Source organism: Populus trichocarpa, chromosome 1 (assembly GCF_000002775.5).
Source record: "Populus trichocarpa isolate Nisqually-1 chromosome 1, P.trichocarpa_v4.1, whole genome shotgun sequence".
Classification (NCBI taxonomy): Eukaryota; Viridiplantae; Streptophyta; class Magnoliopsida; order Malpighiales; family Salicaceae; genus Populus; species Populus trichocarpa.
This window is the reverse complement of record NC_037285.2, coordinates 13,920,969-13,993,057: the sequence shown is the minus strand read 5'-3', so window position 1 is coordinate 13,993,057 and position 72,089 is coordinate 13,920,969. Positions and strand designations below refer to the sequence as shown.

At 32.4% G+C, this 72,089-nt stretch overlaps 4 protein-coding genes, 1 long non-coding RNA gene and 1 pseudogene across 10 annotated transcripts; 2 read left to right on the top strand and 4 right to left on the bottom strand.

Annotated features, from left to right (window-relative positions):
* Positions 1-15,745: 15,745 nt before the first annotated feature.
* Positions 15,746-17,926, bottom strand: LOC112326966 (uncharacterized). Its single transcript, XR_002980986.2, has 2 exons — positions 17,802-17,926; positions 15,746-15,976 (listed from the first exon to the last, which is right to left on the bottom strand). It is a non-coding gene; the product is annotated as an uncharacterized LOC112326966 (long non-coding RNA).
* A 25,895-nt stretch (positions 17,927-43,821) lies between these two features.
* On the bottom strand, positions 43,822-44,769 carry LOC18094688 (auxin-responsive protein SAUR78). Its single transcript, XM_006369037.3, has one exon. It carries the CDS (start codon positions 44,645-44,647, stop codon positions 44,240-44,242), a length of 408 nt encoding a protein of 135 aa, XP_006369099.1. The 5' UTR covers positions 44,648-44,769; the 3' UTR covers positions 43,822-44,239.
* Positions 44,770-49,482: 4,713 nt separating this feature from the next.
* Positions 49,483-50,566, top strand: LOC18094687 (17.4 kDa class III heat shock protein-like; annotated as a pseudogene).
* A 164-nt stretch (positions 50,567-50,730) lies between these two features.
* Positions 50,731-57,530, bottom strand: LOC18094686 (protein SLOW WALKER 2). Its single transcript, XM_052455688.1, has 16 exons — positions 56,734-57,530; positions 56,283-56,358; positions 55,799-55,918; positions 55,597-55,672; positions 55,312-55,380; positions 55,104-55,184; positions 54,939-55,010; positions 54,158-54,250; positions 53,922-54,074; positions 53,669-53,752; positions 53,385-53,532; positions 53,067-53,152; positions 52,609-52,691; positions 52,177-52,539; positions 51,772-51,994; positions 50,731-51,593 (listed from the first exon to the last, which is right to left on the bottom strand). The coding sequence occupies exons 1-16, from the start codon at positions 57,464-57,466 to the stop codon at positions 50,955-50,957; spliced, it is 3,099 nt and encodes a 1,032-aa protein (XP_052311648.1). The 5' UTR covers positions 57,467-57,530; the 3' UTR covers positions 50,731-50,954.
* Positions 57,531-58,673: 1,143 nt separating this feature from the next.
* Positions 58,674-61,106, top strand: LOC18094685 (40S ribosomal protein SA). Its single transcript, XM_006369034.3, has 5 exons — positions 58,674-58,951; positions 59,563-59,825; positions 59,934-60,131; positions 60,435-60,636; positions 60,734-61,106. The coding sequence occupies exons 1-5, from the start codon at positions 58,795-58,797 to the stop codon at positions 60,844-60,846; spliced, it is 933 nt and encodes a 310-aa protein (XP_006369096.2). The 5' UTR covers positions 58,674-58,794; the 3' UTR covers positions 60,847-61,106.
* Positions 61,107-61,287: 181 nt separating this feature from the next.
* Positions 61,288-70,952, bottom strand: LOC18094684 (phosphoinositide phosphatase SAC2). Of its 6 annotated transcripts, none has more exons than XM_006369033.3 (17): positions 70,803-70,952; positions 70,462-70,612; positions 68,592-68,796; positions 68,342-68,507; positions 67,392-67,614; positions 66,906-66,982; positions 66,469-66,656; positions 66,294-66,391; positions 65,927-66,060; positions 65,716-65,844; positions 64,906-65,263; positions 64,117-64,238; positions 63,851-63,961; positions 62,913-63,092; positions 62,305-62,475; positions 62,136-62,226; positions 61,288-61,734 (listed from the first exon to the last, which is right to left on the bottom strand). In XM_006369033.3, the coding sequence occupies exons 2-17, from the start codon at positions 70,549-70,551 to the stop codon at positions 61,630-61,632; spliced, it is 2,448 nt and encodes an 815-aa protein (XP_006369095.1). In that variant the 5' UTR covers positions 70,552-70,612; positions 70,803-70,952; the 3' UTR covers positions 61,288-61,629. The 6 variants fall into 6 exon arrangements, 5 of the variants coding, with proteins under 5 accessions (XP_006369095.1, XP_024451967.1, XP_024451974.1 ...); XM_024596199.2 differs by having other exon boundaries at positions 70,732-70,914; XM_024596206.2 differs by having other exon boundaries at positions 70,851-70,868.
* Positions 70,953-72,089: the final 1,137 nt, after the last annotated feature.

The following is a 72,089-nucleotide window of genomic DNA, read 5'->3' as shown; positions in this document are numbered from 1 at the left end:
GATCAATTTCTCATATACTTATAATTTGTTTAAATTTTGTTAATGTTCCATGTTAAATAATGTTTTGTTGGAGAAAAATTACCAACAAAGTTTTAACCCTAAAAGTGAGTTAATTTAGCCTAAAATATATCCATTAACTATATTTATACAAATTTTATAAAATAACATTTCTTATCTTCCATGTTTTAAACCTATATATACATATATTTGTCACAAGAGACATCGCAATGAGCTATAGGATTGATATGTGCAAACTAAGAAAAAGGACTTGCTGCCTAGTTTTATGATAGCTAAGACCCTAACTAGTCTTCCAAATGTTCTTGAGTTAAGGTTTGATTATGCTAAAGAAAATATAAAAATTATCCTAAAACATCTTACCTAAAATAAGCTGCTTCATATTTGTTTTTTTTTTAAGTACCTATAATGCTTCAGCTAAGAATTTTCCTAAACTAATATATATGCCCTTGCTATTAAAGGCAAAAGACTATTATGACCTAAGATAGGGTCTAATCCTCACTTTTAAGATGCAGGGGTTGAACCTGAGAGGATATTAAATTAGGCCTTGTCTTTTTTACTTCCATTATGTTCAACATAAGTCCGAAAGCCATCACTCATATTTGATGGGGCCTTGTTGGATTGCGTTGACCCAACCTAAATCTACTCTTAGTGATAGAGAGTATTGTGTACCAAATTCTAAAAAAATCATAAATAAATATTCTCCCATACAAAATTTTAAGTAATAATCAAATGATATTTATAGATGAAAATAAAAATAATACAATACAGTTTTTTAGATCAAATATTGTTAGCTCAAAGGTGACTTTGCTGGCAAGATAATAATTTTACTGTATTAATGGAGGAGTGAATTAACAAGGTATCACTAGATGCACTTTTCAACTCATATATAAATTCATACACAACACAGAAGTGTGAGTGTGTATGAAAAAAATGTGTCAATCATATTTAATACTTTTCAATTTTCAAGGAACATGACCAGTTTAAGAATCATGTTATTTTTTGGTTGATTCTTTGAGAAAAAAAAACATAATATGCATAAATCACATAAAACAAACTAAAAAACATTTTTTTTTATTATAATATGAAAATAACAAAGACTCGACATTTAACTGATATGACCAATTTAAGGATCATATTACCGGGGGCTAGTTCTTTGATAGAGAAAAAAAACTATCAATACAAACAATCACACAAAAGGAAATGATAAAAAAAACTTTTTACTTTTTTTTATAAGAAATACTCCTACATTTTTTTTTAAGAATATTCGCTGAAAATCATTATTTGAACATAATTTTTTTTTAACTAAAAATACACATGCACGTAAAAAATCAACGTATCCACACATAAAATCAACATAATTCGCATATAAAATCAGAACATCCGCACCTTTTATAACTTGTCTTCCCAACTTCATTGTGGGGGTATTGATTCCATTTTATTACTTCTCAGCATTGCATCCCCGACGACCTTGTATTCCCAGAACTGTCATGTACGATGTTGACCCCAATACTTTAAACATTCAAAATACACATAAAATAAATAATAACGTTGTGTGGTGTTTTTTTTTTTTAGTTTAACGTAGGTGTCTGGACCAGCTTGCGCGCACCTCGACTAATCCCACGGGCCCTGAAGTTAACGACCATGTAAGCCTCCAGTGGCCATCATATGAGTAACCATAAGGTTCGAACCTAAGACCACAGAGATAGCAAATCTCTTGACCCCAAACTCTTACCACTGGGCCACCACCTAGATAATTACGTTGTGTGGTGTTTAATTCAATGGGTAGTGGTTGTTGGGTTTTAGTTAAAAGAAAAAGGGATTGTCACTAGTCCCGTAGTCCGTGATAGTGGTGGGTTGTTTGGTGATGGTAGTCGACAAAAGAAGAGGGTAGTGGCCCAGTGGGGTTGATTCAGTGGTGCCATTAGAGAGGAGAGGAGGTTGCTTGGGCGTTTTATTTTTGGTGTGTTTGTCACTATGGAAAGAGAAGGCAATAGGGTTGATTTGGTGAATGGGTGTGCGAGGAAAGGGAAATTTGAGGGGACTGATTGGTGAATGGGAGAGGGACATGTGTCTTGCTAGATTTCAGCTAGGTAAAGGGGAAAATGGGGCGACACTAAGTTTTTTTCTTTTTTCTTTTTTTTTTTTTGTGATTTCTCTTGAGAATTTTTATGTGTTTTACATACATACATATATGTATGTATGTTAAAAAAAGGGGTTAAAAATGGGTCATTACACCATGAAAATAAAACTTAGCTGGCTGTTTAACATCCTAGATGACTTCCTCACTCAATTTGGCAAAATGGGTTGGAGCTGGGGATAACATGCCCCATTTTTTTTTCTTAACTTCAATTTTTTTTTTTAATGTTTTCATGTAGTTTTGACCCCTTTAAGTGCTGTTTAAAATTGTGTTCTAAGTAGTGTTTAATAAATTTTTTTTCAAAAAATATTTTAATATATAAATATAAATATAAATATAAATTTTAAAAAACAAATAATCTATTATTTGATCCTTGTCAGCATTTGCAGTCTGTGCCACATCATACTCCGAGAAAGAAACAGTAGAAGAGAAGATAGATAGATAGAGAATCAGAGATGGTTCCAAGGTCGTGCTTGGAAACTATTTGTCCACGTCAGCCGTCAGTTTCCCAAAAAAAAAAAATGCCGTGGGCCCATATTAAATTCTTTCTTTCGCGGCCCACATTCCGCAGCCGGTGAACAAGCATCAAAATCCAACGAATCACCGCCCAAGTAGCTGCTGCCTGCAAGCTAGGATTCAACAAACAACAAAAGCATTGTAACGTCACCAGACACCAGCACTTGCTGCGTTATTTTTTTTAGTTTAAAAAATATTTTTTATTTAAAAATATATTAAAACGATGTAAAGATAATTTTTTTTTCTCATTAATTTTTTTTTTTCACGTAGCACCTCTTCTTAATTAGTAAAGTATTATTTACTAATTAAAGAGATAAACAAGCCCACTTGCCTCCCCATGCTGGGGTGGTAAATTCATGGAACACGATTTTGCAACTTGCCACCAGAAGTTAAGTGCAAGAGGCAATTTGATGCTAGGTCATATTGTTTGTTATTCAAGGTTCATAGTCTTGCTTTAATAATTTTGGTTTTAATTTTTTTTTCTAGCCTCCATTGGTCAAAAGCACACATGTTGCAATGCATTTCCAATTAAATAAACAAAAATAAAATTTAAGAGACTGTTTAGGAATAGAGTAATATTTTAATGCTTTGAAAAGCTAAATAAAAAAACTAAAATTTGATGTCCAAATACAATATTTGTCCACAAAGAAAACTGAAAACTAGTTTTTTTTTTTAGATTGTACTAAGTTTGAATAACATATTTTAGAGATTCTTTATAATTTTTCCTTCTAGGTTTTTCATTATCTGCAAATGAAAAAAAAACATGAATAATAAAAAAAACTTACATGCAAGTATTTTTTTTAAATATGAAATATGATTTTTTTAATTTTACATTTTCTTGCTTAGTTAATGTAAAAATATAATTTTTATTATAAATATAATATAAAGATTTTCTTTTTAATTAATAATATGATTTTATGATGATTTGAATGAAATTTGGTAGGCTGATAGGTCTTCGAGTCAAGAATCCAACAAAATTGAGTTTGCATCAAATGAACTTCTGTAGCTCAAGATATTCAAGTCGGAATGACCGAATGTCAACATTGGCAGAATGCAGGATTTGACTTTGAAGGCTGCGATTTCCATGCTATTCTTTCCTTTTTTTTTTCTTGCCTTATATGTATAGAAAGGTATGGTTAGCTTTCTAATGCCACCGGAATCACTTTGTTTCGACCTCTAGAGCTCAAGTTCTGCACAAAACATCGACTGGAGGTCAAATCTCCCAATTATCTTCAATTTACTTCTTTTTGAATTTTTCATCCAAAAGTGCATTCAAAACATAAAACAAAGAATATCAAGACATTTTATGTATAAAACATTGGCAAAACACTAGGTAAATGTGGGTAAAACTATCAAATAATATGGTTGCATCATAACTCTCTCTCTCTCTCTCTCAACTGACATCCCCAACCATTCTCTCTAAAAAAAAAACAAAACTCTTGTATTTTTTCCATTTAAACACCAAAAAATCAAACTCATCTTAGTCTTCAAGCATTCTTGAATGTTTTTCTCTTCAAAATCCATTGTTTCCGTCACTGCTCCAGTGCATTTACTAGTCCTATAAGAAAAATAAACATACTACATTACTATGAATTTGTGTTTTTTTTTTTAAATAAAATAATTTTTTAGGTTGAATTTAAGGTTTAGGGTGAATTTGTAGTTATTAGGGATTATTTGATATAGTTAAACATGAAAATAAGTTCAATTAATTAGAAATTATTTATTTCAATTAATTATGTATTGCGTTTAATTTTGGATAAGTTGCTGAATGAGGGATTTTATGTGGATTGTTGGAATAATCTAATAATGTAATCAGCTATGCTTGATGATTTCATGCAATAGAGCATAAACGTGGTAGAATTATGATGAATTATACGTTGCATTGAATTGTTGATAAGTTGCTGAATTTGATATTTTCTCTTAATTATTTTAATTTGCTTAATTTGGGCTTGATTTAATGCAATTGAGCATAAAAATATCAATTAGGTTTGATATCATGAATTATGTTTAATTTTGAAAATTTAATTGAATTTGCTATAAATTTTGCCAATTAGGGTTGGGGTAATGCAGTTTAGTTAAAATTATGTCCAATTGATCCTAATCCATTTTTTTTTTTATAGAATGTCTTATAACATATTTATGTTATATCATTACGGTGACACTATTATTCCCGATGTGAACAACAACATCACGTACAATGGCAAGAACAATTTGTTAAATGCAGTTTAGTTAAAATTATATCCAATTGATCCTAATCCATTTTTTTTTTTACAGAATGTCTTATAACATATTTATGTTATATCATTACGGTGACACTATTATTCTCGATGTGAACAACAACATCACATACAATGGCAGGAACAATTTGTTAAATGATAATTTAGGCATGTCATATGTAGAAATAAAAGAAACTATATGTCATGGACTTGGGTGGAGTTATAATGATATTGATGTTGAAATAACTTGGAGGTGTCAAATTAGTGAACATCAATATTATCCTGTACTGATTGTTTGTGATTATAATTTTAAGACAATGATTGATTCTTCCATCCAAAGTGGATTAAACATGATGATATTGTATGTAAGTAGTCAACCAAAATATGTGTGTCCCAATTTCCACCAATCCTTCAAAGTCAGTTAGTAGAGGTAAAAACAATTTATTATCGGATGATTTACTACGAAGGACAAATGAAACTATGTTTGACAATTCATTTATTAATCAACATAGATTTGACTATTCTGAGTCTAGTGATAATGAAGATGATGAGACGTTAGACCTAAATATAATAATAAATATTGATGATGATGCTGGTGATAAAATAATACCACATGTTCATGAATTTGAAAATGCTTCTGGGTTTTGTTATACTAGTTCTCATAATTGAGCACTTAGTCATAGATGTATGCCTGAAGGGTTTGATTTGGAGATTAGACAAACATTCAATAGTAAAAATGAATTAGTTAATGCAGTTAAATGGTGATACATTGCACATTCGGTTGAATACCAAGTTCAATAAACGAACTCTATATTTGTTCAATTACAATGCATATAAGCATCTAAATGTAAGTGATATTTGTGTGCAGGATATCATAAAAGATCAAATTTATTTGAGATAACAAAGTTAAAAGAGCCACACACATATGTTTTAATCTTTATCTAAAAAACCACCATTAACTCGATGCAAATTTTATTGCTAATGTTATATCAACCCTTATGATGAATAATCTTTCAATAACAGCTACAAGCATACATGATGAAATAAAACTGCATTAAAAATACAAAATATCATATGAAAAAGCATGAGTTGCAAAATAGAAGGTGTCTGAGCATTTTTTTTTTTGTTCTCATAAGAAGTCTTTTGAAAAACTATCAAGGTTGTTGTTGAAAATAAAGAAATAAAATCCTAAAATAGTTGTTGATTAGATATACAAAGGAAATCTTGAAGATAGTACAATGGTTTTGAGGATATTTTTTTTTGTCATTTGGAGCTTGTATTAAAGTTTTCAAGTATAGTAGATCACTAATAAATGTTGATGACACATTTATATGAGAGATATAATGAGAAGTTATTGATCACTATTGCTTTTTATGCAGATAATAGGGTATTCTAGTTGTCTTTTGTAATTGTTGAAGAAAATAATTCTAAATAGAGATGGTTTTTGCTTTACTTACATAGATACATTACCTATGATAGAATATGTATATGTATAATATCAGATAGACATTCAGATATAAAGAATGAAGTAACGGAAATTTAGCGTAAACCAATAAGATACAATTGGTATTGTGCTTGATATTTTTTTCAAAAACTTCAATCATAAATTCAAAAACCCAATTATGAAAAAAGATTTGATAATGATGTGTTATGAACCTTTAAGGTGCAAATTTGATTTTGCGGTGTGAAAGAATGTGTAAGTTGAACCTATAATATCAAGAATGACTTGAACGAGAAAAAAAAATGGATATTATGTTATGATGATGGTCACTAGTATGATAATATGGCATCTAATCATTTATAATAATTTAATCATGTTATGAAAGGTTCTTGTTCAATGCTTGTGTTTAACTCTAGTGCAATTGACATTTTACATGTGTAATAGTTATAAGGCCAAACAGAGCTGTGAAACAAATGATTTTATTCAATGTGGAATAATTTGACACCATTAATTCAGGTTAAATTGACAATTAGCGGAGATAGATTAAGAGATCATACTACAATATTGTTTGACTTTGAGCAACAAGTGTTCCAGGTCAACACCCCTATTAAACCAGGTGTTAAAAAAAAAGTTAGATGGGCAGTCAGATTGAATGATTGAACATACATATATGTTAAATGGTAGACATTCCAATGTCCATGTTCACATGTTCTTGCATGTTATGCTGAGAATCACTTAAATTTTACACAGTTTGTTGATGATCATTACATGGTTCAAAGCTATAGATCAACATATGGCATGTCATTTCATCCATTACTAGACGAGTTAGAATAGAGTGATTACACTGAACCTCGAGTTGAAGTAAACTCATCTAGAAGGAAATTTAGGTGTGGTCAACGAATATATACTCGTTTGTTTAACGAGGTGAGTGCAAGATATGGTCATGTACATTATAGTTATGGCATATGCAATGAAACAAGTCATAATAGGGAAACATGTTCTAATCGACAATATATGTATGAAAAAACAAATATTTATTATGATATATCATGGTATTTTTATAAAGCATATTAAAATTATCTAATTTCACATCAAACACAAGTAATATTACATAGGATGTTGTGTATACGAGGTGTCAAATCTTTTACTCATGTTGAGCGGCCATATTATAACGATGACATTCCTAGAGAACATGATGATGACATCCTCGGATAGCATTACTATGATCATAAGGAGCATGAGCCATAACACATGCCTACCAGACCCACTAACATTTTTATCCTACGGTTGCAAGATAGACATTAATCGGAGGATGTTTTCACCGAGATTGTAAGAATATTTCATTTAAATATATTTTTAATTTACTTAACATTATAGGTATTATATGTTTATGTAATTATATTTTAAATTGTTATGTAGGATGAGACCACGATTTATTGTCGTACACATAGGCGAATGAAACTATATGAGCGGGTTCAACCATATATGTTTTAGGCTGTTTTTTTATACATCAGTTGTCTATATCATATCAAGCTTGACCACAGCTTGATCCATATACTGATTGAGTGATAAAGACATGAGACACACATATTTCATCTTAGGTATGAGGAGATGACACTGGCATTAAATGACGTGAAAATTTTACTTGGATTGCCTATTGATGGACATGCATTCACATCTACTGGTGTTTATAATCGGATTATGTTATACGAGCATGCATTTAGATTGGCACCCCTCTTTCTGAATTGAAAGGGGCAACATACATCTTAAAATGATTGAGGAGACATTTAACACACTACTATGTGATGCTAATGACGAGGTCTTATAGAGGTATCAATTAAATTATAATTTGAATGTGTTGATTGTTTATTAAGTTTGTGTGAATTAGTATGATAGTTTTAATGTGTTATATAGATATGCCAAAGCATATATGCTACATCTATTTGGTAGCATTATTCATAGACCTCACAGGGAGATATATGCTTTTAATTTATCTGATGTTACTGAATGATTTTTACGTCATTCCAACATATAGCTGAGGATCTGTTATCTTGGTATGCCTATACAAACATTTATGTCCTGCAAGCATGAAGGGGGTCAAATAGGTTAGGGGATGTTTGCTACTTCTACATGTATGAATCAAAGAATTTAAAATAGCATGAAATGAACAAGTATTTTTTATTATTATTTAATTACAATTATGGTATTGGGATCTTTATATGGGCCAACTCCAAATACCCAGATTGTCATATACGATTGTCTAGACTATAAGGGTTAAACTTCAGCTCCCATTATGATGCAAGTATTGCAATGTTATTTTACAATTATATGCATTTATATTGTCTAATTGTAACTTTAAAAAATACAATTAAATCAACATATTTGTAATGCTAGGTGGTGTGCTAGTAGAGTTTTTAATAATAATTCATCACATGTATTGTCATTTTATCGGAGGGAGTTAGATAGGTAGCATGTTATCCATGTAATTTTTGAACCATTTGTTAAATAAAAAACCTAAATTCATCCAATTATAAAAATATCATAAAGTAATCAAATATTTTTATAATTAATATATGTTAAAAGTTGGGTTTTATTTATTGATATTTTATTTTAACATTAATGTTTTATTAATAGTAGATTGACTTGTTGCTATGAGAGGGTCAAGAGGCCGCATCTATGCTTCATAATATTGATGAAAAAAACAAAGGATCACCTATATATCTTGGTGGTTCAATGTTTTCCACAATGGACTTGATACTTTTGGAGAGAGGTTAACTCTTGATAATGTTGTGGCAAAGGATGAGGGCACTCATCAAAGGCTGAGCTAAATCCAATCATACTATTGATGAGCCCATATCATCCAGTAGATGATGTAGATTAGATAGATAAATGGGTTGTGTTGACATATTTTAGGATTTCAATTACTAGAATGCTGTATTATTTAAATATTTAAGATTCATTTTGCATGTATGTATGTTTTTTTTTTATTTGGATTCCTGGGGCTACTTATGAATATGAAATGTGAGAAATTGTTAAGTTTGATTATTGTGGTTCTTTACAAGTCTTTTTAAGCGGGATAAAATTTTTGGTATAGTTCTATAGAGAAGAAACTCTGCCTAAATTTTGTTAAAATAAAAAAAATACTTTCTAAAATCATTAACTAAATTAAATGTTAGATTAACAAACTAAATAATAAATATCATAAGAACCATTTTTTGTTAGATTTATATGAAATGAAACTTGTTGCTAAAATTTTCATAGAATGACTAAGATCACTATTGGAATTTAATTGATATCACGGTTCAGAACATATTCGTAACATGCTCCACTGTCAACATGAAAATATGGCCATCACTCATTTAAATTCTTAGAGGGGGAGAATAGTTTGCACCTGAAATGATAAAACATTTGGACTTTCCACAGTACCACACCTCATACAAAATACGATTGTTTATAAAATAATACATTATCCCTGCTTTTTTGGCTAGTATCCTGGATATTTTATCAAGTAACTGATGGATGATCATTGAAACAAGATAACTGACGAGGCTGAATGCCATTGTCAATTTGACATGTATTAAATTAAAACATTAAATTAAATTAAAAGAGCTCATCAATCCTGACACACTTAATTGTAAATTGCAATAGTACTATATATATGTGTGTGTGTGTGTGTTTTGGTTTGTTTTGTTTTTTGGTCATCAATTATTTTTATAAAATTTAATCCTTTGTTATTGTGTTAATTGGAATTTTAATTTGACAATTAGTTTTTATTTGTTTTTTATATGGTTATGAAGGTCTCATAAAACAATCTGTCATTGGGTTGGTACTTGATTTTACCAAAAAGAAAAATAAAATTGATATGGTTGTTTCAAGGAATTAAAAGTGAGGGGACCAAAATCAAAGGAAAGAAAAAATATTATAAAAATAAAGTTTCAATTCTGGCCCAGGCCCTTACCCCCCACCCCACCCCCCCCATCATGTTTTTTTTTTCTCTTTTCAATTGGATCATTTATTGGTGTGTTGATTGGGATTTAAAGTTGATATTTTTTTGTAATGTATTTTTTATGGTTATCTCGATCACAAAAACCCATCTTGCTATTTATTTTGTGCTCAGTTTCACAAAAAATAATCCAATTTTATTGGATGACAAAGGTTGAAGATGAGAACACAAAATTATATTAGTTTAATATTTTAAGATCATTTAAAAAAACAAATTAATGTGTCAAAAATCATTTTTGGTCCTTTTAGTTTTGAAATTACATGGTTAGATCCAAAGCTTTATTTTTCTTTCATTTGAGTTCATGAGTTTGGGAGAGGAGAGAGAGAGAGTCACTAGATTATGGAAAAAAAAGAGAAAGTTCATAAACACCAACTTTTCAACGACGAAACTCGACGTTATTAGTGTTAATGCGTTCCATTTGCTTAAGGGAGTTCTATTTAGGTTTTTTTTTTTAATTTATCTTGTCTAAAAAAGTAGACCAGACTTTATTTTTCTTTTATCTGGGTTGATTTTTCATTTTTTAAAACTAATTTAATGGTGATTTGTTAACAAATATGTTTTTTTAGGTTTTGAGGGTGTTTTTTAGAAAAAAAATAGGCTAAAATGAGTTTTTAACCCCTAAAGGACGATTGCCTAACTTTTCAGCCACCTATAGTGGTTAAAATCTATGATAGCAGGTTACATGTCGGATATTAAATTTTTTTTAACAACATGTCATTTGTTACTAGAAAAATAGTGCAGCCCGAATTGCAGTATGTGATAGTTGTGTAGTGAAACTAAACAGGGCGAGACTTCATTCTCGGGGCATAAAAATGAGTGTTGCTATTTTTCCACCAAAACAAAACATATGCTTTGAAACAACAATTTCCAAAATTCTCAATAATTGTCAAGAACAAGTTAATATGGATATGTAGCCATGCATTTGCTGTAGACACTCAATAGAATAGCTAATATTGAATAATCTTATATGTTAGGTTTCATTAGTACAAGTACAATATGTCAACTTTATAATTTTCACGTACAATGTTCCAATGACAACAATGTTTTGCCCCAAACAATAATATCAAATGGTAATGAAGTGACCCTCGAATCTCACATTTTTCTTGGAAATAATTTTCCTATATCAGGGGTTTATGATTTTTTTTTTGAAAACTAACATAGTTTTAAAAAAGTTAAGAGTAAATGACACACTTTTGAAACGTTTTGGGGTACATAACCGTTATTCTAAATCACGGTTGTTAAAGAACTGTTATTTAGAATAATAGTTATTTAACAATTGCGATTCAGAATAGTGGTTTCATAACAAAACTGCGATTTTGAATCGTGGTTATGATGTCTATATAATCATAGCTCTTTTCCTCCATCGCCATAAAAACCCTAGAACCCGAGAAAACCAAAGAGAAAACAGCTACTAGATTCAACTTCCTCTTGTCACCACGAGTATTTCTACCATTTTTTTGTTGCAAACTGCCAACCAAGCTTGTGTATCTAGCCAAACCACCACCACCAACCATCTACACATCATAAAATCAAGGTAAACATTTATATTATTTGTTAGTTTGATGGGTTTAAGTATTGAATTAATAAATTTTGAATTTTTATTTAGTTTGGTATTTGTGTTGTGTTTGATAATTAGATTATTTTAGATTTTGAATGTTGCAATAATGTGTTGTTAATACAATTGATGCTATTTATAGAATCGATTAGACTTGAATTAGAGAAATTAGAGTTTAAATTGATTATTGGGTTAGTTGTTATATTTAATTATATTGTTGGAATTGATATAATTTTTTTTAATTGATGCAATTAGTTGTATAGTTTATTTTTTGATTGTAAAAATTGTTCAATTAAGAAGTTGTAAAAATATCGTAATTATGCAGTTGCATAACAAAAAAAAATTTTGAATACAGACAATGCATGTTATAAGTTAGAAAATTACATGTCCATGTGCATTTATTATTATTATTGTTATTAATTTAATTTTAATTGTTTATTTATAATATTTATTTTCTAATTTTGAATTATATTTTGTATTTTATAGGTACACTTGGTTAGGATGCATCGTAAGCGAGGTGCGTCCTCTTCATCTTCTTGTAGAGTTCCTCAGTACATGGATCTTGGACTGGTTGATCCATCTATTCTATGGTTATAGAAGTCACACAGATCACATGCCATATGGAATGTGAATGTGCGTTTGTTTTTTATTTGACAAAGATGATTAATTGTTGTGCTACTTACCCTATAATTCATGTTAATACATCAAACCTTTTCTTTTATATACAGGATTTAGATAAGATTTATTAAAGCTTTCATAAGTTGATGTCGCTTCCAGATCCGGTGATTCTATACATTATGCAAGTGAGTTTTTATTACATCACATGTCTGTAGCACATAAAGATGGATCACGACTTGCTCATGACGCTCATTGAGAGATGGAGACAGAAGACTCAAATATTCCATTTTCGTGTTGGGAAAATGACACCTACATTACATGACATTGTTGTTCTGCTTGGCTTGCCTATAGATGGGCAAGCATGTACTGCCGTGGGTATCCAGGATGCGATAACTTTATGCAAATATGCATTTGGACGAGTATCTCTTCCTGAAATGTTCAAGGGGAACACTTTATCCATGAGATGGCTTTGGAAAAACTTTTTCAAGTTTCAATGGTATGTTAATGCATACTAATAATTCAATTATCATATTCATTCTTACTATATTTTGATTTGAATTTGAAGTTCTATTGTACACATATGCTAGAGCGTATATACTTCACATGTTTGGCAATATACTTTTCACGGATCTTAGTGGGACGCATGTTTCCTTATTTTACCTACCACTGCTAGAGGATTTCCAGTCCATTCCACTTTATAGTAGGGATTCAGGCGTCTCTGCATGTTTGTATAGGCATTTATATAAAGTTAACTTGGAGAAATCAAAACAAGTTGGAGGATATTTATTGCTTTTACAAATAAAATAAATATAATAAGTTTGTTATTTTTGTATTATGTTATATATATATATATATATATATATATATATATATATATATATTTGATTTGGTTACTAATTATTTTATGATTTTTTGTACATAAAGTTATGGTCGTGAAAGTATTTACACTTGGGGCGGCCACGAATTGAGTTTACACTTGTTATGTCTATCCAGGTTTTGGAGGTTGATATACAACTTCCATTAGAATATAGGTAATATGTTATTGAACATATAAATTTTGTTGTTTAGATTAAGAATATTTTTCATGGAAATCTTAATTAATCAATCTCATTGCTTATTTATTAATAAATGGTGTGGGAGTAGATATTTTGAACATAATCTACCCACATTTTGAAATTTTATCGAAGCGAGTTAGATGGACAATAATCAAAACAGGTATATTGGTAAATTATGAGAGTGAAAAATTATGTGTGTTGATGTTGGTAAATGATGAGAGTTAATTACTTGCGTTGATGTTTGATTTTTTTTTTGATTAATATGAGTGTCCGGGCCAGCTTGCGCGCACCTCAACTAATCCCACGGGCCCTGAAGTTAACGACCATGTAAGCCTCCAGTGGCCATCATATTAGCAACCACATGGCTCGAACCTGAGACCACAAGGGGAGCAAACCCCTTGGTCCCAAACTCTTACCACTAGGCCACCTACTAGATGGTTACGTTGATGTTTGATTTTCATTGCATAGGTTGATGTTGAAATTTTTTACATTTATAAATGTTGGGAGATAATTTTTCCTGAGTTGATATTGGTAAATAATGAGAAATAATTGCATTGTTGATGTTTCAATAGGTCGTATAAAATCCTTATTTAGTAGATGATATGGCAGCTGCTCCTGTTATATGCATATCGGCCATGAATTTATGGAGATTAGTTGTCCCCCTTGTGTTGAGCTTGTTGAGTTGTATTGCTCAAACCGTGTGATGCGATAATTTGACCTTAAGTAACACATCTCGTATGACATAGATACAAGCAATTAGTTGCATTTTATTAGTCATTCAGGTAGTTGCATTCCATTGATCATTCGGGTAGGCATGCTAATTATAATTGAATGATTCACCGTCTCCAACATATATTGATATGGGATGCACAAATAAATTTCATTTTCAAAAAGGTGCATCATGTAATTTCTAAGAAGGAATACATGGGCTGATATCTAAGTATAACATGTTGAATCATTACACCTAACCCAGTGCAAATCCCTCCACGCGAGGAGATAGAGTATGAGCCACATGCATGACGAATTCTGAATTCTATAAGTATTTGTTACTTTTTTATAGGCTTTGACAAAATCTTTATATTTTATTTATGAATTGATAATTTCTATTTGCTTCATATTAGATTGAACAGTTGCTACATGATGGTCGACATGTTGCGATTGATCTTCGTGATCTTTATGATGATGATGGACTTACTTGTTATTATGTATCTTCCTAGCTTGAGACATATCGTACTACACTTGACCTGTTATGAGAGACATTGAGTATAAATGATGTTGTCTCGGAAGATGAGACCACACAGACAGGTGGAAGTCGTGTTATTGATGAAGCTAATCCATCCACCCGTCATCGCAAAAGACATAGATATGTTTAGATGTATTATTATGTTGTGTTATTTTTCTAGTTAAGAGTTATTTTTATTATTACTAGTTTTGTAATATTGTTTTTGCTAGTTGTCATGTTGATTTTAAATTTATCTTATATATTATGCATTTTCATACTTGGTTTATATAAGCATGATTTTATATCGTCAAAAAACAAATAAACATGTGAACATATTGTTTAAAATTCCAAATCATTCATTAACAACTTAAGAAATGCAAAAATAAAAACAATGTTTAAAAAACACACGTATTAATTTAGGATTATAATTAACAAATAAAAATGATGTTAAAATATCACACTTTGAATTTTGGATTTGAGGTTTGATAATTTATAAGTCTTGTTTGGCTTTTCATTGAAACTGGGTTTGGGGCACAACTACTATTCTCAGTAAGAATTGCTTAGCAGTTTTAAACAACCGCTAATGTTAATAGCAGTTGTTGAATAAAACACTAATAAAAATAGCGGTTATTTACAACTGTAAAGGTAAAACCATGTTTTTTAATAAGAATTAAGTCAAAATTATGCTATTTATCGAATACTTTTCTCTCATGTGATATTTTCCAAAATTTTTTATCAAAGTATGCTAGATCATAAAAATTCAAGTGGTTTTGGTGAGACACATGAAGAAAGGTCCCATGTGATAATTTCATTGTTTCTTGTGCATCTATAGACTGTAAGCAGAAATGTCATGTTAACTCATCATGGCCAGATTAATTTAGCACCTCATGTGTAAGCTATTAGCAACCGCAAATGACTGCTTTGGAATAAGACCCATCATAGTAAATGCCAAAATTTCTCAAAATGAAATTCAATTTATTATAGTGAATATGCACCATAAAGCCAATGTCATATTGCACGTAGAAAGCTACCTCCAACAGTCAACAGCCAATTTGATATCATGCCTTGGCAGATAAGCGAGAGGAGGGACGCACGTCTGCGATATACCAGTAGTCCCTTGGGTGTAAAAAACAAAGGCTTGCCAGGAATTATCTTCCATTTGTCCCGGTGAATTCACCTAATTCTCAGAATAAATCTGCATTGGAATCAAATAAAGAATTAGTATGAAACATGCAGTGACCATTATGCAGTTCATAAAAAAAGATACAGCGGTTTTCTTGCTCTATATCATTACGACAGCAAAGAAACAACAATCTTACAGTGGATATATAGCTTTGATACAGATCCATTTTTTGGTTTTATGTTTTCTAATGTAGCTTTGAGAGTGCCATGCATTCAACTTCTGAAGACCAATTATTTAATGTGAAAGAATGCACTATGCATTATGTATATATGCAGCACTTTAGGCGAAAACATGTGTGGAAATATTATTCAGTGTTCATCTTCTTGGGACGCATTCCACACAAACCACTCAGACTAATATTCCACTTTGAGCTCTTAGTTACATCCAATGACAGGTTACCAGAGAAAACTCCTACAAGAAAAATTTAATTTATCAGGAACTACAAGCAAAAGGCATGAAAACTGACAAGCAAAAAGTGAAGCTACAATGGAGGAGGTGAAGTTAAAACAACATCGGATTCACAAGTTCTATTTTGCGGGAGCTGACATGGGTAGGTGTGCAAAATTTTTCTAACAGCAAGCATCAACTTTCATCAAGTAGCAAGAGTTACACGATACATAGCCAAAAACAACAAAAAAATCAAATAACAAGAAGCTTCATGATCTAATATAATAACTCCAAACTGATCTGTTGTTCCAAGTCAAGTACTATGTGACGTGTTAGGCATTGAAATGATCGCAGACTGAAGAAATCTTAAAGCAGCAATTGCATTTGAAGGAATTCGAAGTAGCAAGGGATTTGAAATTTGTGCAGAGTGTGATCTTCCTCAAGTAAAGAGAAACAGCAAGAAACAACCTTCAGAACGCAGTGGAGGCAATCCCAAGTTGAAGAGCTTTAGTCTATTAGTGATTGTGAATTACACAGATAAAATCCTAATTAATTCTGCCCCTACAGTCAAACAATCAAAAGCTAACTTCCCACTTAATTGATTATCCTTAAAATTAAGAAAAAAAGAAAGAATAGTGGACCAAATCTGAACCACAAAAATGAATAGTTCAACAAAGAAACATAGATGGTTTGATTTATGACATCCTCGCAGGTCTCATCAAAATAAAAATTACACCAACAGTTGCCCAAAGAAATTTCCTACATTAACCAAGATACCAAAGCTAATTTGGAAGATGAAGCTGTCTGAATAAGAACCGTCACTAGACATAAAAATGAACAGAAATCCAATGTGAGTCTTGCGTAAATCAAGAATGAACACTATGAAAGGTTACACTCGTCAGGCTACACTTGACACATGAAGGACTTGAGATCCCAGTTGTGGAAGAGGATGAACCTTGTACGTGAAGTTGCCGAGGGTTGGGAATTCCAAATCTAAATTTCTTTGTTAGAATTGATTTTAAGCCTTTATCAGCGGGATCACACACCATTTTCACAATATTAAATGAATAATACTGAAGTTGAAATAACAAAGCAATGAACTGATGAGTTGGAGTTGGAGTTGGAGTTGGAGTTGGAGGGAGGGCCTTGGAATCCATCACTTGTGCGAAAATTGTAAATGTAATATGTGAAGCAGTAACAGGAATAGGCTGATAGTTTCTAGTCCATTTCCCTCCTCCGTCATCTCCAAATAAACAACTAAAACTTTGATCAGTAGAGCGCCCTTGACAGTATCAATTTGGGCATCATCAGTATATAGTAATTTACGATATATTTGATATCAATAAAGCTCATAGCTTTAACTTACAGCAATCATTTCATTTTTCTGAAGATTCAAGAAAAAGAACAAAGACAACAAGAGAACAGAGAGGGAGGGGAGGGGAGGGCTTACTTCACTGTCACATTCATCATTGTTGTACGTAGTTCAGGAGGAACAGTGGCAGTCACCGATTTACCATCACCGCAGCGAATTTGCGGGTTCACCAAAGAGCAAACATGATCTTTTTTTTTAAAAAAAAAAAACTAAAAGAGTCCAGCTTTTTTCTCAGCGTGGGAGGAGAATAATTGTGAATTTAAATAGTGTAATGTTTTTCTTTTCATTGCTCTTAACAATATTTATCTTGGTATCAAGGGTAAAATTATTTTTTCAAGGGGATTTAAATAAAAAAATAATTATTTTTATAAGTTGAGGTGCGAGGAATATTTAAAATTAATATATATGTGTTTGTTATATGATATATACACTGAACTGACTCACATGAAAATTTTAAATTGTTACAAGTATCAATTTATTAATTTATCTATAATGGATATTTGGAAATAATAAATAGGTGCATTTGATTTTCAAATATAGATAAATCAATTGTTGAATTGATAATAAATCAACTTATTTAATTTATTTAATCCTAACTTATTTAGAATTATAACTTATATTTGAGTCAACTTATTAGAAATCTAATAGGTCACACACATTAAGCACTATTGGTCATAAATTAAACTGAAATAATTAATCAAGTGTGATTTGATTGTAAATAAAATTTAGAAATTAATGACTAGATTGTGATTAATAGATGAGATTACAATTCTAGACATGTAAAAATCAAATAGAGACTTGATTGAATAAAATCCTAAAAACAATTATCTTGAGATAATATATGTGATATTATTCAGGGGACAAATTGATATTTAATCATTTATAAGGTTATTAGGTGTTGTTATAAATAGAATGTTATGTCTCATATTTTATATGTAAAGAAAAACTAAGTTACGATATGAAATGTATTGTACACATTTCAAACGTATATTTAAACATGGTATAAAAAATAAAGACCTAGGCACTTAAGGCAAAACGATCCCTCTTTTCTAAAAATATTTTAAGAGACTTCTCATTAGTTGTTCGTATGGATTATTGTTAAAAGTTGGATATTTAGATGACTTGTGGTTTGCGAAAGTTGATTAAACCTTAGAATAAAGATCTGATCTTCAGTTAATCTTCTTAACCCTAAATGATCATAGATTGTCGGATTCTTAGGACTTGAAAAAAACTTAAATTTATAGTTTTTGTTGTGTTTATGTGTTTCAAAAAACCCAACAGAAGCACCATGTCTCACCCTTATATTCATCAAACCATAAATGCTAGAATGGATAAGTTGTAATGAATTCTCAACTCTTGTTGCTATTTTAGATGGTTTCTTAATTGTTTGTCCAATTAAATAATATTCACATATAGGCAACTCAATTTTGGTAAGAGATACCAAAAAACATATTGAAGTCAAATGATTCATTTTATATTACCCAATGTGATATAGTCTAGTACATTAAACATTTATATTTTTACTAATTGAGCTAGTAAATGATGGGAAAACATAATTATTATAAGTCAAATCCAAATTTAAAACAATTAAACCATCATCCACAACCAAAATATACATTTCCTTCATATAATACAAAACTAGTGCTTAAGAAATGCATCTTATATTCTAAACACAAAAGGGATACAATAAAGACAAGATTACATCAAATATTTGGAACATACAAAACATCATACGAAAGTAGTATTTAGACACAATACAAAACTACTTTACACTTGCTAGTACCTTTTTACACTTGCTAGTACCTTTTCTTCCACTACACACACACACACACACACACATGTTACTCGAGTAGGAATTCGATGATACTCCACATATGCTTCTTAGTTTCCAACTATGTGTTTTATGGCTCCCAAATCTATAATCCATAAAAGACTAGTTTCAACCAACATCAAAATTCTAGAAACATATATAAAACTAAAAAAACTTGAGTTAATGTCACCTTAGAAGGCTCGGAACACTCATGAGATAATTGATTTCATTGGCCATGATTGTAACACTTCAACTTCAATTTGTCTTTTTTCTTTGCATTTTTTATGTTAGAATTCAACATTAGCTTGAACTTAGAATTTAGAGTTTATAAGAATTATAAGATTGTTAGAATTCTACAATACTAAATCATTATCTATTAGATTTTTATCATTATTAGGAGTTAGATAGTTGATTAGTTTTCATCTTAATTAGATAAGTATAAACCTTAGTTAGATAAGGTTAAAAGTCTTAGTCTAAATAGGACTTGTAAAGCTATATATAGTCACCTTAAACATTCAAAAATATATAAGAAAGCATAAGAAAATATAAAAAGAAAGTGCTAGATGTTGTGTTTTTATAAAAACCAACGTGAGTTTTGTTCAATAATTGGTATCAGAGCCTATAGGTTGAAAAGGAGGATCAATAGGATGGGAAGGAGGAAAGGCATAAACAAAGCAATATTGTCTTTGGCATATCTTTTAAAATGGTGATGGAAGCAAGATTTATTTTCTAGAAGCTTAGAGAACAAACCTAAGGCACCAATAACCTCTCATAGCAACAAAATAATCTAGTAGTGATCAAAAAAATTTCAGCAACAAAATAGTAGACTAGGTAGACATTCACGCCAACAACAATAGTCTTTGACCAAAAGATCACATTTTAGACAATAGAAAAGCAGTTTTAACAACCACATCTTTTTATTTTCAACAACAACATAGAAGACCAGCATTACATCAACTTGAAACGCCAACAATAGCAGAACAACTAGGAGCAGAAAGTAAATTAAAGCAACAATAAGTCTCCTATAATATGACAGTAGTAGTGTTGCAATAGTAGAAGATTACAACATGTAGAAATTTCACCAACAGTTGATTGCAGAAGCAACAAGTCATCAGCACACACCATCCAAAATAGCAGTAGCATAAATAGCAACAGACATAGGAGTTCTTTAAAATTCTGGAGGGATAAAAAAGCTTAACAATCAGAATTATAGCACATGGTCAACATGCATGATGTTTTACATACAAGGCCAAAATCTATGTGAAGTAGTCAACAATAGTAAAAACACACAAGCAGTCAAAGATACAAATAAAGGTTTATGCAAGTGGAAGATTAAAATAAGTTGAAATCAGCATGTTGTGGGATTTCCAAATTAGAACCTGAAGCAAACTATTGGTGAAATGAGGATAAAAAAAAATAATGTTCCATGGTTAAAAACCAGAGTATCGAAGTTTTGTTGTTGCAATAAAAGGATGGCCTACTCAACCATCATTATTTAAGTTCAAAAATTTACTTATAGGTCAAAAAAATATGGCTAAACAAATTGCAAGAGTCTACACCAACAATGAAAGAAGTAAACAATGACATACTTGTCATAACCTAATTTTTAAATAAATATTAAAAAAATGAATATAGTTGAGAATTGAGTTAAGACAACACAAATTCGAAGTTCAAGGTTGAAATTTTTAAAATTTGAGAGTCAATTGGTCAGAAATTGAAGAATTAATAAGTTTGAAAATTTAATTAAAATTTGGATTAGTTTAATTAATGAAATCATGAGCTTAATTGAAGAATTAATAAGTTTACGGGCTTAATTAAACTTTGATTTAATTAATTAAAGGAATCAGGGGTTTAATTGAAGAAATACCAAACTTTGGAGCTGATTTAAAGGAAAATTGCTAGAAAATTAAAGTCTAAGGACCAAATTGAATAGTCCAGAAACCCCAGGACTGTTGTGTAAATGGCGTTATAACTCAGGGATTCAATTGAATTTAATCCAAGGGCACAATTAGAAATTAATTATTACTGATTAAGATCCTAATTGTTTAGTTTAAAACGTTTAGGGACCAAAGTGAAAAATAGTCGTTCCCAAGGACATAAACGATGTCGTTTAGAAGCACTGTTCATCATCCCTTTTGTTTCGCACAGAGAAAGCCGAATCAACAGGAAACACTACCAACAGATCATGGACCACGATCCCTCACGGAACGTGCCTCATTTCTGGAGGCATGAAAACACGACCTTCTCTGGCTTTATAAAAGCCAGAGAAAGGCCTCACAGGAGGGGGAGGAGCAAAAGAGAACGGACGGAGAGAGATAGTGAGAGAGTCAAGAGAAAAGGAGACTAAAAAGCAAAAAATATACACAGAGAAAAAAAGGAGAGAAAAGCGAAGGAACAACACATACAGGAGAATCGGCTGCAGAAAAAGAACAACCCAGAAATTAGTCAAAATAAAGCCAGCATCTTCATCGTCTTCTTAATTCCTTCATCCCGAAAGCTACTGAGAAAACCAAAAAGAAAAAAAGCATACAAGTGGACACAGAAGGAAGACAAAGGGAAGCAATAGACGAGAGTCACCACCAGCGCTGCAACCATCTTCGTCGTCTCCAGAAGCAGGTACACCTTTCTCTTTTCAATCTCTGCATATTATGTAACATGAACATTGTGCGAAGGTATTTTAATTACCTTCGCACTGTTCAACACGTGTGAAGTTACTTCACGCATGTCTTCGACTTAGCCCAGCCGGGCACTGGCTTGGGTCAGTGACCGGGCCGGGCTGGCTGGGTCTAGCCCAGCCCATATGGGCTGAGCTGGGTCTAGCCCTAAAAAAATAAAATGTGTATGCATAAAAATAATTTTTTTTATTTACTGACGCTAGAGTCAGGAATAAAAATATGGATTTAAATTTATTTTGTTTCATAACTATATAATATTTACCAACGCCAGAGTTGCAAGTATCCGTAGTTGAATATTCACTAGTGCCAGAGTCAGGAATATTATAAGCAAATCATTAGCAAAAATTAATAAACATTTAGCAATTTAAGACAAAACCAGCAATGCAGCCTACCTCAGGCAGGACGCTTAAGGGGTGATAATATCTTCCCTTTTGCGTAACCAGTCTCGTACCATAGAATCTCAGTTGACCAGTTAGGATTCCTAGTAACCATAATACTAGGTGGCGACTTATTAAACAAGACCATTCCTCATCAAAGAATAGGATGCCACCAAAAATCCATTATGTTCAAAGATTTATTTTTAAAGCCGCCGCGATGTCGGGTACGACAATACTCACAATGATAGAAACCATAGTTGGCACTCTAATGATGAATCCAATAAGGATGATAATAAGGAGAAAAATTATCAAAGAAATGGAAGCTTTTATCAAGAGGGAGTTTCAAAAAATTATTGCAATTGTTGAAGATTTGAAGGCAAGTGTCATAATTATAGAAAAAAATGGTCACATAAAGAAAGATTGTTGGTTTAAAAAGCCAACATAAAATAATATTGCTATATCAAGTTTATAAAAACAAGTTAAAGATGAATAGGTTGTTAAGGCGTCATATTCCATAGAAAAGGAAGAATTAACATTGACAACTACATTCAAAGATCGAATTAATTATGGAAATGATTGGATCATTGATTATGGGTGTTCTAATCATATGATAGGTGTTAAGCAAAAGCTATAACATTTGATAAGAGTACAAAGGAAGTTGTGTGGTGGTAACAATTAACAGCTCAAGATTACAAATAAGCCATATTAGTGAAACAATAATTACACCTCACTATAAATCAAGTCAGGTACATCTTCAATATGTTTATCATGTCCTAGGTATAAAGAAAAAATTATTGTCTATAGCACAATTAACATCAATAGGCTATTATATCTTGTTTGGTCCAAGTGATGTTAAAGTGTACCGAAATCTTAAGATATTAGAAAGAACCAATTATAGAGGGACGATGTATGAAGTTTGTTTATATAATATAAGTAGAGACTGCATATGTCAATAAAACAAGAATGAGATTATAGATTTATGGCATATAAGACTAACCCATGTTAGTTATCCTGAGCTGAGTATAATGATAAAAGAATTATCACTCAAAGGGCTTCCTCAACCTGATGTAAAAACAGACATAATATATATAGGATGTCAGTATAGTAAGGCACATTAGCTACCATATGAAGAATCAAAGTTTAGAGCAATGAAACCATTAGAGTTAATACACTCTAATGTGTTTGGAATTATCAAATAATCATAAGGTAGAGAGGGATGCGATATATGATATATATATATATATATATATATATATATATATATATATATATATATATATATATATATATATATATCATCATCATATACGGCATCCCTATATTGATGATTTTGTAAGGTTTGTGTGGGTTTTATTTATGAAAGAAATATGCATTCATAAAGTTTAAAGAGTTCAAAAGTTAGTTGAAATGTATTGTACAATAAGGGAGAATATAGCTCAGATGACAATAAGGGAGAATATAAGGGAGAATATAGCTCAGATGAATTCTCTTAATACTTATAAGAATTTCATATACATCACCAATACACTTGTGCAAATACACAACAACAAAATGGAGTAGTTGTGAGGAAAAATCAACATCTTGTGAAAATATGTTGAAGCATGTTACATGAAGAGAATGTACTAGAAAGATTTTGGGCTAAAGTAATGAGGACTTCTACTTATATAATCAATAAACTCCCACAAAAGAGGTTAGAGTTTATATCACCTTATGAGAAACTATAGAATACAAAACCTACAGTTAGCTATTTTTAAGGTTATGTATTTATCATTAGTCATCTACGCAGCAAATTTTATAAGAAATATGCTAGATGTTATTTATAGGATATGATAGCTAAAAAAAAGGGTGAAAATGTTATGATCTTATGACAGGAAGGTGTTACACATCACGAGATATGGTGTTTGAAGAAGCATCATCTTGGTGGTCTTTAGATAAAAAGAATGATTTCATATTCCAAAGAGTTTGAAGACATTCTACAATAGTAAAATGATGAACAATCTATACAGGTTCAGTCAAGTTCAGAAAATCCTAAAAGAATACACGATGTTATTAAAAAGTAAGAAATTAATTAGAATCCTTGGCATACTGGTGTCTACCAACAACAAATAGATGGATGTAGTATAATAGAAGACTCATCTCCACAAACACATCTCAAAAGATCAACAAGAGTTTGTAAGTCAAACTCTAAGTATGCCAATACAAGCATAGTCAAAGAAGCAAGTGAAAGGTACCTAAAATTTTTGAAAAAACATTACATAGCTCTAAATGGATTAAAGCTATGGAAGAAGAGGTCAATGCGGCAGGACAAAATCAAACATAGGATATTGTACTTAAACTAGTTAAGTGAAACTTATATCTTGTAAATAGGTTTACAAGATTAAACGTTGAGCAGATGGATCGATTGAAAGGTATAAAGCTTGTTTGGTAGCTCACGGGTTTTCATAACAATTTGGTTTAAACTATGTTAAAACATATGGTCCTACAGAAAAACTCATAATTGTACGAGTTTTACTTATAGCAAACAAGAACTCAAGACTATGACAGATGGATGTAAAGAATGCATTTCTTCATTGAGAGTTGGATCGAGAAATTTATATGAATCAACAAGTGGATTTTTAGATTAAAGATCATCATGAGCATGTGTGTAAATTGAAAAAGACATTATACAGATTAAAACAAGCACTGAAGGCTTGGTATGGTAAGATTGTTGAATTCTTTATTCAATGAGGATATTCAGTAACACCTGTAGATTCCATCTTGTTTGTGAAAGTCAATGAAGAAAAGATAGCTATTGTACTATTTTATTTTATGTGGATGATTTAATCATAATCGGTGATGATGAGTTAAAAATTATCCAAACAAAGAAGAATTTGTCAATTCATTTTTAAATGAAAGAACTTGGAGAACTCAAGCATTTTTTTGGGTTAGAGTTTGATTGTAAATAAAAAGGAATATTTGTTTGCCAACAAAAATATTCAAGTTTGTTAGAAATGTTTGGAATGTTTGGTTGCAAGTTAGTTCTAACACCAATGTAACCAAGCATTGAGATAAATTCTCATGAAAGAAAAGACTTAACATATGAAATAATGTATTGGCAATTGGTAGGTAGTTTGATCTATTTAACCTTGATTAGACCGAATATTTTATATACAGTTGGTGTAATGAGTTGTTACATTCAAAATCCAAAGAAGTCTCATTTGGAAGCAATTCAAAAAATATTGAGATATGCGGAGAGTACAATTGGTTATGGCATTTCATACAAGGAAGGTACATATCACAAGTTAGTTGATTATTGTGATGTTGATTATACAAGAGAACATGACACCTAACGATCTATAAGTGGTTATGTGTTTAAGATTGAGCCATGAGCAATTTCTTGGTGTAGTAAGAGACAACCAATAATATCCTTATCAATAACAGAAGTAGATTATTGAGTAGCAACAATGGCAGCTCAAGAAAGTACATTATCAGTTGATGAATGATATGCGCCAACAAGTAGATTATGCAATAATGTTGTATTGTGATAATGAATCAACAATTTATTTGACAAAAAATCCAATGTTTCATTAAGGCCCTGTTTGTTTGCTGGAAAGTAGTTTCCTTTTGAAAAGTGAATTCCGAGAAAGTAAATTCTGGGAAAGTGAATTATTTTCCGATGTTTGGTAGTGTAATGGAAAATAAGTTAAAAAACACTTTCTAGTGTTTGGTTATGTCATGGAAAATGAGCTGGAAAATAACTTATTAATGTTTTATTTTTTTCAAGTTTATTAAAATATTGAGGAACAAATCTTAAAAATTAAAAAGTTGAATGGGAATGAAATTGAAAAAAAAATATAATTTCATAAATTATCTCAAATAAAATAAATAATAATCAAAATAATAGAGATCAAATCTAAAAAATAAAAAACTTGAAAGATGAAGAAATTAAAATAATAATAATTACCATTTCATAAATTATTTCAAATAAAATAAGTAACAATAAAAAGAATGAGGATCAAATTTGATAGATAAAAAATTTCAATTAAAAAATGATAAGGGAAAAGCAAATAACAATTATAAAAATGATGATCAAAGTTAATATAAAAATTAAATTCTAAGGGAAGAAATTGAAAAAAAAATATTCACAACAAAATATATATAGCAATCAAAAATTTGAGGACCAAATTTGATATAATCAGCAAAATAATATAACATTTTTAAATTTTTCACAACTTCCGGAAAGTGTTTTTCGCCCAAAATAAAAGGAAAATACTTTCCTGGAAATCAAACTAAATTTTCCTTTGACTGGAAAGTGTTTTCCGTTGACCGGAAAGTGTTTTATGTTGATCAATTTTTTTAATAGCAAACAAACACATGAAAGTGAGATAGGTTGACAAGACCAACTTTCCTGAAAATTATTTTTCGGGAAACAAACGCACCCAAGAAGAAGATATATGAAAGTACATTATCATTTCATTAGAGAAAAAGCATTGCAACAAGAAATTGAGATAGGTTGAAAAGACAGATGAGCAAGTTGCAGATTTGTTTACAAAAGGCTTGAGCACTAGAAAATTTGAATATTTTCAGCATCAGCTTAATGTAATAAAAGAGTGATAGCTGATATTGAGAGCGAGTGTTAGAATTCAACATCAGTTAGGACTTAAAATTTAGAGTGTGTAAGAATTATAAGATTGTTAGAATTGCGCAATACTAAATCATTATTTATTAGAGTTTTATCATTACCGGGAGTTAGTTAGGTAGATAAGAATAAACCTTAGTTAGATAAATAATAAAAGTCTTAGTCTAAATAAAACTCATAAGGCTATATATAGCCACCTTAAATATTCATAAATATACATAAGTAAATAATAAAGAGAAAATGTTAGCCGTGTGTTTTTATTAGAGCAAAACCAGAGTTTTGTTCATCTTGTTCCTATCAAAATTTGGTAACTTCTTCTTTGACTAAGGCTTTGTTTCCCTTCTTTCCCCTTATATTTGCAGAGCTGCTTTCGTTCGTGATAGAGCCAGCTATCCTTCAAGAGTCTAGCTCAGCCATATTCATCGTGCTTGGAAGTGTGATCATCACTGAACATTCTTTCTCCAGCACTTTAATGTGCCAACCAACATCATTAAAAGTTTTGATGTTGTCGTTATGAGCAGGTTAACTTTCATACGCTCCTAATTATCTAGTAGAGAATGAATAACAGCTTGCACTTGTTTCTCACCGATGAGACGATGACCAGCTAACTTAAGCTCTCCAATCATATTAGACATCTCAAAATTTAACACTAAGCAAAGAGTCGAAAGGTCATAGTGTTTCCAATTTACGCGCACACACACATCAAAGTATCATTTAACCTAAACACATAGACATAGTCATCAAGTCTACATTACAGTAGTAGAAATGGATCGTCATTAACGCTATACAACATTGAATTGCCATGCTAGGCTTGCTGCACCTGAGAACCTTGACCTTCCTAGCAGGAACAGTCCCCTTTACCCTTCAAAACGTTTATAATACTAATCTTTACAAGACTTTTTATTAATTAAGCCCTTTTGAAACCTTACATGCTTATAACTCATGGTAAAAAAAATTCAAATTGCATAGAAAGTTGCTGTTAATAATCATTCAAGAGTTCAAAGAACATTTTCATGGCAAAACTCAAATCAACATGAAAACATTCTTGGAGGCTCTGATGCTGATAAAGAAAAAGTTAAAAGAGTAAAGTGATGGATCTTTCTTGGATTCTGATTGGATTATTGAATAGCTAATTGATGCAAAACCACTCCATTCATTTTTTAATATAATTTGGAGGGTTGTTGGAACTGAACTCGATATTCTCTAGTTAATTGATGCCTCATGTCTATATCATGTGATTTTGACTCTTTCGTGCTCCATCTTTTTTATGTTTCAATGTGGTTGGAAAAATGATTTTTTTTCTGGTTAAGGAAGAAACAAAAGAAGATGAGACATCATAATCATAAACCATCCAAAGAAATTAAAATTTTCCATGGCCTTTCTTCCATTCTGCTGTACACAATGAGTACGTAACTTGTACCCGTAGGCCCTAGCTAGCTAGTATTGATTTGCTAACATATATATATTTTGAACCACGAAGAAGTGAGTACTCGACTCGATGTGAACAAGCAAAAACCAAACTATATCATTTTTTGTTTTTATCCATATGGGCTGATGGTTATTAGAAATGCTGAAATTATTTTGAAAATATTAGATTGGTGATAATTATCGGCAAATATTTAAACCCTTTTCAAGTTCTTACACCTAATTTCGGGCAAGATATATAAATGACAAACTAAATCTAGCTACAAGTTTCTAGCCTTGGAATCTCTTGTTCTCTCAACTTATATCAATCTTATTGGTTAAAAAATAATTAATTCATGTGTATAAATTAACTTTGTGCAGGGTCACGCCATGTACCTTTAATAAATGAATTATTAGTATATATTGCCTCTTTCACTTAGATGGCAAGAATATCAGTAATCAACATTTAGCAAGTGCACTTAACAGAAGAATGCATTTCTTTATATGGAGCTCGAGGTGTACGTGAAAGCTAGCTAGTTAAGCAAACTAATTGGAGCTCGAGCGGTGAAGGGACTTGGAGGTACGACTCCATTGCCGCCTAAAGGTTAAGTTCATGTTTGCGTAGGGTATAACAATGATGCGAGGCGATTCATTGTTCATACAAAACCACTTGGTGATGCAGGTTTTTTGGAGCTTCTCTATAAATCAGCTGAAGAATATGGTTTTGATAATGAAGGCATTCTGAGGATTGCATATGAAGCAAAGGATTTCGAGGAGCGGATGATGATTACTAGGGCTAAGGGAAAGGTTATTCGGTTTGAATCCGTCTAATCTCTAGATATATAGCAGCCGGTTTACTTTAATTTGTCCTCTGGGGTAAATGGAGGGCAGTTCTGGTTGATCTTGTGTACACAGATTCCTTTTGTGTTCATCATATGTACGGAGATTAATTTCCGAACATTTATGTTTTGTAGGATTTTTTGTCTTACTTTTATTGACTTTTGGTTAGATTGGTAAAAGTAACCTTCCCATGAGAACAATTTTGACCAAGGAGCCAGACAAGAATTGGTAATTACCTTAGCTTGGCTTAATCCTCTACTCTTTGGATTTTAGGTAATCTGAAGATTTGCCTAACTGAAAGTTGAAACAGCTCAGGTGATTTAGTGCTAATCACTACCCTGGTTTGTGGTTGTCTGAATGACTAGTTTTTTTTATTATTATTCAAAAAAACTCCATTTTCCGGAAAACGTATTTTGTGGGTTCACTATCCCAGGCTTTTTCAAGAGGTGCACTCCCTGACTCGAACTCGAGACCTGTTGTGTATATCTCAAGTCTTGTCATTAAGCTACGTCCCTTGAAGACTCTGTACGACTAGTTGCTAATCATCATAGAGCACAATTATGGTGCTAATGGAATTAGAGTAATTTGTGGATAATGGTGGATTTGTTCGTTTTTAATTACCATTGTTTTATGAATAGATTATTTTCTTCCAAAGCAAAGGGTCCTTAGGTGTTTATTAATACCAGTGTTTTCAAAATTTTGTTTAGGGTTAACTATACGTTGAAGTTAATTTGTAATGCAGGTGAAAAAAGTGTTAATAATATGAATGTGTTTTCTGTATAATGAAATGTGTTAATAATATATGTACTTAATATAATGAATTCAAAAATATATAACCTGAAAAAAAAAAAGTTGTGAACACCAATTAAATATTAAAACAAGTTAATTTTCATATTTAAAAAAACAAGAAATAGATATAAATACAAATATTGTATAAGTATAGGATAGAAAAAACTCTTGCTAGTTAATATTAATATATATAATAAATTGTGGAATCAAGGAAAAAGCAAAAACTCAAGAACTATTTTAAAAAGCAAACCTTGAGTTTGACATGGTTGTCAGACCCATGCTCCTTAAGTGTAGCATAGTATTCCAGACCCAAGTCGCTTGGATCCAAACCCACGCACCTAGGTCAAAAATTTTAAAATCATTTAATAGCATGATTGGACTGCAAAAACAAATATTACCTCATTCAAGCAGGATTTTTCATTCATATGTAGTAGAACTTAACTGTAAATTCTTTTTGTTTGCAAGTTATTTTATAAATTTATTATATTCAAAGAGGAAAGAATGAAAAAAATGTTGAGTTCTAAGTTATTTATTTCAAGTCTTCAAAAATAATTTTTTTTTGTAAGCAATGCGGATGAAAATATTAATTTTATGTTTCCATCCAAGTGTTAGACAGTTTTTTAAAGGATTCATGTTTTTTAAAATTTGAGATGTTGTTGAATGGTGTAATTGTCAAAATTTATTACAAGGAGAGTTTATTTTACATTATAACTATTAGTATATATGAAAATTTGAAATATATTATCATAAAAGAAAACTTTTGAACTTTTGAATTGATATATTATGTTGTAGGAAAATAAAATATTGTATATGTAAAAGATTGAAGGCTTAAGATGAGGCTAATGTTGTATTTTCACATAAAATTAAATTATTATTTTGCTCTTTGGTTGAAAAAATTGAAGCCCTAGTAGTGGGGGTATTTCAGTATTTTTTATAAACTCATTGGTTATTAAATGTTTCAGCAGGGGTATGGTAGTTTTTTCATGATTATTTGCATAATAAAAATATTATTCTACCCCCAAGATTAACAAAATTAAGACCTGTTTCCCAGGAGTTTTTTGACATTTCACAAACTGTTAAATAATTAAAATACATATTCAGCTTTGAAAAAAACAAAAAATAAGCTTTGTTTATGAAGTATTTTTGTTCTTTCATATTGTTTATGTGTAATTGTTTATAATTATGATGAACATTTTGATATTGTTTTATTATTTTTAAATTTAAAAAGTTGCGTTAAAGTCATGTTTATTTAGGTTTGACAAACAAACAAAACTCAAATTACTTAATTATCAGATTTAAAGTTTTTGAATTTGACATAATTATCAAATATTTTTTATATTTAAAAAATAATAATATTAATATGTTAAGAAGCGTGGGTCAATATCCTTAATACAGCTACGTATTTTCTCAATACAAACACTATCATAAATTTATATTCAAATAAATGGTTATCTTTTTCTATTTTTTTCAAGAACGGGACAAGCTAAAAAAAAATATCTAAGCAAAAGCTTAGACTCTGGACTCTGTCTTTTATTATATGTAAAGATAAGATAAGATGATCCATCAATCAATCTCTTAGCCAGAGAGGAAGTCATGAAGTCATATGATATGAAAATGAGATCCCATATCCTCCCAATCTGTGCCAGCCATGCAAGTAGCTAGCTACCCGCTTACCGCTTATTTCAAGCCTCGATTGCATAGTTTTGAAAACTGGTACAGTCCGGGGATCGATTCAGAATCCAGCCCACCCGAGGTTAAAATCAGATTGTGTTAAAAAAATAAAAAATAAAAACCTGGTTTGATCTGGCGATCCAGTCAAAAACCTGGTTACAACCCGTTAACTTTTATTTTTTTATTAAAACGATGTCGTTTTGATTAAAAAAAAATTAACCCTGTGACCCGATCAAAACCCAGAATCCAGGTGTAAAAACTATGCTCGATATTTTTTATTTAAAATTAATTTTTTTATTATTTTTAAATTGAATTGAATATTAAAAATAAATTTTAAAAAATAAAAATATTATTTTAATAAATTAAAAAAAAAAAAACATTTTAAAAATCAGCAATTTCAAGCAGCCCTAAGATTTCATGTTCAGGTGGCACTACCAGATAATATATCTTGTGACCAAAAGTCGTGGCTAAATGCAGTAGTGATTGATGCGAATTGACATGCCGACGGTGACTATAAGTGAATATGAACAAACATCAAATTGACAGCTTACCTAAGATTGCAGCTGGCAGACCAGTAGCTGTCATTCTGAAGAGCAACAGAGTTCATGAACACAAAATTACAACCCAGCAGGTTTGGCAAATTCTGCGTTTTCAAGACTTCGTCCTGAGTTCTGATGCCACCCAGGAGGCAAAAAGGCGAACCCTGTGGGCTAGGCCCGTGGTAAACATGCCGTTGAGCACACAGATTATAGACTGCCTCCTCCTGCTGCTTCGAGCCCCTCATGGCCCCCATGTCTCCTTAACAATTGATTGAGCTTTGTGTTTCTGCTTTCATGCATCATACAAGGGGTCATTTTCACCTTCCAATTAATATGACAACTTGGATCCGTCTGCTTCTCCTCCTATATTAGTGATATCAACGTTATCTAATGGAAAAGAAAAATGTGCTGAATCTTCAGTAGAGCGAGTGGTTGAGGGTTTTTTTTTTATTATGGTGATCTCAGCATTTACTAAATTTACATAGAATCTATGAAAATGAACAGCGAAGGTGAGTGGTGCTGGAGATTCCACGTATTCCTATCTCTCTACAAAATTTGTTCTAATCTTTTTTTCTTGAAGACCCCTTAATAAAATCATCTGAAAAATCTAATTGTTTTTTGTTTCACTAAAACAGATACATAGATCTATGGCGAGCTATTGATTATTTGCGCTATGTCGCGGGTCGATATATTATTTTTTCAACATAAAAAAAATATCAAGACGATATAAATATTTTCTTTTAAAAAAAATATAAGATTATGATCATTAACTCGAATGATTTTAATAAGCTTGATTGATTTAATAATATAATTAGAAAATAAGATAACAACAAAAAAAAAAATCAATAACAATTCGATGCAAGAGATGAATGCTTGTCAATATTATAAAAATATATCCTTATAATATTTCTAAAACATCTCAATGATCTTATTTGTTAACAAAGTGAAAATTAAATGAGAATAAGATAATTTCGTAGCAAGACAAATGCAGAAAAATATGAATTTCAATTCCCAACAAATAAAATAACGAATGACAAAGTTGAAAAGAAAGTAATTTTAATAAACAAAAAAAGAAATTAGTCTGAGTATATCCGAGCCAGCACATAGGTGAATTCTTAAAAATACATCCTCTAAAGAAATCGGAAATGATAATATTTTATCATTCGGCTTGAGCAAAAATCAAACCACATCTATAACCTAATCGTGGGACCGAAATAACCCTGTAAAAAAAACTATTATTAAATAGTAAATAAAGAACTATATTCGAATAAGAGAAGCAAGTGTGACCAAATAACAAAACTCATATTTACAAAAGAGGGAAATCTCTTCAACACAATCAATCTCTTACTAGGACATTCAAGAAAAGCACTAAATGATCTATTCATGCTCGTTCGATATTTCCTGAGCTTATGCCCACATCTTTGACCACCACACATGCTAAGGTGTTGGTTACCATCAAAGGAAAAGAATTCGAGCAATACTTACCTCCTATGAAAAGTGACATGAACACAAGGAGCCCTACCAAGCTTTGTCACTTTCACCACGATCATAGTTATGATACTGAGGAATGTCATGCCCTAGAAAAAAAAGATATAAAGATTGATCTTCAAGGGATTCATCCAATCATGTGTAAGGAAAGAAATGTAACCTGAAATAATATGGAAATATTCAATGATGCACAACCTAAGATCTGATAATTTTTAGAAATTGTATCTCTATTATCTTTTGAAGTTTTCAATAAAAAAAAAAGTAATACATCTTCATATCTCCAATGTCTCCAATGAAAATCTTCATAGTGAGATCTCTATATCTCTAGATTTGTCTCTAATTTCTCCAACAAAAATCTCTATGATGAGATCTCCATTGAAATCTTAATGTCTCGATACGTCATCTTCTTAAACAATGCTTACATATTGCTTTCATACAAAGTATTCTCTACTTTATAAATAATAAGTTTCTCAATTGTGAGAGGAATAAACAAACTAATCAAACTCATGTCTCTCTTATAAACAAACACCCAACTCTCTTTTAGGGACGTTAACAAATAAGTTTTTTTCCCTGCTTTTGATGTTTAAGTCTTTCAAACATGATTATTTAAAACATTTGGAAGTGTGAAAATAATGATGTATATATATATATATATATAAAAAAAAACAAATGGTCATTTGGACCAGCCTAAATAGGCATACATGCTAGTTGTTTGGCCTGATCCAAATGAATAGCCACCCTAACCTTTTAGGCCAAGAATAAAAGGTTATGCTTCACCTCCCCCCTTTGTCTCTCTCTCACACGCTTTCTTGTATACACATATATAATTTCTCTCTTACACATATTTTCTCTCACATACCTTTTTCTTCTTTGTACTTTTTCTCTCAAACACACCTTTCCCCTCTCATACACCTTATCTCTCCTTTTATTTTATTTTCTGCCTTTCTCGCTCTTTATCACCCTCACACAAGGCACACACCTCAATATATTTATTCTTAAGATGTTAGTGCTATGTTATTAGGTGCACAGAAAATTTTATATATAGAGCATGCACCATTTTTCTCACCCAATAGATATTTTTTGCTCTCATATAAAGCTATTAATCACTAGCTTCTTCACAAATAGCATAACAAGTGCCACAACCAATGCAAACACCAACCTCTTCACCAATAATATCACTCACTAGCTGGTAAATGTAACTCCACACACTATGTTATATATAACTACACCACCACTTTTTACGCTTAACGAGGTCAACTAACATGGCCAAGATCCATAAATGCCTTGATCACCAAGTAAATAACTCCAAAATAATTCAACTTGGGCCATTAGAAGTAGACTTAAAAACAATTCAACAAGTTTAATACAGAAACACCCATTATTCACATATATATTTTTCTACAACTTTAATTTATTTTCTCTTCTTGTATTTTATTTTTCCCTTTTATGTTTTACTAACTTAAGTAATGGATAGTTTATTTTTCCATGAGGAAATTTGTGTTGCAGGAAACATGAGCCTATAGAGAGAAGATGTAACAACCCTGATTTTTCTACATTTTTTTTTGCGATATATTGGAAATTTTCAGGCAATTTTTTTTTTTTGTGATAGACAGGTTCCACCAAAATTTCTACCAAAATTTCGGCAGAGTCTCCCCTATACTGGTAGGTCCCAGGTTATCAACATATACCATGTTTACACTTCTAATATCTCACATCTCATAACTCAAAATCACGACCCAATCATCCTGGGTCTTAACCCAACTCGTTATCATCAACACAACACATATTATTCAATAACATCATATAATATAGTTCAAATGAAAGATTCAATTTCAACTATAAATATGCATGGTCAAATAGGTACTAAGAGTTTAAACCATTAGAGTAAAGACATACATTCAAATTTACGGATTAATATTGCATCTCAAGTTTTAAGAGATAAGTCTTTTAATTTACAAATAATTTACATAGACAAAAGCAAAAGATATATAAACTAGCATTACCCTTGACGCAACCCTGATGGACCTGAAAATAGAAATTAACATGTACACATAAATATAAAAGATGGTAACAAGCAATAACAATGGCAGACAATAATCTCTACGGAATTTCTTTTTATATATAAAATTAGGCATAAACCTCTTTTACAACATATATTTTCCATCTATTACCAATATCCCATCTAATATCCTATCTCATTTGCCAAGAATAATTCTATCTTGGAAATCTCAACACAACTCAACGGTTTGCGAACACCATCTCACTTGATACCAAGATATTCCTCTCTTGGTATTATTAGCTTATCTCATTCTTTTGGAATAACTAATCAATATTTTTCCTTTTCTAAATCTGTTGCTAGAAGGTAATCGCTGAAACTAATAAATCTCATTAGTATCATTAGTCTTCTAATATTGGGCTAGACTAATCAATTTAAGAAATACTGGCACCGATGAAACTTCATCGATACCATTAGCAATCCAAACCTGGATGGCTAATCAATGCCATTTGATTCTTCCATTCGTACCGAATCCCTTTTATTTTTCTTATTAACATCATATGCATTATAACCACGGTTGCCAAATATCATTTGCACACAATCTTAATTATCGACACTACGGTCACTAAGCATCCTTCACATAACCTTGGTCACCCTCATCACAGTGCCAAGTATCAATTTATGCCCTTAGCCACCATCATTATGGTGTTAAGTATCATTGTAATGTATCCTTAGCCACCAACACTATGGTAACCAATTATCTATCAATTCCCCTCCAATCTCCAAGTTATTGTGTCTACCCAATAACCACATTAATTAATTTACTCAATATTTTAGTCATATATTAATTATTTTACTCATAACATTTAGAATTTACTATTTCTAACTTCAATCAATTAATTCACATAATCTTTTCAAAACTTAACTATCCGGCTAACTCATCTCGATTGCCAATAATTCTGGTAATTTCATATAATTACCCACACTTTTGGTTAACCTTCCTCGGTTACCAATACATTTGGTAATTCCATACGAATTACTTAGCCTCTAGCTAACTTCTTTTGTTAGTCAATCAATCCTGTAATTCCATACAAATTACCCCATATCCAGTTAACTTTCTTGTTAACCAATAAACCCGGTAATTCTCTTAATTGTCCAAGAAATCTGGCTAACCCATCGTGGTTGCTAAAGTCAATCTAGTAATTCCATACGTATTACCTAGCATCCGGCTAACCTCTTTTGTTAGCCAATTAATCTGGTAATTCCATACGAATTACCCAGCATCCAGCTAACCTCTTTTGTTAGCCAATTAATCCGGTAATTCCATACGAATTACCCATCATCCAGCTAACTTCTTTTGTTAGCCAATCAATCCGGTAATTCCATATGAATTACCCCATATCCAGTTAACTTCCTTGTTAACCAATAAACCCGGTAATTCTCTTAATTACCCAAGAAATCTGGCTAACCCATCTTGGTTGCCACAATCAATCCGGTAATTCCATACGAATTACCCAGCACCCGACTAACCTCTTTTGTTAGCCAAATAATTTCGGTAATTTCTCTTAAATTACCAATAATTCTCATTTGTAATAATCACTCAACTTATTCATTTGTTTCATTCTTTTAACATCAATTAAACACATAACACAAATATTTAAGAAAAACTGATAATTATAAAATAAGGTGATGAATCACCTACCTAGAATAGGTGCACGTGCTGCCACTCCATGCAATTGTCCAGTCCCCACAGCTTTCCCTGAAAATGGATGAGCTACTGTTCAACAAGCACGAAACCTTGCCGGAGAAATATTTTCCGATCCCCACCGTCCAGAATAAAGGTAACATCTAGGCGCACCACATATCCAAGAATGAGCATGATCCAACGGTGGAAGCGAGAGAAATTGGCCGGCGACCAAACTGCCCTGCAGGTGCATTTCCCTTTTGTTTTCCAGGAACTTTCCGATGATGATTTCTGTCAAACAGATTGTGTTCCGTCCAATCCCTCCGGTCAGTTAGTAGAGGAGTGTAATTAGAACAACATATCCAAAAATAAACATGATCCAACGGTGGATTCCAGAGATATAGCCACCGAAGCATTATTGGTTTTTTCCAAAATCTGCAGCTCTCTCCCTATCCGCTTTTCTCTATTCTTTTCTTTTCTTTTCTTTTCTTTTCTTTTTAACTGGTGGGATCTTTGCAGTTTTATAGGCACCTTTTTTTCATAATTACAATTTTGTCCCTCTTTCATGCTTTTACGTATTTTATTTTATTTTTCATGTAAACGATCTGGTTTATTTCTGTTTAAATCGCTAGTCTTTACCAAACTCCAATTGGGATGAGATATTTAACCAAGGTAGGAAAACATATTAATAGACTTCATACAAAATTTCATCCCGATCCGACGATTGGATTGAGAGCTCTGCTTCCTAATGTAAAATTAGTCAGTTTATAACTTTTCATAAACAATCTAGATTTTTCTTGTTCAATCTTCACAAAAAAAAAAATCATATCAATTATCATCCATCAAAACACGTTACCAGTTTCTATGTTCTTATGAATTCTAAATCAAAATTCATTTTATGAAGATCATCTCTTCCATTATATATCATTATTTATCTATTATTTCTAATCTTGGTTTCCATCACTCATTGAAATATTACCACTTTCAGTCTTACATTTACATGAGAGTTTACACATCTACATATTTAAATTATAAATTTTCAGGGTTATCACATAAAGCTGACATTTAAACTTCATCACCATAGCCTAAGATGCAACCCATGAAATAATTTCATTCTTGTTTAAAGTTTTCATGACTTCATCAGCTACCTTTTAAACTGGAGGGGAGCTTAATCCTTTAAAGACAGTAGAAAGCCACATCTACATGGTCCAAAAACCCAATGGTAAAATCTATTTTTTTTATTATTTATATATAAAAATTATAATTTTATAATGGAATCATTTGCATGTCCTTGTATATTAATGATACTATCTCATATATTTCTCAAGAAAAAAAATCAAATAATTAAATTTTTATTTATTTCACCAATAATTAAGTAGGTTCTTCGTCACATAATATTGTGATGAAATGCATCGAAGACACTGGAAAGAAAACTTATAAAAATGACAATGAATCAAAATATGTTTTCCATGTCGGTAGTATAAGTGTTGCAATGGTGCAGGTTTTGCAGGTTTTTCATTTATTTCTCGTGTATCAATTTTTTTTCTAGGATTTTTGTTTTTTTCTAGATTTTTAAAAATTACAATTTCTTCTGGTACGTGCTTTCACTTGTGAGGGACATCTCCAGCATAAAAAAAAAAGTACCAAAAGGGTGTACATGTTGTGATATTGGATAGCATTTGAATATATGATGACTCACTTGATTGTTTTTTTTTTTTAATATTAGGGGGAGAATTAACCTACAAGACCCCGTTTGTTTGCTGGAAATTAGTTTTATTTTGGAAAATGAATTCTGGAAAAGTGAATTCCAGGAAAATGAATTATTTTCTGATGTTTGGTAGTGTAATGGAAAATAAGTTGGAAAATATTTTCCAGTGTTTGATTATGTCATGGAAAATGAACTGGAAAATAACTTATTAATGTTTTATTTTTCTCAAGTTTATTAAAATAATGAGGAACAAATATTACAAATTAAAAAGTTGAATGAGAATGAAATTGAAAAAAAATATAATTTCATAAATTATCTCAAATAAAATAAATAATAATCAAAATAATAGAGATCAAATCTAAAAAAAAATGAAAGATGAAGAAATTAAAATAATAATAATTAACATTTCATAAATTATTTCAAATAAAATAAATAACAATCAAAAGAATGAGGACCAAATTTGATAGATAAAAAATTTCAATAAAAAATGATAAGAGAAAAGCAAATAACAATTATAAAAATGAGGACCAAAGTTGATATAAAAATTAAATTTTAAGAGATGAAATTGAAAAATAAATATTCAAAACAAAATATATATAGCAATCAAAAGTTTGAGGATCAAATTTGATATAATCAGCAAATAATATGACATTTCTAAATTTTTCACAACTTCCGGAAAGTGTTTTCTGCCCAAATTTTCCAGGAAAACACTTTCCTGGAAACCAAGCCAAATTTTTCATTGACCAACTTTTCTTATGGCAAACAAACACAGGAAAGTTTGGAAAGTGGTTTCCCGAAAAGTGAATTCCAGGAAACAAACATAGCCTAAAAGAAATATGATTTTTTATGATGTTTTATTGTTCATATAAAAGCACCTTAATATATATTTTTAATCATTTTAGAAAAAAATTCAAGTTTTAAACCAGTTCAAACAAGAGGTTGTACGTTCAAGAGTTTGTAGGGGTAACTAGTTTCTAGATTATAGCTAAGGGCTTGTTGTCTGTTAATTTTATTTTTCAAAAAAATAATGGTAGATAACTTATTATTCATCTTCTTTTATATATATATATAATAGGGCTAGGCGCGCAAACTTGTCTTTTGGTGACTTTATCTTTTTCTTTTTACTTTTTTTTTACACTCTAAAAAACATTTGTTAAATTCACTACTTTTTAGTTTTAATATGATTCTTAAATGCAATTATAAATTTTAATTTAATAGTTTTTTTTCAATTATTATGTATTTGACCTTAAATTAATAGTACTAATAATAGATTTTTTTATAAAATTTTATTGAAATAGGTTGTTTATTATTAGAATGTCTAAATACATTTAGAACATGATTTTATAACATTTATGGTTTCTTTTTAGCTTTCAATCACACAAATTATAAACATACTATTTTAATTATTATTTTTTTAACTTGCTTTAACAATCATAATTTTTTTAAAAAAATATAAATAATATTTTCAGATAAAAACATTATATTAGGTCATTGGCTAAGATAAACAAGATATATATGTTAATAGAAAATAAAAATCCAAAAGAAGTATGAAAAAATTAAACTGATCCCCGCAACATAGACGGATCGAGTATTAACGCTTGAGAACAGAAGGTTCGAGCACTGACAATATTCAGTGAGTCCTTGGTTAGTCCTTGTCAACAACGTAATTATTTTCCTTAAAAACATGACCAAACCACATATCATAGCATCATCAGGCATACAATAATCATTGTGGATGCTAAAAGAAGCATCTCTAACCACCCAATCATTTCCATTTATATTATTATATATTTTCCTAACTCTTTTTTCTGTAGCAGTTAAGTAGCCCTGCGTACACTCAACAAACTTATTCACATTTTTAGTGCCTTTGGTCCACATGTTTCATCTTCCCTTCCTTCCTAAGACTAATAATTAATTATAAATACTTGCTGTATTTTGGTGCTGAGCCAATTATTATAATGAGTATAATAATGAACAATTGTATATACTGAGAGCAAACCTAAATATACCACCTTTTTTAATCAGCATTTAACAAGGTAGTAATAGTTGTTTTTTAAAATGTTTTATATATATATATATATATATATATATATATGTTATTTTTATTATTTTTTAAAAATTATTTTTAATATCAGTGCATTAAAACGATCTAAAAACAATTAAAAAATTAATTTTAAATAAAAATAAATAATTAATTTTAAAAAAATAGAGGTCGAAATACAATTCCAAAAGGCCACACTTGTATAAAGAAATTTTAAAGGTATTGGGTTCAGGACGTATACTCCCTCTCTTAGTATTTTTAATTCAAATTTCGAGGTTAAAAAATTAAATTATTTAAATGTACAGGCCAATATAAAAAATATGCTTTTAAAATTATAAAAGAACTTAATCTCGTGTGAATTAATTTAAGAATACCCTTTGTTATTAAAACAATTCCAAGTACATAAAATAAAGTTATTACCCACCACACGTCCACACCCACTTCATGCTGAAGGAGTAGGTGAAAGGAAGTAAGCGCTTACAACACAAGTCTTATTGTATTAATTTTTTATAAAAACAATATTTATAATTTTATTAATAATAGTATATAGTTATTAGAATTTTGATAGGATTCAAAGAGAGACCATGAGATGACTATAGAAGGAACCATTGACTTTTATAAAATATATCAGTTAACCAACCCTCTAACTATTTTAGTGGCGTGGTTAATGTTATTTTTAAAAATATTTTTTGTTTAAAAATATATTAAATAATATATTTTTTTAATTATTAAAATTTAGTTTTTATATCAATACATCAAAACGATTTAAAAATATAAAAAAATTAATTAAAAATTAAAATTTGTTGAAACTTCGGCACAAACACAATTATACCGAACGGGTACATGTATTTAATATTATTTTTTCATCAATAATATCCCGTAAGGAAATTTTGATTGGGATTTTATATTGATATAGTTGCCATAGCAGCACTAATTAATGAACTGATCTCTAAGAAGCTAAATCAATAATAATAATAATAATAATAATAATAATATCAATGGTGTGGACGGAAGTCAATTTTCAACAATGAAAAAGATTCTAAAACACAATTCAAGATTCGTTTCCTGTAACAGGGCCAAAAACGAAGGGGGACCAATGAAGTGGCAAGATGCTACCTTAATGATATCACACCATAGATATTATTATTTATGTTTCTTTAAATGATATTTTTTTTCAAAGGTAAGTTATCTCATGTCTCGTTTTATATTAATTATTTTGTGAGTGTGATTGCTGTCCTAAAAATCTCTATCTGAATTACATTCAGATTGATAATATACAAGATTTTCTTATTTTTAATTTTGAAAAAAAAAATATTCAAGATCATAATTAAGTAAATTACCCTTACAATTAAAAAGTTCTTAAACTGGATTCAAGGGCATTTTTTAATTTTAAACTCATGTTTTTTTAATTTTATCATTCAATATTTATTTAATTAAAGATTAGTTTTCTTTTTTATTCACTTTCTATTGGATTTTTCACTGATTTTAAAAATTGCTCGGGTTATTTCACCCTTCAACATTAAGTTGTTAGATAATTAAGATTCATAGTTTTATTCAATTTGCTTTCGACATGGCTACCTGATATCATAATGAAGTCATAGATTTTGCATGTTGACCCGAATGGACTCGAGTCAGGTTTGTTTAACCTTTTTTCATATTATATTCTTTTCTTTAATTTCAACCTTCATTTTTTTATTGACTGGAAATTGAGCTTCAAATTTTTTTCATTTTATTTTCTATAGGGTTCTCGCATTCTCATTTAATGTTTTCTTCGTTATTTAAATATCCTTCAACATTTGATTTTTTTGTAAAATAATTTTTTATTTTAATTTTATCCTTCAACTTTTAATTAATTGGGAATTGGTCTTTATGTTTCTTTTTTTTTCTTTGGGACTATCTTAATCTTATGCTCATGATCATGAGGTTAACGGTTTAACCTTATTCGACTTAGTTTTTTTGTCACCTTTTGTTTTAAAAAATAAAATATAGTTTCACTTCTCGACATTAAATTGTTTAATAATTGAAATTCATAATTTTATTTAATTTTATTTTGATAGAATTACCCCAGCATCACAACCAAGCTACATATTTGACGTGTTAATCCAGATGAGTTCATGTCAAGGTATTTTTTTATCTTCTTTTGTTGTTAGTTTTTTTCTCTTTATTTATTGTCATCATATTTTTTTGTGTTATTAAATTAGTCAAATTTATTAAAATTAATTTACTCAATTATTCTAATCTCATTTTTTTTCTCTCTTTTAGAAATGTATACATTACCTTAGTATTTTCTTCTTTACTTGTTTGAAAAAAAATGGAATATAGGCGGGCCACCATGTATTAATTCTGGAGAAAGGGATAGTAAAAGTTGGCGTCACATCCAAGGGAGCAAATATGCCCCACCACCCTCGAACCGCCATGCTCATGGCTTCTAAAGATCTTGGAGAGAGTAATTTAACAGTTTCCAACAAAAAAATGTACATTAAAACATACTAACTACAAGAAGATCCTATTGATTTGATTGCCAACCTGAACCATACATATTGCCGTGGTCCTGTTGTGATTCATTTGATCTTACGCTGCCTTCAAGCATAAAGATAAACGTACAAGAGATAGGGAGTAGATTAATGGCTTCTCGAAGCATAAAGAGATAAAAACTTGATTTCATGACCTGTGACCTAATCTCTGTATACTTTTAAAAAATTGAGAAAAAAAAAACCCTAGCTAATTAATCACCTTCTTTAACAACACAATCCACCATTAAGCAAATGGGTTGTCCTCACAATCAAGCTCAATTAGTACAGTACTTGATTATTTTCCTTTGAATGCCTCTAATATTCTTTTACTACAGCAAACTTTTACCATCACCGTCGTCATCATCAGCAAGTGTAATAGAACTCAGCAAGCTCCTCCATGGACCCCAACTGAGAGCCACCACTCTCAAGCATCCACAACAAGTGCTCAAACAAAACAACCTCACAAGCAACAACAACTACTTGATTATCTTCTTCATCACCAGAACCAGCGCCTGACCTGTCCATTAAACCTTGGAAAAGAGGATGACAAATGACATCGGAACGTACAAGATACCTCCTCCTTGACTTTCCAACATAAACTGCATGAAGTCCATTTGAAATCTTGCCATCGACGTGATCATCAGACTGATCATACTGATCATGATCGTTGTTAAAAGCAGCAATGGAGCTATTTGTGCGGCCTATCTTGGTGAAAGATGGCAATCTCTTTATGGCGGACTTGAGCTTTGTTAACTTGGAAAACTTTTCCATTTATCTATCTCTGTGTCTTTGCTTTTCCTCGTATATCAAGAAATATTAGAAAGGCAGAGGATTTTGTGTAGGAAGAAAATCAAGGGTCTGTGAGAGGAATTGATGAGGAGAAAGAGAAGGGAAGGTTCCTATATAAAAGAAGGGGCTGGAGGAGAGAGAAGAGGAACAGTCAGGCATATACGTGCATGGCCCACTGTTTGACACATAACAGCTAAGAGATTGCTGCTTTGTTTTGGCCTTTGGTGGGTGCTTCTGGTCGAGAAATCTTTTTTTTTACCTTCCTTTTTTACCCGCAGACATATCTCCTTGTACTTGCATTTCATAATTATTTCAGAAAAATTATTTCAGATTATCTTATATTAAAAATAAATTTTTAAAATTATAAAATATTATTTTAATATATTTTAAAATAAAAAAATACTTTAAAAAACAACTCCTATAAAATACAATTGTCTATATCTGATTTCCAAATTAATACAGAGGGGGTCCTGGCAGTTGCAATCCCACGTGAATGAATCTTAACCTAGTGGTGCAAGATCATATAATTGCCCTTTTCTCGTAATGTTTGATGCTACCCCTTAATTATGTGTCTCCGCACAATTAAAAGAAAACAAAAAAGATTTGAAAGTGTAATTAAATTGATAATTGAGATCAGAAGCAAACTAGCCCTGTTGGTTCTCTGTTTTAATTCGTCAAATATATATCATTCGAAGCTGTTTGTTGGTAAGAAGCCAATGGTTCCCATCTGTAACACCAACTGGTTCTGTTCTTAACACCAACTGGTTCCCATCAGAACAGGATTTAAAATGAAATTTATGCCTAATTAATTGTTTGGCACTTGATAATCTCAACTGATTAATGAAGTTCTTGTCTCAATCTTTGTCTTAGTTATATATTTTGATTGCCGACTTCTGATTTTGTGATAGTAATATTTATATTGGGAATTATAATAGTAAAATGATTATTTTTCTCTATTTCTCACCATAACAATACCATTTATCTTGACTGTTGGGATAGATGAATCTTTTCAAAAATTCTTGCAAAAGTAAATTATAAACTTAACATTGAAAGCCAAAAAAAAAAATTGTTATTATTGAATTGAATGATATTTTTATAATTGAACAAATATAAATATTATTAAAAAAAATAAATGAAGCTTGCATTGCAAGTGTAACATGTCGATTTAAGCCTCTCCATTCAAGCAATGCATACACGGTGGTGCAGTGGTCAAATGGTAATTTTTAGGGTGGTGATTGAAACATCTCAGCAATCCCTTCATTTATGGGTGGCGCTTGTGGCATACAGACCTTCAGCTTGGTGTTAGCAACCTTTTCATCTTTTCTTTTTCTTCTTGATTTTTCACGTCTGAACCTCCACATTTTGAAAGTAGCCTTTCAATTTATATTTTCTTTCAGATTTACTTCATGTTTTCTTATTACTATTTGTTCTCTTTGAAATGATTTTTTTTTAATTTCATCCCCCTTCAATTTTTTTCATCTATCAAATTTGGTCTTTATTTTTTTTATTGTTATTTGTTTTCTTTTGAATCATTTTCTTAATTGAATTTATTTTTCAATTTCACCCTTCAATATTTTTTTTATTTTATTTTTATGTCAAATTTGATCCTTATTTTTTTATTGTTATTTATATTACTTTGGCAATTTTTTTAGATTTAAATATTTTATTTTATTCTTCAACATTAAATTTATTAGAAAATAAGCTTTTTGGTTGAACTCAGGTATAGAATTTCACGGATTATGAGTTGGGATATTAACCCAGGTTTAAGAGATTCATTCAGGGTTGATTGGTTCTTTTTTCTTTTTTTAAACTCATATTTTTTTTAGTTTCATCTTTCAACATTTTTCTATAGGATTTTTCTCTAATTTTGAAAATAACTCGGGTTATCTTGAATCTTTTTATTTTTCTTATTTTTCACTTTATGAAATTTTGCATTATTTATTTTTCGGGTCATTGCTCTAATTGTATATACAACTTCTTTTGGTGTCGTCATGCAATCTTTCATTGTAGTGTTAGAACTGTCATGGTGGCCTTTTTATGGTTGGGGTAGTGTCCGCAGTAGAGCGGTAATGAACCTCTAACGAGCTTTTCTTCCTTCTCCTTCCTAGTATAATATTGTCAATTTATTTTTTATAGTTAATTATTGCCTTTTTTTGTTTTGTTTATTGTCAATGCTTTTTTTAATCATGTTATTAAATTAACCGACCTTATTAAACTGAGTTAAGTGAATGACATGTTTTTTATATCTTTTTTACTTCTTTAAAAATATTGATATTGTCTTAATAACTTTTTTTCATATTAAAAAAAATAACTCGGCCTATAGGATAATGTGGGCATCGAACCAGTGAATGGTTAAGAGCTCATTTGGTATTGTGATAGTGATTGTTTTTTACTTGGAAATACATTGAAATAATTTTTTTTAATCTATTTTTTACCTGAACACATCAAATCGATCTGAAAATACAAAAAATAATAATTTAAAACAAAAAAAACTTAATTTTTTAAAAAATATTAAAAAAAAAATAAACATACTTTCAAACTGTAGCGTCGATGAATTTATCAGTAAATTATGAGTAAATACTACGTACTATTGAATGATGAGTAAAAAGAATTTAATGAAAACAGAAATGAAGCTTCGATTTCTGATGATCCAAGGGACCTCAGGGATTAACCATGTCTAGGTTCATGATTACTGCAGAGGTGCAGTCGTTACGACTGGTGGCCCAATCAATGGTACGTCAACTTGTGTCTGTACCAGTTTACTATGCTTCTGAACACCTAGACAGCTCTCAAGCATGGGGTGTTTGGTATTATAGTTTAATATGATTTTTTAAAAATTTATTTTTTTAATTTTAAATTAATTTTTCTATTTTTTTATATACTGATATTAAAAATAAATTTTAAACTATAAAAAAAAATATTATTTTAATATATTTCTAAACAAAATAACCCCTCTAATTTTAGATTTCTATTTCTATAGCCAATTGGTTTTTTTGTTGGATTTATTGTGATAATTAAATGGGACCTGTGTACTAGTACACTGAGGAGCTAATGCCCCCACAAATATATATAATTCTTACCACAAAATTCATTTTTTTTTCTATTTTTTTTTGTTACAGATTTTTTTTTTCTATTTGAAAACAAAAGGTAGAATTTAACTAGTTTAATCCATCATGTTAGGATCCCTAACGTGAAGAATTTCATCTATATAACCATCTAGGTGGTGGTCCAGTGGTAAAAACTTGGGATCAAGAGGTTTGCTTCTTCTGTGGTCTCAGGTTCGAGCCCTGTGGTTGCTCATATGATGGCCACTGGAGGCTTACATGGTCATTAACTTTAGGACCCATGAAATTAGTCGAGGTATGCGCAAGCTGACCCGGACACCCACGTTAAACTAAAAAAAAAGAGTTCATCTATATGTTATCACTAATTAACTAAAGCATCCTCAACTCGTTTAATTTCTAATAATTAGCACAAGTGATTAGGACTTGCCGTAAGATATGATTAAGGAGGTCCCACGATCAATTTTTAACTTTGAGATTTTACAATTTTTGTGGGGTAATTATTATTTTTCGATATATAAAATAGAAAAATTATTTTATTATGATAATTAAAAAAAAGATTAATGTAGATATCGGGGGTTATACCATGTGCAATGCAAGATATCATGAGCTCCTAATCATTGTCAGATCATGCTTAACAAGATCATTAATTAGGAGCACATTCATAAGAAAGAAGAAGGGAGAAAGAAGAGCATATGATATATGCTGTCTGAGAGCTTTAAAGCAGACATGAGATCAAACACACAGCTGCATGTCGACGATTCCAATGTTGCATATACTGAGGAACACAGATACTGTGCTGTGGGGAACCACGAGATCGAATCTGGTCCAGGTTGTGGTTTCCATGTGATCTGCCGTTAATATTCTGAAAATAGCCGGAGATAAAATTCGGAAGAAAAAGGAAAAGAAAAAATGTATAACAAGCCAAACCCAAGACGCCATGCCCAGACAGGACTATGCAAGAATCAAGACTGGATAATTACAATACATGGAATCACATTTCAATTACAATTACTTTCACAGGAATGGTGGAACCACTATATGCAAGGTTTTGCGTGCCATACTTATAATTGAACTTTTTGTTTTTATATCGTATTAATTGAGAATTAAACTTGATGAATTATTTTGATTTATTTGTTATGGAGTTCTGGAGATGTCAAAACAATGTTTCTGTGTTGGATTAATTTTATATCATATTGTTAGAACATTGTTTATTTTTACGTTTCAAAAGTGTTTTTGAAAAAATTTGAAAATTTTTAATTTTTTTCTTTGCTTTAAATTAATATTTTTTGATGTTTTCAGATTTTTTTATGTGTTGATGTCAAAAATAATTTTTAAAAAATAAAAAAAACTTTATTTTAATGCATTTTTTAGTGAAAAGACTGCTACCACACTCTCAAACGCCTCTAATTGACCGCAGTTGCAGAAGGAAAAAAATCAAAATTAAATAAGTTTTTCCAACAAAGATTAATCTATTGTAATGTAAGGAGAAAAAAAATATATATATATATATTAATTTTAAAATTTAAGGTTGGTAATTATGAAAATTCAATAACGTAAAAAGTAAAAACTGTAAAGTTTTGTGGGACATCGTACAAATTAAGGAAGGGATTTTGAGAAATGATTTGTAAGAACATTGAGATAATAAATTTAGCCATCACAGCCAGAAGATGCGCAAATTAAACATTACGTTCCTCACAAAGCAGGTCAGGTCACAAATATTACCGATAGACAATTAACACTCGTATCGCATGGACGCGAAGACACTTTCGAAACTACCACGGATTTTTCCATGCTCGTCGCTCTACAACTTTCCTCTCTGCTTTTATGTGTGTTCATATGTATGTTTATTCCACTATTTTCTTAGGAACCAAACAGTTTAAGTCAGCCTGCTGCCAGTAAACTTTCGTCTTTCTCTCATTTTGTCTCGTCCAACTTTCACAAGAAACAAGCACCCTTTATTTACTTACTACTAGAAGAATTTGTTGAGAAGATGAGCAAGAGCAATAATATTCCTGTCGACATTTTGGATACTCCCAAAGAGTACATTTCTACATGGATGAACCTGGATTGTCCAAGTCTGATATCCTGGTACGTATAGCCAATGTTCCGTTTTGTGCTCTAGTTTTTTAAATAAAAACTTCTTTGTTGCTGAACCAATTTTATTGACTACAGATGACTGTTGAAGATGAGAATACTCTGGTGATTAAAAGTGCAGGAAAGAGGAAACGCGAAGATGATGATGAGGAAGGCTGCAAGTACATCAGGCTTGAAAGGAAGGCACCCCAGAAGCTGCTGAGGAAGTTCCGGTTGCCCGAGAATGCCATTGTGTCTTCTGCCATTACTGCTAAATGTGAGATTGGGGTTTTGCCTGTGGTTGTTGAGAAGCATCCTCCACCACCCAAGACAGACAGTTGATATTACTATCTCTTGAAATTAAGGAGACTGAACAGTGAAGAGAAAATTTGTGGAAGATAATGAGTTAGGTTAACGAGCTCTTAATTAGGGTTTTGTTCAGTTTGTCTTCTTGATGTATATGATTTTGCAAGCATCTTAGGCTAAAGTTATGGTAAATGTGGATGATGATGGTGCAACGAACCCGTGCTGTGTCAAGATTTGAAACCAATTTATATAATCGTAGTTGAAACGCGCTCAGCTTTGTTTGCAATGCTATATGGTTTATAAACGTGTTGAGTTCGGCAAGTTTAAGGTTGAGCCGTCACCAAATTTTGATGCTCTGCTGTTTGATCGGCCTTGGCAGAGCAGAAGAGCAGGATATGGAATCAAATGCAATATAAATACAAAAATCACCATATTTGCTAGATGGAGAAGAGGCAAAGCAATGCATCCCTCCATCAAAGCATTCGAGTCATATTCAAGGGTAACGGCGAAGGCCTAAATTCCCAGGGTACAGAGCAGGAGAGTTTGACATCTTTTAGAAAGCTTGTAAGAGCAACGATTTCAGTATCAGGTAATCAATTTGCAAATTTAAAAGAGCAGAACTCGCACAAAAAAGCTTAAAATTAAATACATTTTAAATCAACAATCCTGTTGTGACCAGTTTGGCCATGCTGCTTGATCTACCAAAATTGCCTGGTTAATAACTTGGCGAAAAGTTTTGAAGCGAACGAGGAAAATGCACCAACAATACACACCAAACTCTTATGTCGTTTCTTGGGAATTTGAAGGCACATGACAGACAGAAAAACCAACAACGTAAATTAGGACTATTTAGATGATTTTCTCTTCTTCAGTGATTTAGACTTTTTCTTTCTTTCTGACTTCTTTTTTGTTGCATTATCTTCGTTTAATACATGCTCGTATTCCTCAAGACTTGCAAATGGGGACGCACCTGCCTTCCCTCTAGACTTCCGCTTTCTTTTCCGTTGGTCAAGCCCATCCTCATCAGTACCATCATCTGCATCCCCGACATCAACAGCATCATTGTCACTGTCAACAATGGTGTCAAAATCTTCTCCCTCAGTATCTGTTAGGGCATCCACCTCTGCATCATCGACTAAGTCGTCGTCATCTTCGTTAACAACTTGGTCCAAGTCATCGTAGTCATATTCATTTTCCGCTCCGTGACTAAGATTGGTAGAGTCTAATAGATCATCGATCTCTTCATTGTCACTCTCATCATCACCAACCACATCGTCATCGCCGTCATCATCATCACCATCACCCACATCAAACAAGTCTTCAGCAGCTTCCTCTTCAGCTGCCTTCTTCTTTTTCTTTTTCTTTGGTTTTGAGGTATTCATTTTATTCACATAAAACTTGTGAAAGACAAGATCTTCTGGAGGTACATCTACTTCAGCCAATGAAAGAATTTCAGGCCCGATCAAATGCATGTTCATGTCAAGCTGAAAAAATGAAAAAGTCAGCGATGATACAAAGGAACTGATGCTTTTGTTGCTGCTGACAAAAAAACAAAGCTTCAAACCCTAAATGACAGGGAAATCTGAAATTCATTATATATATAAAAAAATCACTGCAAACACAAAAGAGCAACAAAAGTAAGTGCCAGTTATGATGGCTAACCTTCTTGGCTGGTTCAATTTGGGAGCCACCATGCCATGCAGTCTGCTTGGGTTTCTTCTCCATAAACTTGTCTAGGAAAGCAGTAAGTGATAGATCATTCAGTGGATTTCCATTGTAAACAATATTAGCACCAGATAGAAGTGTCCCAGCCATGGTAGCAACAGATGGATGCGCATGTGAAGCAAGTACCATCAGCTCCCACCAGCTAGCACGATCTGCATTGCTGTTGATAAATAGGAAAATAAAGTCAGAAAAAACCATCAACACCTTGAAGTGATGGTAAAGAGGCCCATAATTCCTTTTTGTTCTTTTTTATCCAAAGAAATGAAAAGCATATATACCACATACACATTATATGATGCAAAACCCAAATGCACCCATTTAATTGTAGAAAAGACAACATACCAGTAACAAGGTTCCCTGTGACGTGGATCATATCCTGCAGGCAGGGAAGACCCTGAAGAATTTATTTGTGGCTGGTTACCATTATGATCAGATTGTGGTTGTGATTCTTGAAGTTCTTTTGAACTGTCTTCCATTAGCAACTCCTCTTCATCTGAAACATCATCCTCGGAGCTAGTAGCGGGAGAATCATCTTCATCTTCTGCAGAATCACTTTCAGAGTCGATCTTATCACCATTTTCAACTAAATCAACTTCGATCTCTTCTTTTTTGGGTGTTGTGGAAGGTTCATTATCAGTTTCTTCCATTATGTCTTCAAAATGTTCAAGATCTTCATCAACTGACTCACTTTGGAGCACCATGTTCCTGCAGGATAGAACAAGTTAGCAAAACACGGAAAAAAAACTAGTAACAAAAAATAAAAATCAATATTACCATAAAGGTGGCCGTGCTTTGAGAACTTCCGAGAGGAGAAAAAGGCATCCACAGGAATACTGAGGTGGCTGCTGAAGGGCAACCTGTCCAAGTATCTAAGGTCAATCTTCGTTTCAAATGCATAAGAAAGGTACTAGACTTCCAGAAGATAAGGAGAAAAGAAACCTACCGGTCCCCATAAACTTTTTTCTATAAAAAATCAGACTGAAAAATTCAAAATATAGTGTGCCCTTTTGAATGCTCAAATGACCATGTGATTGAAATAAATCCTCAAAGACATACATAAGAAACACTAATGCCTTGCTCTGTCATTCTACTAGAAAGAATAGAGATATATGTGAAGCAATAATGCCGAATCTTACACAATAAGCTATTATGGTGAAACAGGAATAGGAAATCAGAAAAAAGAGTTGATCAGCATTTATAGATAGGTCCAACTAGAATGATAGATTATTAACCTGCAATAGTCGCTTTGAAAAGGCAGCAACCCGCTTCAGATTTATATCACTTTTCATGGCTCTCAGAAGGAGTCCAATAAACATTTCTGCCTGAGGTGCAAACCATACAAAAGGGAAATACAATAAAACGAGAGATACAGGGTCAATTTAAATCATAGACAGGAATTGGAAAAACAAAACCCAGCCTGCTTAAACACCACGAGCTGTTTTGAATGGTTAAATGATATAAAAGCAATAAAGGGTACCAACTCAAAGAATTGAAGCCGTATATATATTGAGAAAATAAACATCATCTCCTAGCAAAGAAACACTGAATACTTGCCTTGGATGAATTCATGACAGCTGGAAGTAAGAGTTTGGAGTACAAAGAACGGTAAAACCGGTCACTGACAATCTGATTCTTCAATGAGATTTTATCAAGAAGCATCAGTGCCTGAATCCCCACATTGAAATTCTTGGAGTGAACCTGCACGATCAAATATATATATATTGCTATTAAAGCACAGCATAATACCGAAATTGCCATTTACCAATCATTAAGTAGCCACGTTACATCACTAAATGGAGTTCTCTTGGAATTGAATGGCAGACCAGGAGATTACCAGTTGGAAGAGCGTTGGTGTTTGGACCTCAATAATGTCATCCGCCTCAGCACTTGAAACATAAGGAAATGCTCTATTAACACCCTGACAAGATGGCAACACAAAGGAAGCATAAATTCTGAAGCTGCTGCCCTAACAGAACAAAATCTTTGCAAAACTAAAATGTTGGAGAGCTCTAAAGAAATTCCTGCATTCATTTGACTTCTCCTATATCAAAAACTTTCCTCTAAACATAAAAATTGTTAATACTGACTGTTAAAAGAGCTGATAGAAGTCGTGAATCCAATTCAATGTGGGATTCTGGTGAACTTTTTATCTCGTTCTCTTTAGAAGAACCAGAAGTATTTCTCTCTGCCTTGCTGCTTTTATCCATCTTTTTGCTGCTGCCTGCCTCAGTTATCAACACCTGTGATTGTGGTTTGTCGACATTATTCACAAAGGAGAGGTCAAATGGGAAACGAACACATCAGATAAGAAAGTCATTAATACCTTGAACAGTGCAAAGTATACATCTATCAGATGTTTTGCCACTTTTGGTCCATCGCCTCTATGACCAAGACGAATTTGACTCAGAAAATTAACCTGCATATGTATAAGAGCTGAAAATTAAACCAGATCAACTGAGCTGCACAGTTTTGCTTAAGTTTTGAGTTCAAAACACATCTCTTCCAGAACTAAAACAGAAAGCAGATTCTTGAAAAGAGTGTAATTCAGTAACAATTTAGTTAAGCATCAGGGTCAGGAAATAGAGAAAAATAACTACCCAATTAGTTTGGAAAACTTCAAACAATATCAATTACATGCAAGAACGATGCAAATAAATCATTTGCCAAGACAACTGAAGCATATTTATAAATGCAAAAGTAATAGAATATGACTTCTCTTCTAAGTTTAACCCTAGTAAACATGGGTTTCACAGTTCACAGATGCAGCAGAAGAATGAGTTGCTGTTCAAAACTACATCTACTGCCTTAATTCCTTCTTCTTTCTTCCATGGGTATTATTAGGAAGAACAAGAACGAATATCACAGAACAGGATGACTAGAGCACAAATGTATCAAACGCATATAAATGTGATAACTATGGCCTCGGATGGCAATGGCAAGCTTTAAGGATCTACCATGAAATATATCACAACATACAATAGCAAGGGTAATTGGAGTTGAATGAACATTTTCAAAATCAAATAAAAATTAAGAGTGAGAAGGGTTCCATGAGCATAATCCAGATCATTAGCTAGCAATTAAGGAGTGTGTTTGATTAGACATACAGCATGGTACTTTGATCGTAATCCCAAATGAGGTCGAAAAAGAAAAGAGTCCACTTCATCAATCACCACAGCCTGTAAAATAAAATGGCCTAAAGAAGTCAACTAAATAAATTCTTAAGCCAAACAACATATAGGAATAAAAGTAGCTATATTTAAAAGTTGTACCTTCATGTTTGGGTGGTCAGACAAAAGGTTGGATAAGTGAAAGTCAGCATTGGATGCACTTTTATTTTGGGGATCACCTAGCTGTAATATATAATCTAGGCGTAAGATACATACACTGGCTTCATGAAACTGTATCGCATTCAAATAAAGAGCTTCCAAAGACAATACGTTTAATTCTCTAGACAGGTAGAATCAAATGCTAACTTACTTTGTTAACTAATGCAGAAAGCAATCTGCGCTCCTGCTCTGATTTGCTCTTCAACAATGCATACATTATCTGTAAGAAAATCACAAAGTGTTAATCATGTTCACATACCCTAAGATGTAACCTATAACATCAGAGAGAAGTAAAACCAAAGGAAATGGTGATTACTTTTCCTTGTAAAAAAAAATCAATTACATCAATTGTTCAAATTGCATGCTGTATCATGTTATACTCTTCAAAATCTATGCAAGAACACAAATCGTTTGAGGACTCAATGAGAAGGCCAACCTTCAATGCCTTGTCTTTTAGTGCAGGTAGCATATCTCTTGATGCTTCCTCAAGTGCAAAAACAAAACGTTCGTACCTGAGATATTAATGCATGTCTAATTAGGATTGAATTAAGGCATGCAATGCATTGTCAATGCAAGGAATGAAAAGTTGAAGACATGCTGTTTCCACATGATTGATAGGAGCAAGATAGAGGGCCTACCTCTGCTTTAAACAGTCCTCCCAATACCATAAAAGAAGAAGAGAATAACCATCTTTTGTCTCAGGAACATTATTTAGAGGCCTCTGTAAAAGGGTCTTCAGCTTACGATCAGGTAGCAAACTGGTTAAAAGGATATGAAAGGCAGATTAGTACACACCAATGAGTGAACACAACATAGGGAAACCATTGATAGCAAGCTATGACAAGGAACACCTCTCTGATCATGTGATATCATCCATCAGGATAATACCAAACTAAGAGGAAAAAACATCTCATCCTCACAGATTCACCATTAAATCACAATGAACAAACTGCCAACAGTGTGAAATTCATAATTTTCCAAATACAACCTATATCAGGCACCAACACAGAGAGGCAAGTGGCCAGAAGCAGACCACATACAACTTCCTAAACTAATATAGAAAATGAAAAGGATATAAAGCGAGTAAAAGAAAAGGGATAGAGTAGTAGGAAAAATGACAACGTTGAAATAAAAAGCTCTTTCAATGCTTCAAATCCTGTTAGAGCATGCCGCTTCCCCACTTTGGATGTTACCATTCCTGTAATCAGTATTACATCCAATCAGGACATGGAACTAAATCATATTCAACAAAGAAGAAGTACTTAGCATTTAATTACACTATAATCTTCACATGCTAATCCACTAAAATCCATACAATAGTTCTTCCACATAAGCTAAACCTAAAGTGAAATGCAATGATATGGCTACAATACAAGCAATGATTCAAATGTTTCATATCCCTATAATAAGAGGTCAGACCCAAATACCATCACATCGTTGATCAAGGAGAGAAACTTTTGTGATCGTAGTTCATTGAAAGCCAATTACAAAGGCCAACAAGAAACAGGAAAGAAACACATTAAAAAAAATAGAAAAAGAAACATAAAAACAGCATTAAAATCCAACAGAATACCTAAAAGTGCATCAAGTGACCTCAAATTTCCAACAGGATTGTCACCAATAAGCACAGAAAAGGCAGACACTTTATCAGCATTAGTCCCAGACCTCTGTGTAGCTAGCAACATCTTAATATCCCCCTTTTGACCTCTACCCTGTTCATAATCCTTTCCATACTGCCACATCAATCTCTCCCCTAACTCTCTCTTCTTCTCCACAAAGCTTTTCCATTCCCCAACACCCATTTTAACTTCCAACTTTCCTTTGCTTTCTTCACCCAAAACTTTGTTCTCCAATTCCATTAAGTCCACATGCCACACACCCACTGCACCTGCCTTCACTAAAGGCAACTTAGGGAGGTTCTTGTACTTGTCAAATTTTCTTGTAATATTACTGTTCTTGTCATCATCACCGGCATCAAGCGACAAAATTGGAGGCTTTGGTGTTGGTTTTGAAATGGGTTTTTGTGATTTGTCATTTTTGTTTCTAAAAGTTGGAGGCTTATTTGAGGTTTTTTTATCAAGATGGGGTTTTTGAGAAGGAGGAGGTGGTTTGTCTTCGTTTTGATTTTGTTTTGGTTTTGGTTTAGGTTTTGGTTTTGGTTTAGGGTTTCGAAAATCTGTATCGTTGAAACCAGTGTAGGAGGAAGTGGAAGAGGCGAGGCCTAAAGAGGAAGCAAAAGAGGCTACCTCTGATTTCAACGCCTCTATGTTGTCCTTTGAGGGCTTCGTGCTTTTTTCTGTCACCATTGCTTCACTGCCTCTGCCTCTGCCTCTGCCTCTGCATCTGTCTGCTCGTAGAGAGGGTTTTAACTCTGGAGTAAGTAGTAGGGTTTTAGCTTAGGTGGGCGACATGTCGCTTCTTTGTTTTCTCGCGCTCCTTTGTACCTGATGTCGCTTCTTACGATAATTAAAAGTTTTTCTATCATTGTTCTAGTCAATTTTGGGAAGAAAAAAAAACACTAAACATATAAAAATCGATTTTATGTAATTTTGTTAAATATATAAATAATAATATTTTTGTTAAAAAAAATTGAATCCTTTAATTTTTGTACTTTATCAGCTATGATGGTTAAAACAAAAGAATTCGTAAGCCATTTGTTGCTTTTTTTAACAAATCCAACTTTAAAAAAAATTGATAAAGAATATTTTTGCTTTTAATTAATGTGAGGGTGCATGAAGACCTTTAGTGATTATTGTATTTGTGAGATTTTATATGTGAATTTTTCATCTTTTACCTTTAAAGATGAATATTGAAAAAATAATTAATTTAATGTTTTTAATTTAAAACATTCTAGTATAGTTCATTGTAATGCTTTAAGAATCAAAAAGCTAATTCAAACATATTTTACTAAATTCTATGTAAACCTATACTAAGGTTAATAAACAAGGTTATAATTAAAAAGTATATAATATTTTGAGGATATTAATTTTTTTATTAAATATATTATTTTTAAAAAAATGCATGATCAAAAATCATGAATGGACTTCAACTTGGTACCATATCATAGTTTTAAAACTTGATCCATCCCGATGGGTTAACCCGGAACCCCACCGATTCGGGGCTGGAATTGGGTCAAGTTGAAGAAAAAACAGGGGAAAGAAAAACTCGGTGGACCCGGAGACCCGATTGACACGGCAAGATACATTCAAAAACCTGATTGCAACCTGTTGATTTTTGTTTTTTTTTTTTTACTAAAACAACATCGTTTTGATTTTTTTTAAGAATTGACCCGGACGACCCGGTAACCCGGTCAAAACCTGAAACCTGGATCTTGGACTGGCCGATCATCAGGCGGGGTCTAAAACTATGCTTGAGATGATTAAACGAATTAATTAAATTTTTTATAAAAAAAAAAAACACATAATATATTTTATCCATTAACCTTAGACATATCGAACGTAGACAAGTCGTTCGAGTAGATATGGACCCAAAATATATTTGTTTGGGCCCTAAAAAAACCGTAGTGGTGGTAGCAGAAGCTTTCTATCACTCCTATACTCTCTTAAAATAAAAAAACCCTAGCCCTCATCTCTCTCTCTCTCTGACAGGCTGACACAATCTCAAGCAGTAAACCATGGCGACAGCAACAGGAGCAGCTGCTGCGGCAACAGCAAAGACACTTTCGCAGAAAGAGCTAGACATTCAGATGATGTTGGCTGCTGAGGTTCATCTTGGCACCAAAAACTGTGACTTCCAAATGGAACGTTACGTTTTCAAGCGTCGCAATGATGGTACCCAGCACACTCTCTTTTTATATACATATCTGTTTTGGATGCGTAGATCTTATATCTTGAGGAAATAGTTCGTTTTTTATGGTCTATTGTGGATGTTGATCTATTGAAGGTTGAGTCTTTTTGTTTGTTCTTTTTTTTATGGATGTTGGATTAGAGTTGGTTTGTGTTTTTGGATATCGAGTAGTTGCAGATACTTGCTTGTTTGGTAGTTTTGGTGCTGGAGTAATGAACTTGAAATGGTTTGGAGATGTTTGTTTTGGAAGATTTGCTTATGTTGAGATCATTGGTGGGAGAAAACCTGTGGAATGAAAGTTAGTGGCTCTGTTTTTTTTGTCATTTGTTCTTAAGGCTTCAATTTGGCATCTGCTAACTGTATTAGATGCAAGGGTGTTATAATTTTAAACTTGTTTGTTTTAATGGTCAATTGTGCTTAATGTTTGTTGAATGTAGTTTTTTATTTGTCCTTTTTTTCGAATATATGTACAGTGTGCTTATTATGGCTACTCATCCTTGTGATGCATCTGACTGGAAAAGAGTATTTAGTTTTATCTTGGTCATCTTTAGTTCATGATTGTTTCTTGTTACATTTTTTGGTGTTTATTGCACAGGAATTTATATCATCAATCTTGGGAAGACATGGGAAAAGCTTCTGCTGGCTGCTAGAGTTATTGTTGCAATTGAGAACCCCCAAGATATTATTGTTCAATCTGCAAGGCCCTATGGTCAAAGAGCTGTCCTCAAATTTGCCCAATACACTGGTGCTCATGCAATTGCTGGAAGACACACTCCTGGTACCTTCACTAACCAGATGCAGACTTCATTCAGTGAACCTCGTCTTTTGATCCTCACTGATCCGAGGACTGATCACCAGGTGAACCGAAATTCATCAATATCACTGAGCTTATTATGCCTATTGGTCTTTTTGAACATTGTTGTTTTTTGTCTTCGAATTTTAATCTTTATCATTCATGCCATGCAGCCTATCATGGAAGCAGCTCTTGGAAACATTCCTACCATTGCTTTCTGTGACACTGACTCTCCGATGCGGTTTGTGGATATTGGCATTCCTGCTAATAACAAAGGCAAGCACAGCATCGGATGCCTGTTTTGGCTGTTGGCAAGAATGGTTCTACAGATGCGTGGAACTATTCCTCAAGGGCACAAGTGGGATGTTATGGTAAGATATTTGTTTGAAAGCTGTTTCACATTCTATCCCTCAAGCCCTCTTCTCTTCACTTTCCATGTTTTCTCTCTCTTTAAATTGCAAGTAGGATGACTGCATGCTGTGGACACCAAACTTTCCATAGCAAAATTTCTGTTATGCAGGCATTCATAATGCTGTATTGTTTAGTATTTTAATGCAACATTCTACTGCTTGGGATTGCCTTTATGTATTATTCTTGGTAAGTTTTACAGTTTCACATTAGCTATTTATTGTTTAGGAAGCATGAACTGCTTTGTTTGTCATTTCTTTGGACAGGTGGACTTGTTCTTTTATAGGGAACCTGAAGAAGCAAAGCAACAGGAAGAGGAGGAAACAGTTCCAGCTGCTGATTATGCACTCCCTCCCGCTGACTACGGGATTTCTGCTGGGGAATGGAGTAGCACTATAGCCGATAGCCAATGGACAGCTGATGTTGCCCAACAACCCATTCCTGCTGCCAGCTTCTTCCCAGAGCAAGGTAATAACAATTCATTCAGACCTACGAGTTACCTATCTTTCAGTTATTTTTTGCACTAACAGTCTTGTTTCATTCCATCACTCTATTCAAAAATTAGGTGGACTTTCTGTTGAATGGGGTGCAGCTCCTGCTCCGGCTCCGGCTCCGGTACCCCTTTCAGCTACTGAACTTGATGGTCCTGCCCCTGCTGCTACTGGCTGGGACATTTAAATTCCGCAGGAATGTTCATGCTCACAACCACCATGTTTTGCACTGATTCCAGAATCATGAGTTAGTTTTGAGGGGGGTCATAAACATCAAGTGGGGATGGACATGTTTTTCTTGTTTCTTTTTGGGCTCGGTGTAGTACTAGACGTTAAATTTGTTAAGAGATTTTGACACGGATCGGGGTGGGGTATCCACAGCAATGCTGTGTTTTGTCATGTCATTATTTAAGCTTCTCTATTATCTCAGTTGCCCCCTGTTATTTACATGTCCAGATTCAAGTGAAATTTTGATTGCCCAAGCCGCTGCATCCAGCCATTTTGTCTCTGCTCCCACAAACTGAGGGATGATTCCTCCGCAGGAATTTATTCCATTTACTTAAAAACCCTGAGATTATAACGCAATCATTTCTGTGTAACGCTTGTCAGTGGAGACTGGAGAGTAACATTTGACTGTAACAGTTGAGAACTGCCCGTTGTATTCGCTAGATATATGCAAGTATATACAGGGTGGTTTTGAAAATCATTATTTTGGAGCCTAAAGGAAATGGACCCGAGAGATCCAAATGAATTTAGCTAAGCTATTTACCCTCTCAATCATGCCTTTCTGGAGGCGTGCAATTGAACAAGATGCAGCGAGTCTTTACACGATCCAAGAACTACTTTCTGCTTCAATAAATGATATCTGTAGGTTGATCCTTATTTTCTGTGGTGAAATCCACATCCTTCGGATGGGATTCAACGGATTATGGCTCAAATGAATGATGTGATGGAAAATTGGAGTTCAGCTTCAATGGGACAGCATCTCCCCATACATTACCCACCGCACGAAGTGGTCTGAAAATCCACCCTTAAGGTCATCAGAAGAAAGATAGGTCCCAGTTTGACTTCCTCCCTGAACAAAAGGAAGCAGCAGATTAACATTGTGAAACTAACATAAATCAGGAAAGTGATGAAACATGAAATGGCAAAAATTGTATGGGATTGGTGTGCACAACGTAAAATATATTTGATGCTTAAACATGTAGGAGATTGATCAGGCAGTTTTAAGCAATTTAATAATCACATGACGGCAATTGAGTTCAATTCTGACAAATAACATGATTGCTATTGTATGTCATACACCAGAAAATTGCAGCAAAGCCTGCCGTATAGACTGTAACCAAATTGTGGGTGCAACCCAATCTCCGTTCTTGAAAGCCAGCACTAGTCCAGACTCCAGACAACTCCTTGAAATGGTCGCCATAAAGGCATCATGCATGATGTGACACTGCAACTAAAATAAAACATACTGACCTTCAAGCTAGATCCAGACTCTGTAGCAGATGTTCTGGTTTCTATTTTCAGATCATTTGCAAGATTCTCAGACGATAGGCCAGCAATAGACCTGCAGCCATTAAAACAATCGGTGAGTATTGCCTTTGGCTCCTCAGCTGAAGCACTTAATAGGAAGCACAAAAACTACCTATCACATAGATCTTCACACGAATTCCCAGATGAGGAAAGCCACTCCTTATCAAGGAAATTTGAGAAGCTACAAGCATCCCCATGTTCATCATAGCAAATATGATCACTTTCAAAGTATAGGCATTCCTCATCTTCAAATATCTTCCTGCAAGGCATTGAGGGAATGTACCTAGAAAGACACCCAACACTAATCAACCATAGGTGCACATCAAATGCAACGACTGCATGATATAAAAAGGGTTTAGCATGCATCCAAACATCTCCATTTCTAACTGAAAATTACATGTTGAAATTTGAGTGAGGACAGCAGCCAGATTTTGTAGCTGCAGCCTTCATAAATACACCACTTATCCACTCCCGTGTCTACATTTTAGATGAAAGAGTAGATGTCACTACAATAGCAGTGGAATGACAACTTATCTCCTAATGGATAAAGAAATATATCCTATTTAATAAAGAGAAGCTATCTGGCTTTTCAATTACTCATCAACTATGCACCTCTAAGAGGAATGATGAATACAAATCAGATAAACCATGGGCCTGTCTTATCAAATAGGGTAATAAAGTCGTAACAAGCATGAGAAGCATTAAGCAATTTAAGCAGACCTGGAATATGATATGTCAATTTCACAAGCTGGTATCTCCGGAGTTGAGTCTGAAAGACCCTTATTAACTCCACCCTCCTTTTCAGATAAAGATTTACTGTATCCAACACTGGCAGCTGATACAAGCGACTCACTTTCACAGGGAAGATTGCCATCAGAGAGTGATCTTTTAATGAGTGACCTAAAGATAACAAAAAAGAAATGTTTGCATAAAAGTTTCCCTCCAAATGAAATTCTAGGTTCATGATATTTATCTTCTAATCATTATATGGTCAAAGTAACCCTGGCATTAAGCTCACAGACAAACATCGTTAAACACACATAATTAATTTGGAAAAAAGCCCTTCTGTTGAAAATCATTTGAATCAAAGATATGAAATGAGAAATTCCAATATCAAAGTTGTAGTTATGATTTGAAAAAAAAATGACATAAGGAATTACATTTACTGGAAAAAACCATCTTTAAGCTGGTGATTTATTTGCAATACAATGTTGAAACCAGATCTACATCATATCAGAAACATGCACTTTCTCCAAACCAAGGTCTTTCACCAATATATCTTCTTGTAATACAGTTTTCCAATTCACAAAAGTGTCTCTACATAGTTCTTATTCACAGAGAAGTCCCCAGATATAAAGTAAAACTTGTCAAACGCAGAAACTGAAATTCTCAACACAATTCTCCTTCCTTTCATGTGAAGTCATAGTCCATGCTGACTCTTAGGCTCAGTTAAATGTTTTTGCATTGTCAATGATTACCTACTTTTATACCCCATTGTCCAACGTAATGTTACCCCCAAACCCCCCCAAACCCACCCAAACGAAGTGGTTACCTAAACAAGTGCACCATTTCAAGTTCAGCTATAATTATGGAACTGAGGGAGTTACGTGATTATAGAAAAGTTCTTGAGATATGGAAAGTTACACAGAATACATTACCTAGCATGCTCAACTAAATCAGGACCACGCCTTCCAACATCATAATGCTGATCTGAATCCAATTCCCACAGTGCTGGTTTTCCCTGCTGTGGCTGGAAATGACCCAGGAACCTGAAGTTAAGGCAAATATCACATCAAATGCATAATCCATCCCCTGCAATGAACCCCTACCATCGAAACATACTATTTTAAAACTCCCTGACCTTGGATGTTCTTTTCAGAGAAAAGTAAAGATGGCAGAGAAGAACAGAGCTTATTTAACTTACACATTAATAGCATCTTGTTTCTCAGCATCCATGTAGGCATTGCTGTAATAACGTTGTAGAGTTCTAAAAAATTCCTGGGAGTGAGTTGCTGCTTTCCACTGACCTCTTCTCTCAGAAAATATCTATTTAACATCATCATTGCAGCATAGTGAATTAAACATCCAGTATATTTTAGAAACAAGAATGTTTTGCTTTTTAAGGAATGAGCTGACAATTTCAATGGTAAACACATCAATTTCTCATTTAACTCCTGAGATACCTTACTTTCTTCCCATGGTAAGGATACCAAAAGTGATTACCTTAGTTCCTTAACATTGCAATCAAAGAGGTGATGACATGCAAACTTAAATTTCTTAAATAAAACACTGATGTGACACAGCCAACTTAGTCAAATAGTATAGTTTGTGCACCCTGGAACATTGAACAGAACTACAACACAAGTTTGGCATTTTTTTTCCATGGGCTCACCAAAAACACATGCATCCAAAACTAAGAAACATCAACAAGCTCGTAGATCTTTCTTTCTGATTTCAAAAATCCTACAAATCAAATCATCTAAGCGAGCAACAGACCCATCATACTGCAATTTTCAAATTGAATAAAGTAAAACAATCACACACCTACAAGCTCCATAATCTCATGTGAGAAAATTCTTGGTTTTTTCCTCCAAATTAAAAAAAATCCAAGGTAACAGCTAGCTGTGCCAAAAAATGTATTCCATCCACACATTCATGTCCAATCATATTTTAATCATATAAGAGTAGGCCTCCCCAGAACCATAAGGATTACCTTGTTGTGAGCAGCGGACCCACCATACTGCAGTGCAAGTGTGTCGCCCATTGTCTCGTAAATCCTCATTAAATCCTCCGCTAAAGGATTATCCAGATCAATATTTGGATATTCCATATATCCAAGTGCATGCAGCTGATGTCCAAGAGCCACCAATCCATAGGCATATTGTGCAACATTTGTGCGATCTAAACAGTCTATGCAATTGGTCCTTAAAACCCCGTTTTGGAACATTGGAACCTTGATACTCTGATTTCGATTTGCATCACAATCAGCTTTGGTAATTTCTGAATCCAACTTGCCGACATTGCCATTTTCATTGGACAGGTTTTCAAGAGAACAGTCACCATCGTGTTCCCTGCACCAAATTTGCATTGCTACCATCGTAAGGAAGTTACAGGAATTAGACAGAAAGCAAGGAAAAAATCATGGCAGTGTACCCTAAAATGAGTAGTTACTAAAAGGGTATCATTCACCATGGGATTGCATTTTCTGTGTCTTTCCCACCTCTTTTTGAATGATTACAAAGCACAAATGCAAAAACACATATTCCACAAGCTGCACATTAATGATTTATGAATTTTGAATCAACATATTTCCTCAAATCATTTGAAATTCAACGAAGCAAAATAAAATACACATCAATTAAATGAATTTACAAAAAAATTAAAAGTAGCCTGAAAAGCAATTGTGTAAATACATTGTAAAGTTTAGCAGGACAACAAATTCTCAGAGCAAGTATTTCCCAGAGTGCATATGACAAAAAAAATACCATGTAAGAAGAGTTGGAAGCCTTTTGCATTAACTTACTCAAAGCAGGACCCATTTAACAATCCCTTGGAGCTTGAACTTGGCATGACTTGACAATAAAAGATCCCAGTTAAATTCAATGCATAGGCAGTGACTCTTCCAAGAAGTGCTAGGACATTTGTAGCTCTGCTGAAAATAACCAAACACTATTGACTTTAATCATCATAAATTAATGTGTGAAAGAACAATATGGGGTGGGCAAGTGAAGTACTTTCTAGAATGTTTATTCAAATCCCAGTGTAGGAACTTCAGACGATTCTCCTCAGATAAACTTTGATTGATAACTCTGATGGCATTTGCAAACTCAGCCCCAAGTATTGTTTCACGAGGCTTCTTTTCATGCGACTGCCAATCACCAACATAATTGCCAAAAACATACAACAACAACCAAGCCTCAATCCCAGACAATCACTAAACATAATAATAACAATAACAATAACAACAACAACAACAACAACAACAACAACAACAACAACAACAAAAATCATGAATCAACTTTCATATACAAGAAGCTTAAAAAGATCACATGAGCACAGGCATGTGGAGCAATCTGTGTCTTGGTAATTGCAGCAACCTACCTTTATTAAATTCAAAATAATTATTGGATTTCCATATCTCTTCACAAGATTTTCAAAATGAAGTTTTGTTGCCTCAAAATTTTGGTCCTTCCTTGATACTGCAAAATAATAATAAATGAATAACTTATGAAAGTTATCACTGAGAATAAAAAGGTTCAGAATACCGAGTTCATACACATAATGTCAGGTTTAAGATTCAGTCGTGAGGATTCCTGCGACCAGAAAAGCGGGATTGAACCCCGATTCTGCACAACAGAACTTATTTGCACTGGCTGTTCTTCAGAAACATCTTCAAACACAACCTGTTCTGTCTCGACATCATTAGCTACTCTACCCTTCTCATTCACGCCTCGTTTTAGATATCTAGATAGACAAGAGAAAAGTAAAGTCACAACGAAATTCATTGTAAGTTCAGCAGTGATCAGGGGGGTAAAACTGGATAGTGGCCTTTTCATAAAGTCAGCAGCAGACTATATGAAGAAGTTAATATAAAGATTGAATCAAAAGCATTTGAGAGTTTGACATGTTCAAGGGCAAAAGATCTAAGCAGCCAGGCATAGATGAGGAAATCCAGCTAGCATGTTGTTCAAAAGTTTTGAAGACTATCCATACCTTGTGCCAGCATAATGCCGTGATCGTCTAGCAATTAGAGCCAATTTAAACTCCCTGCCAGATACTGAAATTTTGACCTGGATACCAACACAGGAAACCATAAAGATCAGGTTGAAGTCTCAGAATAGTTCAGACAAATTTGCATCAGTAAGATTGAGAGGATATTCTGAAGGCCAGATAAATGTGGATGATGTTAATCTTCTGTTCAACTTACAAAAGGAGCATGTTCTTAATTTAGTTAATTTCCCTCTCCAAAGATCAATATAGGGGAACTTCAACTCCTAACTCAAAATGGGATATTATAATAAACTCGATAGCTTTGAAAAGAACCAGACTAAATAGAGAGTAGGAAATTAGAGAAGATGGCAAAACATAACATACACCATCATATTTGGTAATGGACATTTTCTATCATGGACTATTCTTTACTTGCATCAAATGTCTTTAAACACTTTTGTATGGTTGGTGACTTGAAATAAGATGCACCTGTTTAAAGAAGCCATGTACTAATGCCACCGTCCATAGAGTATTCTTGAGGTTATTTCGAATTCCTTGAGTTAAGAATTCATTCCAAACAAACATTGATTCATAGTGAATTTGTCCTGTCTCGTTAAAAGATAAATTCTTCTGGAGACTATGCATGACATTGTAGGAGTAGCTGAAAAAGAAGTCTCTTGTAAGGTCCACCGTGCATAGGAGCTTCTTGTATCTATTTCATCAAGACAAAAAAAATTGAAGGACAAATCAGTATGTATTTAATAATGTTATAAAGCGAAAAAGGATACTATGAATTGTTAGTCCAATTAGTATCAGCCAAGAAACTAAAGTGAAACAAATAGAAAAGAAAGAAAGAAAGAAAAGTGAATTTTCCCCCACAAACCCTGATGATACCTTGTCTCATTCAACATGTTCTATTAACATCACAACAGCAATGAAGTTTGTCCCTGTACATATGCAGGAAATGAACTGGAAATAGCCACTACACAAAATTATCAACTACAAAGGACGCGGCAGTAATATTTGCTATGCATACATTAGAATTAGATGCCCTACTTGTCTCATCTCAAAAACAAAATTAAACAAAGAAAGAACATAAAACTATAACTACAACTACTAGAAGAACCTGAATAAGTTTGAATCACAGAAGCCCGCGTCATTAATTAACACTGAAGGGTGTGATGACAAAAATAGTTGAGAAATTACCTCCAGTGTTGAACCAGTCTACTTCTAACAGACAACACACAACTCAGACTAATTGTCCCAAATAATTAAATGAAAGAAAAATATCAAACTATTAATTTAAAAATCAAGCACCACAACCATAAAAGAGTCATCATCTAATTACAAATCAACAATGGCAATTCTGATATTAGTCTCTTAGATCTCCTTAACGGTGCCAGGTACATATTACATTTACATGCAGAATGGACAAAGACCTGTTCTCGTTCTTAGAGCTAGTCATATTGGACCGCACGGTAGAATTTGGAATAGGAATCATCTCGCTCTTGGTTATAGCATAAATTGTATGGCCACAAATTGCACCAATCTTCCTTCTTTTTGTTATCAGCAGCATGTAATAGGGTCCCAAAAATTTAATGAACCCTATGTTGAAGAAAAAAGAAAAAATGAGTTCAACAATTAAACAGATTAAGTGCTTATATAGAAGACCTTGCAGATACAACATACCAACAATTCCGTAACAAATAGTGACAAATTTAAGTCCACCCGTTGACTTGTTGCCTTCATGTATTCGCCTTAGCAGATCACAGCATTCACTTTCTGAATATGTTGTAGAATCTTCAAGAACAATGAGTTCAGATGGCTCTAAACGATCAATCTTTAACACCCTCCAAAGGGTTCTGTTCTTGTCTCCTCCAATCATATAAAAATTCTGTCACGTAGTAGATGTTGGATTAGAAGTTGCTGTAATGATGATTTGAGAAATTGGCATGGATAATCATTAAATATAAATAAAAGAACGATGAAAATAAAAATGTTTCGACAGATAAATTCATATTACCAAAGTCACTTTACTATGTTATAAAATAAATTGTGGGATAAATGAGAGAAGCAACAAAAAGTTCCACCAAACAAAAGTGGGAATTTTTCAAAAGGGAAAAGTACATCATTCAGTTCATTGAAATTCAGCATGACAGGAAGGAGAAAAAGTTCTAAGCAACTGGTTTCCTGCTTCATCATCAAAAGGATGCAACTCATGCAAGAGGACCGGTTGAGCATAGTTTTCCAATGTGGTAGTGACTTCAGGGTTCAGTGAGAGAAAGGGCTGACATTACCCATAATAAATTGAACATAACCCCCAATACTGAAAAATATAGGACAAAGACATGATGGGATAACAGCTTCATTATAGCATACTAAAACCAGCACAGATAACTCCCTTCATACTTCGTATAAAACAACATGAAACAAAAGGTCTGGTAAAATTTGGGAAATTAATGTCCCATGTCTGTAATACTCTCTCTTTATAAGATTCACTGAAAGAAAAGATGGACTATGCTTGACCACCTTATTGGAACAAGATTAATACATCTAAGTTACCCTATTGATTGCATGCTGAAAAGAAAGACAAAAATCTTTAAAATTCAATAGACCTTTTATGCCTCAAAAACGCGATACTGTGCAAGAAAACATGAGGAAGTAATCAAAAAGGTGAGTGACTGTGGGGGGGAAATTTTGTATGGATGCATGATTAAAATGTTGATCTCAATTTATGCAGAAAAGGAGGAAAGAGAAGGAAAAACAGGCTAATTCGTGTAAATGTTTTTAATGTTATTAACCTTAATCCTACTATTCAATTTTAATAACATCAAAGAATTGTGCAACAAATGACACCCAAATTTGGCATAACAAAGAAGTATTCCGAGGAACAAGCTTGCCGACATGTCAATGAGCTGCTAATGTATAAAACCGAATGGCAACTGAGCAAAATACATACTCTTCTTTCCATTATTTTGGGAAAAAAGAATAAGGAAGCAAAACAAGTATAACAAAGTGAAATTTGGACATGTGTAACTCCCCACTTTTTTGCACAAATTCAACATCCCTACTTTTTGAACAAAATCATTCCATGACATAAACCCAGCGTGCTCTGAGATTTCAAAATGAACTAAGCAAGACAAAACTAAACATAAACTCAACCAATTGCGGACTAAAATCAAAGAGACAAAGAGTACTCTATTCGAAACATTATCTTCAAAGCTGAATTGCCAATCAGGTCCACACCACGACCTGATCAAGTCAAAAACCTAAATCCAACACCATGCGAATCATATCCAATGTAAACGATCACCCCAGAAAAATCATCAAAATTTTAGAATTCCTCACTTAAGGGAGGCAATCACAGAAAAAATCAAACGAACACGCGCACAGACAAAAGAAAAGAGAAAAATCAATATCACAGAAATCACAATCAAGAACTACAAAACCAACAAATCATAAACCTCAAAACACAAAAAAACGAAAAACAAAAACCAACAAACACAACAACATAAGGATAACAATTGAAGAAAAGTGAGCGAGTAATTTATGTGCATACCGAGCGAGTCTCATAGAGTCTGAATTTCTGCAAGTAACGGGAATCGGAGGAACCACGAATCATGTTTGTTTCCATTTGGGATCCCACCATGGTGAACCTCCTGAGGTTGAGTGAACTCCACTGCAACAAAAACTCCTCCACTTCTCAAAATCTACACTCAAAGCACACATCTTTAACTATTTATCTGTCTGGCTTTTCATCATATGTGTAAGCGAACACGCAGAATGAGAGTTAAGAAAAACAAAAGAAACAAGAAGCAAGCAAGCAAACCAAATCACTCAAAGTTTCAGTCTTTCTTTTTTTGCAGTGAAGATTAAAGTTTTGTTGGAGAGAAAGCAAACCAGAGAATAAGCTAAAGACGTTTTGGAGAAGATAGAAGAGAGAGAGACCACAAACCACAAACAGAGAGAGCTAAATGAAAAGGAAAAAGGATGAATTTGTTTGTTTATTTTGTTCCAAAAAAAAATAGACTTTAATTTATTGACACTGTTGCTTAATAAGTTGTCAGAAATTCAGGAGAATGCGTGAGTTGTCTTGTGAGTTTTTTCTTCATGTGACTTTACTCTCTGGATCGATGTTACACTTGTTTTCATTTTCTTACCGTTGTTGATGTGAATTTTGGTTGATTTTGTTTTTTAAAGTATTTTTTTATTTTTAGATATATTAAAATAATTTTTATTTTATTTTTTAAATTTTATTTTTTATTTTGAAGTGATTTAAAAATATAAAAAATTAATTTAAATTTAAAAATTAATAAAAAGCTAATTCAACCATGAAGCCTTAGAAAAATTCAAATTATGTCCAAAACATGGGTTACTTTTTAAATGATAGTGTTCACATTGCACATTTGCAATTAAGTTCAATTTTTTTTTGTTGAAAAATATTTTTATAAAAATTTAAATATTTTTATTTTAAATTAATTTTTTAATATTTTTAAATTATTTTAATATTTCAATATTAAAATATATATATATTATTTTAATATATTTTTAAATAAAAAATATTTTGAAAAACCTAAAATGTTTAACTCTACTGTTATACATATCAAAGCGTACGTTTCAAGAAGCATGTTTTATAATTTATTTTTGGTGGATTTTATGCATTGATTACAAAGGTTAAAAACTAATTATGAACTGTCTAGTAAGAACTACAGTGGTAAAAACTTAGAATTAAAAAATTTATTTTTTTTATGATTTCAGATTCGAGTCATATGATTGGTAATATGATAATCACTAGAGGCTTATATAATCATCAATTTTAGAGCCCGTAAAATTAATCGAGGTGCTTGTAAGCTGCCTTGACATCCATGTTAATAAAAAAAATCAATTATTAAAGGTTAAAGAAATACACTTTATTCTTCTTCGTTGTCAGAATCCAGATCTCATGCTATACATACATACAGTGATAAAATAAAGCTATCATGAATTCTCTACTCAGAAAAATTTAAAATATGAAATATAAATGAATTGTACGTTTTAAGAGGCATCTTTTATAACTTGCTTTTAATGTTATTCGTTCATGATAAAGGAAATGAGAGGAGAATTTTGGACATAAAATTCTATGAAGACATCCCTTGTGTTCACTCCACCATGATAAAACAGAATTTTATATATATAATTGGATTTCAA

What these genes read in the sequence shown, in the direction of transcription:
- LOC18094688 (XM_006369037.3), bottom strand. Translation starts at nt 44,647, where the DNA reads ATGGAAAAGTTTTCCAAGTTAACAAAGCTCAAGTCCGCCATAAAGAGA.
- LOC18094686 (XM_052455688.1), bottom strand. Translation starts at nt 57,466, where the DNA reads ATGGTGACAGAAAAAAGCACGAAGCCCTCAAAGGACAACATAGAGGCG. An exon ending in CTGACCACCCAAACATGAAG is followed by an intron (nt 55,011 to 55,103) that starts GTACAACTTTTA and finishes TTTATTTTACAG; the next exon opens with GCTGTGGTGATTGATGAAGT. An exon ending in CACAGGGAACCTTGTTACTG is followed by an intron (nt 51,995 to 52,176) that starts GTATGTTGTCTT and finishes ATTTATCAACAG; the next exon opens with CAATGCAGATCGTGCTAGCT.
- LOC18094685 (XM_006369034.3), top strand. Translation starts at nt 58,795, where the DNA reads ATGGCGACAGCAACAGGAGCAGCTGCTGCGGCAACAGCAAAGACACTT. An exon ending in GGCACAAGTGGGATGTTATG is followed by an intron (nt 60,132 to 60,434) that starts GTAAGATATTTG and finishes TTCTTTGGACAG; the next exon opens with GTGGACTTGTTCTTTTATAG. An exon ending in CAGCTTCTTCCCAGAGCAAG is followed by an intron (nt 60,637 to 60,733) that starts GTAATAACAATT and finishes TTCAAAAATTAG; the next exon opens with GTGGACTTTCTGTTGAATGG.
- LOC18094684 (XM_006369033.3), bottom strand. Translation starts at nt 70,551, where the DNA reads ATGGTGGGATCCCAAATGGAAACAAACATGATTCGTGGTTCCTCCGAT. An exon ending in AGCTCTAAGAACGAGAACAG is followed by an intron (nt 67,615 to 68,341) that starts GTCTTTGTCCAT and finishes TTGATGAAATAG; the next exon opens with ATACAAGAAGCTCCTATGCA. An exon ending in AAACAAGATGCTATTAATGT is followed by an intron (nt 63,962 to 64,116) that starts GTAAGTTAAATA and finishes CCTTAACTTCAG; the next exon opens with GTTCCTGGGTCATTTCCAGC.